The 72089-nt window shown below is 37.6% G+C and overlaps 3 protein-coding genes across 4 annotated transcripts; 2 read left to right on the top strand and 1 right to left on the bottom strand.

The window, feature by feature from the left end:
* Nucleotides 1-27593: 27593 nt before the first annotated feature.
* Nucleotides 27594-42299, bottom strand: LOC141587297 (DNA-directed RNA polymerase IV subunit 1-like). Of its 2 annotated transcripts, none has more exons than XM_074408745.1 (21): nt 41977-42299; nt 41718-41790; nt 39730-39844; nt 39400-39524; nt 38564-38684; nt 38351-38475; nt 37244-37297; nt 36951-37145; nt 36302-36457; nt 36126-36221; nt 34108-36039; nt 33517-33686; nt 33350-33416; nt 33159-33262; nt 31489-31637; nt 30405-30667; nt 29953-30126; nt 29572-29709; nt 28713-28969; nt 28374-28485; nt 27594-28133 (listed from the first exon to the last, which is right to left on the bottom strand). In XM_074408745.1, exons 4-21 carry the CDS (start codon nt 39484-39486, stop codon nt 27960-27962), a joined length of 4374 nt encoding a protein of 1457 aa, XP_074264846.1. In that variant the 5' UTR covers nt 39487-39524; nt 39730-39844; nt 41718-41790; nt 41977-42299; the 3' UTR covers nt 27594-27959. The 2 variants fall into 2 exon arrangements, with proteins under 2 accessions (XP_074264846.1, XP_074264847.1); XM_074408746.1 differs by having other exon boundaries at nt 39730-39819; nt 41977-42214.
* A 13286-nt stretch (nt 42300-55585) lies between these two features.
* Nucleotides 55586-57114, top strand: LOC141588703 (protein FAR1-RELATED SEQUENCE 5-like). The gene is made up of 4 exons (XM_074410132.1): nt 55586-56368; nt 56414-56554; nt 56642-56896; nt 57094-57114. The coding sequence occupies exons 1-4, from the start codon at nt 55586-55588 to the stop codon at nt 57112-57114; spliced, it is 1200 nt and encodes a 399-aa protein (XP_074266233.1).
* A 12472-nt stretch (nt 57115-69586) lies between these two features.
* Nucleotides 69587-71325, top strand: LOC141588702 (multiple organellar RNA editing factor 2, chloroplastic-like). Its single transcript, XM_074410130.1, has 4 exons — nt 69587-70014; nt 70507-70604; nt 70694-70759; nt 71186-71325. Exons 1-4 carry the CDS (start codon nt 69611-69613, stop codon nt 71323-71325), a joined length of 708 nt encoding a protein of 235 aa, XP_074266231.1. The 5' UTR covers nt 69587-69610.
* Nucleotides 71326-72089: the final 764 nt, after the last annotated feature.

Below are 72089 nucleotides of genomic sequence, written 5' to 3'. Positions count from 1 at the left end.
TGCCCATATGCTAGTTCGTAAAATCATGAGATTAGGGTATTATTGGACCACGATGGAGACATATTGTCGCGAATATGCCAGACATTGCCATAATTGCCAAATCTTTGCGAATATACAACACGTGCCACCATCACTGTTGTATACTTTGACATCACCGTGGCCTTTCTCAATATGGGGAATCGACATTATTGGAAAGGTCAACCCATCTGGAACAGGTGGGCATTGTTTCATGCTAGTCGCCATCGATTACTTCACGAAGTGGGTAGAAGTGAAATCATATAAAGTGCTACAAGCGAAGCAGGTAGCAAAGTTCATTCAGAATGAAATCATTTGCAGATATGGGGTGCCGCATGAGTTCATTAGCGACCATGGCACTCACTTCCAGGCTGAAACTGCTGTAATACTTGAAAAGTATAAAATCAAACACCACAAGTCGCCACCTTATCGACCTCAAACAAATGGCGCAGTGGAAGCCGCTAACAAGACAATCACTGTGATTCTCAGAAAAATGACCGACAATTATCGCGAATGGCCAGAGAAGATACCGTTCGCACTATGGGGATACAGGACGTCTATTCGCACAGCCACTGGAGCAACTCCGTTCTATTTGACATATGGGATGGAAGTAGTTCAGCCTATCGAATTAGAGGTACCTTCTTTGAGAATTCTGTTAGAAAGTCAGGTTCCGGAGGCTGACTGGCTGCAGGCTAGGTATGATTCTTTGGTCTTGCTCGACGAGCGACGGTTAAATGCGCTACACCATGTTCAACTCTATCAAAAAAGGATACAAAGAGCATTTAACAAGAAGGTGAAGCCTCGAGGAATAAAGGATGGGGATTTGGTCCTAAAGTCTGTCCGCGCTTTACTACCAATCGACCCGAGGGGAAAATTCAAGCCGAGCTGGGCCGGTCCTTACCTGGTAAAGAAAATATTATCGGGAGGCGCAGTCAGACTAACAGATCTAGATGGAAACGACTTCGCAAATCCGACGAATTTGGATCAACTGAAGAAATATTATCCTTAGAGCTCATTCTCAATGTCGCAAAATAAAATTTTGAATTGCAGTGCTTGCGAGCGAGTCTAAGCCGCGGCACTTTTGCTTCGCTGCTTTTTATGCGTTATAAACTGATGTTTGTAGCACATTTGTTTTGTGGAACTACAAGCTCGGTTTGATTCTGTTGACAACAGATACGTAGGCAGCTCTTTATAAGAGTACAACCGACCCTTCCTTTAATAAAATGAAATTTTATGCAGAAACTGGGAATTGTAATAAATAGTAAGTCTTATTAAAATCAGGCAATGCCCATTACAACCTTCAAAAAAAAAAAACAGCAAGCAACAAATAATAAGTAGTAGTATTAAATAATAGATTGGAGTCGAAGGCTCCTACATCTTCCTTTTCCCTTTGCCTTTTGAGTCACGTGACCGAGGCTCCTGCGGAGGAGGGGTAGTCGCGTTCTGTCTAGCACGCTTCTTGGGGAGGATCATCATTTCCTCCCGAGGGCCCAGCCTATCTTTTACACTCAAGCGGGGGCCAAGTCTTCCTTCCAAGGCTGAGCCCGAGTGTGCCTTTGAACCCAACCGTTTCCACACACCTGTCACCTGTGAGTCAGTCTTAGAAGTTTTCTCGGTTTTAGCTTCAGGTCCAGATGCAGACGAAATATCGTTAGCGAAGATGTCGCGTCTGCTTCTGCCTTTGTCATAATATTTGATGTCGACAAGCTCATCCTTCCGCAGCAAATCCTTGCCTGAGTCAGTCTTCTCTTTAAGCCACTTAGTGTAGGACGGGGATACCCAAGTAGTCTGAGGACATGCAGACACATACCAGAGACGCCTTTGGTGCCACCTTTCTAGTCAGTCATCACATATAGAGGGATGTAGCTCTCTTGCTCGTCCCAGAACAGCCTCGCACTTGGGAATTACTTGTCTACGGCCCATATGACGCAAAACGCGGTCGGGGTAAATGTGAATAGACCTTTCCAAACCCAATAATTTCAAACGTCTGGTCTTATCATCTTCCGGTAGAATTGGGATTGAGCATCCTTCCATGTGATTGTTGCTAGCTTGACATTAGCTCCACAATCCATAATTCTATTGTTCCCCCTTCTTGCCCATTACATATTGCCTTCTTCCTACCCATTTTGCTTCTTTATCATGCTTACATATGATTGCTTTTGCTTACTAGTTTTGATTGCTTACCATATTAGATTGCGGACACATTATTATAAGTCGAGGATAGTTGAGTGTTCATTCACAAAATTGTCCTTTCACATATAAAAGAGTTTGAGTGCCCCGTGAGAGTCCATAAGTCAAAAGATCATGCATGAGCTTAAAGGTTCATTTCAAGTTTTCCATGCTACGCCATCATGTAAATCTCATCCATATTTTGCTTTGTCCCTTGTCCATGTTGATTCGGGTTTTTAAATCATTATGCATAGTTTGTTTTGGATATTGCATTTGATGGGATGTGGTTTCTTGCTTAGGGACAAGCAAGAGTTTAGCTTGGGAGAGTTTGATAAGTGCATATTTTATATATTTTTACCCCCTATATTAGCTCTATTTTACATGTCATTTAGCACTTATCATGGTGTTTTGAGCTAATATTTGTTATTCTAGTGCATTTGCTTGTCTCCACATGTTTTGTAGGATACTTAAGCTTTTTGGAGCTAAAATACTACAAGATGAGCTACTAGAGTGCAATGGCTAAATGAAACCAAGTATTGGACTAGCATGGAGTATTGGCATGGGTTTTGTATGGAGAAATTGGATGGACTAATGTGTGCAATACAAGTGTTGTCAACAATCAAAGTCAAGCCCAAACTCAAGTCCAAGTCAAGGGAAAAGATAGGATTCCAAGCTACCTAGGATGCCAAGAGTTTAGGTCTTAACCGGGTGATTAATCGCTCAATTAATCACCAACATAGGATTCTCCAAGCAATTTAGAGGAGAGTTATAGTAAACGGGCTGGAAACACACGACCCCGATTGGGGCCCCCAACCCCAATCGGGGTTGGCTGTCTCTAGCTTGTTTACGTTTCACTCCCCTCCCCTATATAAAGGGGAGCCACTTCATAGCTTAGGCATCTCATTTTTACGTCTCATATACTTACAATAGCCTTAAGCATTATAATTCTCTCAATAGTTTTCTTATTAGATTTCAATATAGTTAAGCTTGTAGTTATCAACATTTGGTTCTTAATACATTTCAAGCATTTGGTTCTATTTGTTTCTTCCATACAAGTTCATTTATATTAAGGTATTTCTATTTCTAGTTCACGATTTTACATTTCTATTTAGTTTACGCATAGTTTATTATTAGTACTTTATTCACATTACATTAGCTTTTTTTCTTTTACATGCTATATCATTTAGTTTATATAATTTGTACAATCATGTTTAGCATTTCTTACAATATAGTTTATAATTTACACTTTAATATAGCTAAATTTCTTATTCTAAGAGCTAGGGGAGCCATGTAAAATCAAGTACATAACATGTTAAAATAGGTTGATAATAATATTGTTCAATTGTTTCTATCACATGTTTGCACCATAATATTTAATCTTTGTTTAAGGCCTTATCCATAGATTAAGTTTGTTCATTCATTCTAAAAGTCGAGAGGCATGGAATCGAATTAGACAAAGCATGTGTAGTAGGATGACCTAGTCATGGACGAAAGTTTCTCTAGAACCCGGTCTATGGTTGATACTAATGCCGTAAGGTGGGTGTCTCTAAGCCTAAGCAATTGACAATGTTTTTAATACCAAGTTTAACATAATTATATATTTACCTTTGCATGTGAAACCCGACCCCCTTAGACTCCTTTTTATTATATAATTTACATCATAGTTTTTGTTAGTCATCAAACAAACAAACAAACCCAAAACGAAATTGATCTTGATAGAAATATTCCCATAGCATTTCACAACGTAATTCCCGTCTCCTTGTGTTCGACCTCTATTACTACATTAATTTGTGTCTAGGGTAATTATCTTTTCATAGGTACACGATAAGCCTATCAAAGTATGAGGTTATTCATCGACTATATGGAGCTGAACCGTGTCACGGTGAAGAACAAGTATCCTTTGCCTAGGATTGATGATCTGTTTGACCAGCTGAGTGGCGCAGGTGTGTTCTCTAAGTTCGATTTGAGGTCAGGTTATCACCAGTTGAGGATAGCAGACGAGGATGTTCCTAAGACAGCTTTCTGGTCTCGTTATGGTCACTATGAGTATGTAGTGATGCCTTTTGGTTTGACGAATGCACCAGCAGCTTTCATTGATCTGATGAACCGGGTCTTTAGTTCATTCTTGGAAAAGTTTGTGGTTGTCTTCATTTATGACATCTTAGTCTACTCTAAGACTAAGGAAGAGCATGAGGAGCACTTGAGGCAAGTTTTGCAGACCTTGCGAGACAATCAACTTTATGCCAAGCTATCCAAGTGTGAGTTCTTGTTAGAGGAGGTGGCTTTTCTGGGTCATGTGATATCCAAAAAGGGTGTGTCCATGGATCCTAGCAAGATTGAGGCACTAATCAAGTGGGAATCACCGAAGAATGTTGCCGAGATTCAGAGTTTCTTGGGTCTAGCTGGTTACTACAGGAGGTTTGTGAAGGACTTTTCTACGATAGCTCGACCTATGACAACCTTGATGAGGAAAGAGACCAGTTTTCGATGGGATGAGAGTTGTGAGACGGCGTTCCAGACCTTAAAGGAGCGTTTGACCACAGCTCCTATCCTAGCTTTACCAGAGGGTTGTGCGAACTTTGAAGTATATACGGATGCTTTAAATAATGGATTAGGCTGTGTTCTGATGCAGAATGGAAAGGTTATAGCTTATGCATCGAGGCAACTAAAGCCATATGAGGAGAACTACCCAACTCATGATTTGGAACTGGGTGTAGTTGTCTTTGCTCTTAACATTTGGAGGCACTACCTTTACGGGGAAACCTTTAAGGTATTTTCAGATCATAAGAGTCTGAAATATATCCACACTCAGAAAGAGCTTAACATGTGATAGAGACGATGGATGGAGCTGATCGGGGACTATGACATGGAGATCATTTATCACGAGGGTAAGGCTAACGTGGTTGCAGATGCTTTGAGCAGAAAGAGTATTCATTCGCTGTGTACAGCTATGTCTTTGCTGAAGATGAGGAATGAGATGTACAAGATGGGAATCCATATGATTAGGAAAGGGGATACCATCGGGGATTTGACGATCGAGCCGGATTTATATGAGGATATCAAGAGAAAACAAGAGCTTGATCCTAAGATCCAATAATGGAAGTCTGGGATGGAGAGTGTCACAGTTTTCAGGTTTTCTATCCACACAGATGGGAGTGTTCGTTTTGATGGGCGATGATGTGTTCCTGATGATGCAGACGTGAAGAGAGTTATCATGACAGAGGCCATTTTCACTCCTTATTCAGTTCACCCAGGAGGTGACAAGCTTTATAAAGACCTCAAGAAGACTTTTTGGTGGCCTAATATGAAGAGAGATGTGGCTGAGTTCGTGGCTAAATGTTTGACCTGCCATAGGGTCAAGGGTGAGCAAAATGAGACCACAAGTGTAGATACCCGTATCCGTCGATATTGGAATTTATAGAGAACCCGACAAACACCCGATGATGATAGGACACATGTATTTATTAGTTGTCATTGTCATTATTTGGGTTCGTTTTACGATGTAGAATGAGCGTTGTCGACGGAGTATTTTATTAATTTAAATGATATTTAAATTAAAGCTTTTTTAAGGTGAATTCATTTTACTTTATTTTGAATTTATTTTCTCAAGTTTATTTTATTGAAAATAAAATAAATAATTGATTTGAAAAATCATTTTATGAGTGTATTTGATTTGAAAAATCATTGATTTTAATGTGTTAATCGATTTGAAAAATCGAATTTGAAAATCAAAGACTCGTTTTAACCACACGTTTTGGAGCTCGATTATAGCTCGGTTTCTGAGCCCGTTTTCTTTACGAGTTGGCACGAATCTCGAGTATACTAACCAACCTAGGCCTCTACCCATCCAACCCCAGTTCGAACCCCCATACCCACGTCCCAAATCTCGCCCCAAACATACACAAAGCAGCCCAACTACTTCCCCTTACCCGCGTTAGCTCGACCCTTCCTCCAACCCGTTTTGTGTGCTTCAAAGCTTGACCCAAACCCGCCACAACCAACCCAATTCCTGCCCCTAATTACCTACAAACAACCCATCACTAAACCCACCACAAAACCCATCCAATTCCCGTCCCAAACACCCAATAAACAGCTCGCAAATAACAAGCAGCCCCCCCCCCCCTGTTTTGCGTGCTCAAACCCGAGCCCAAAACCCGCTCCAAACACCACCTAAACCCGTGCCCATTAACCCTACACCATACCCTAGTATCCTACCCATATTACCTTAGCTTAACCACCAAGCAAACCCCCCCATACAAACCCTAAAAACCTCACGAAATAGCTGATGGACAGCAGCTATGCGAAACAGGCCCCACTGCTTGTTGCCCTACTTCTACCCTTCGAAACTCCTTATAAATACCCCCCCCCCCCTTCACCATACATTCATTCCTTTAAGTTCTCCATACATACTACCATCACTTACAAGCTCTAAACTCCAGAAACAAACCCTAATTGCCTCTCAAAAACCCTCAACAAAACCGACATACAAAACTGAGAATCAGTTTGTGTGTCCTCTTTGGAACCCTTCGTTCAACCCTCAAACCTCCATTAAAATTCGAGTTTCTTGTTCCTAATTAACCACACAACATCCATCTACATCTTAGACAAATATTCACGAGCCAAATTGCCTTTGAGAGTACACGAATCCCCTCGAAAAACAGAGTGACATACACTCTGTTTTCGCGGCTTTTCCTGTCTGTCCAGTTCTGTTTGTGCTCGTTTTTCGTGCCCATTAACTGAAAACGAGCAGGGATTATTTTAAGATCTTTGTTCTCCTCTCTTTATAGTTTTCAAAACATCTTTTAAATCTAATTTTCACCGTGAAACGAGTGAGAAATTGCAGTTTGAAAGTTGTTGTCCAGATTTGCAAAAAAAACGTGTTATTGCTTTGTTCCTTCGTCGACGACGGCCTCTCAAGATAAAATCTACGATCGATTACGACCCAAGACGGTGTCAACGATACATATAGGTTGAGGGTGCATCAAATCCTCCTCTTCTCCCTTTTATTTCGTGCTTTTTTTTATGTTTGTTTTTTATTGTTTCGTTTTTATTTTGTTTATCGTTTGTTATCGTTAACTATGAAACTAGTTTAGTCCGAGTATGAGTTAAAGTACCACCACGAACACCCGCGTTGACTTGAGATGGGAAAGAAATCCGCCACATCGGTCGGTCGTACACCCCGTCTCATTTACATATCCTTGTGTTCAAGGTAGGGCATTAATAAAACGATTTCTAACTTCGTTCATCGCTTTTGATCCCTCGTTTGTTTCGACCAATTCGACCTACCCTAGGACCCTTCGCATGTTAGTTCGACCTCTGATTGTTAACATATAACTCATTTAGACGACATTAGATCAATTTAATAACCTAATTAGACACGTTAGGTGGCTTCGACATAAGCATTAAAATCGATCAACAATTCTCTAATCTAATTGAATGCATCTCTCTTTTCACATGATTTCTCGCTAGTATAAGAGTGCGTGATTAGCACCTTCTTATTAACACTCGACGAGTTAATTTAATTAGCGAACTTGACCTAATTCGACCCTTTAGGCCGTGTAGAGCACTCGGTTTTAGACGAAGCTTTCTGACCTATTTTATCATCGTTTTCTAATGTGCATCCCGTATCGCTTTGCAAATCTATCTAACCTAATGAATCTAACCTAAGGATTAGGGTAGGCTAGGATATGTAGGCCGTGTTTGGCCGTGTTTCTGTAGTCCTTTTCTCGCTCTTTTTTATCTTTATCTCGTTATTTCGTATCTTGTAATTATTTTTGTTTACCGAGTCGTGTTTTGTAATTTGTTTGTAATTAGTTTTCCGTCATCGAGTCAAATGATTTCTAAAAAACCTTAGTCTTGTTTGGTTAGATGGTTGTGCTCCAATTCATGTAAGAGCGTAGTAAATCGCATGTTGTCCAAAGCGACATGGCCTTATTTATGCTAATGCATGCTTTGGTGTGTGGCCCTATGTCTAATTCGATAAGATTAAGTGAAAGCACGCATTACGGGGAGTGACCTAAGTCCGTGAGGCATGTAAGCCGTGGGCCACCCCCCTTGTGCACGTTTCCCTAGGCCGAATTGGCCGTGTAGTGTGTCGTGTATGGTTTTGTGTATAGCGTTGTATTTTAGATCGAGTTGTATCTTTAATTTCCTGTTGTGTCGGCATGAAATGCCTGGGTTGTAATAGGGTAGATCCCAACGGCTTCCCCATTCCCCTCAAGCCTTGTTTGCTTTGTTTTGTTTGTTGTTAGATCAATCAACCCACATGCTAAATTACAACTTTGACAAAGTTAGTTTAGTTGCATCTAAAACGACATAGAAATTGTTGTCACATGTTAGGGTTTTAAAACGATGTTTTCATATCATATATCGCAGTAGCTACGACCTTGTTTGAAATCCGATACTTGACTTAGTAGAGGCCGTTATTGACGGGCGGGGTTAGGTGTCCTTATGGGCTTCCTATCACGTACCCTCACCCCTTACTCAAGATCAATGGTTTGTGGATCCGTCTAAATACCATTGGATTACGAGAGTCATTCAAATCGAGTGATATAGGGTACAAGTCTTTATCTTTAATCACTCGTATTCGATTGGCTTTATGCTTTTCGATGAAAGGTGTAAAGTTGACTTGAACGGTTCCAAGTTCCCATAAAACTTGGTGGCGACTCTAATTTGTCTTAATTCGATTCGAAGGAACCTCGAGTCGATTATGCTTAGTGTGGATCCCGCGGACGCAGTTCCCGCGGGCGTTGTCCACAACAAGGTAAAATCCAATCTCTTGAGGTGCCTGAGTGAAAGTGGGAGTCGATCTCTATGGACTTCATCGTGGGGTCACCAAGGACACAACAAGGTAACAATAGGATTTGGGTGATAGTCGATCGGTTAACAAAGTCAACTCACTTCGTTCCTATGAAGGATACCTGGACTAAGATACAGTTAGCCTTGAGCTACAGGAAACATGTGATCCGGTTACATGGTATACCTAAGGATAAAGTGTCAGATCAAGATGAAAGGTTTATATCGAAGTTTTGGCAAGACTTACAGGAATTAATGGGTACGACCTTAAAGATGAGTACAGCTTTTCATCCTGCAACAGATGGTCAGACTGAGAGAACTATCAAGACCTTAGAGGACATGTTGAGAGCTTGTGCCATGGAGTTCGGAGGAAGTTGGGAGGACAAACTAAATTTGATAGAATTCTCGTATAACAACGGCTACCATACTAGTATCGGGATGACACCTTTCGAGGCTCTGTATGGCAGGAAGTGCAGAAGCCCAGTTTGTTGGGATGACAGTTCAGAGGCAGTGATTTTAGGGCCACAGATGGTGCAGGATATGTGATACCCGTCGTTGTGAGCACCAAAAATAAAATTTATAATTCCTATTAAAACTAACCTAGGCTAGTGGTAACAGGGTCGAACCACAAGGAGGCTGTAATTAAAAGTTGTCTAAATTTAGTCTAAGGTAACAAATATGGGGGTTGATTCGATTTGGTCTATAGCTAATAATAATAAAAATTAAACTAAAGAAATATATTAAATCAAATATAAAGAAGGGTACTAGGATGGTCGGTTCATTATAGTTTCGGCGGAAGCAAACTAAGTCGGTCTAAATCAAACACATGAGGCGGGAAAACAAGAGGTCCTCTCGGTCCACTCTCAACAGATAGCATCTTTCGATCTCGCTATAAGTCCCTAATATCACTAATACTGACTCTCGTCCTGAAAAGTGACTAATAATCTAAACTTTACCTATCTTTCGATCTCAGCATAGTTTAGTCATTTTAATTGGTGGTCTAACAACCTTCCCTATCTTTTGATCTATTGGGTCAGTCATAAATTAAGCATTCAACTAGTCGCATGCATTCGATTCGTCAAATACAACATTTAAATCAATTAAAACGAAGGTAAACCTCACGTGGTCAGTCGATCGACCAGGTATGGCAGTCGATCGACTGACACGCGATTCAGGCCGTGATAATTCTAATGCCGTCTACACTATAATTCCCCTACATCCTAGTACGAATAAATTAGCTACTCATACTAAGAATGATAACAACAATGAAATTAACGAAATTAACTATTGAATTCATGATTAATACGGAAAGATAAATGAATAACATAAAACGATAAAATTGGCTTGGAATCTAACTAGCAATTTTTATACTATCAATGCAATAAAGATGAACTGAACTAGAACAAAAGGAATACCGAAATTGCAGAGGAATGATTAAAAGCACGAACAAAAATCCCACGCGAAACAATATTCCAAACCCTAATTATTGATTTTCCAAAACTGAATGTAAAACTAGATAATAATTCGATAAAAGCTAGATAGCTATTATGATGTTCTAGGTTACGTTATATAGCAAACTAACGTAACTTTTATTTCCAAAACCTAAACACAATGGGCTTCAAGTTTCCCAATCTTTTAATTCTCATCTGAAGTAGCGGTGTGGTCGATCGACTGCTGGGACCGGTCGATCGACTGGGATGCAGTGTACAGTAGCTTCTGGATCCCGCGAGTTGGTCGATCGACTGATGGTAGTGGTCGATCGACTGCTTTAGCTGGTACTTGACTTCTATAATCTCGTGTATTTGTCTTTTGGGCCTTGAAATGCGCACCAAGCTCGTTCCTTAAGTGAATACTTCACGTCAAATGCAATGCAGGATACTCGGGGACGGATTTAGCTCAATTTCCGTTGAATTCTTCACATTTCTGCAATAATGTACAAAAACACGAAAGTAGACGGAAATAGGGGAAAAGGTAGCTTAAACTACACAAATGAGCTCTGAAATGCGTGTAAAATGAGGTGTAAAACATCATATAAATGACACGCATCAAACTTCCCCAAACCAAACCCTTGCTTGTCCCCAAGCAAGAACTAAACTCGATCTAATGACCTAATGGAACGAGTTCAATCTCAGAGCGAATTGCAACATGTAAAGCCTAAACCAATTTAATGCAACAACCAACAATCAATTAGTAATGCGAATCATGCAAACGAATTATGAAGTCGTTAAAAACTGCTGAACCGTTAACTATAGAGACTTATCAAATTGGACTCTCACGGGTCGCTCATATCACTCATAAGCACAGGTAAATATATAAGAGGATAGAAAGAATTCATTTTGTAAAGACTCTCACCTAACTACGACCTATAAGAACATGCCTGCATTATAATATGAAAGTAATCTCTATGACCGTACATATGCATTCCAACCAACAAAAGACCATGACACATGCCGAGGTATATATGTGGATATGTGAGGTATGGGTAAGAAGGGGCAAAACATTTATGGAAAAGTGGAGGTACAGGTGATCAAGCTATTACCAAAACGGAACCATATGGCAACATCCAACTTCTTGCTCATAAACAATCGAAACGGTGCTATAGCAAGCACAAAACTCACAATCTCCAGTATAAAAGTAATCAACCAACTCCCCATAAGATGTAAATGAAACATGGGAGCAAAAATTGCCATAAGATAAGAATTTTGAATTTATGCGAATTGATTTCTTCTTTTCTTTCGAACCTCAGTCGATCGACCAATGATGGCAGTCGATCGACCGTATTGAACAGTACAGAACTCTTTTTTTTTCTTTTTCGAATCATTTTTTTTTCTTTTTTTTTTCTTTTCTTTTCTTTCAACTTCTTTTTCTTTCCTTCCTTTCATCTTCCCAACAAAATCTCAACAAGAGCAAATGCTACCAAAAACTAAGTAACAATCCCAAGAACATAGACTACTAGCTTGACAAAGGACAGGCTAAATGTAGGATGTAGTAATGGGACAAAAAGGCTGTTTTTGACAGTATGAAGCTTATGGGCAAAATGAATAAAGGGAAACTTCTACCACATGTGTCAACAAACCACAAACCGAATGCATACAGGTATTAAGCAGATCAAGTTCATATTTATGCACATTTATGTAACATGTCTCATAAAGAGTACTACTCACATCCTAGATAAACTGGTCATAGATGACACCGGTTATAGGCTCTAATACTCAGAAATATGATGTAGTTTGCCAAAATTCTAAGTCAAGTCTCAAGCTCAGCAAATAAATTAACGAAAACTCGTAGACTATGCAAATGATTCTACTAATAACATGTTAATTAGCACGGCTTAGGCAAAAACAGATGCAAATGCAATGTCATCATTGAAATACTACCGTTCCGACTCGACCTATATGCTAAAATAAACGTGCATTTTTTTGAATTTTTGAAATTGTTCAAAATTTTTTTGAATTTTTGTGTATATATGAAATGAAATAAACAATGCAAATAATGCAAAACAAAAATGTAAACGTGAATGCAAGCAAATGAAATGCGACGCAAAACCCTTCCCCAAACCAAATCGCACAATGTCCCCATTGTGCAAAATCATGTAATGAAACAAACAGGAAGTGGGAATTTGCGAGAAAATAGAGAAATAAGATATGAAGTGAAAATCGGGAACTCACAAGACTTTAAGCGCGGCAAAAAGGAAACCTCCCCAAACCAGCGTGAGCTAGGAGGTTTCAGTAGCTAGCAGTGCTACCAAAAAGTACCTAAAAAGACAAAAGAACCACGCATAAAATCGAGAAGGCAATAATGAAGCGGTATAATGTGCATAAATGAGAAAAATAGAAGAAATAAATAATTTGACGGAAGATAAAGTGGAGTAGAAAACTCCCTCAAGTCCGCAAATCGACCAAACACAGCAGGGGAGAGGTCGTGAACAAGTACAGCAGTGCAGGGCGGTCGATCGACCACATCACCCAGTTGATCGACCAAGGTGAAAGGAACAGTAGCTCCTGGAAACAGCAGACCAGTCGATCGACCACATAGCCCAGTCGATCGACTGAAAATACTGCTGTAACTTCTGATTTCTTCGTATTTGCTCAATTACTTGAGCTAATGAGGTCTAAAAACCTGCAAGTGCACTATACTACGCGCCCAAAATTGCGCAAAACCCAAAGTAAAGTCTAAAGCACTTAAAAATCCTAAGCAACAAAAATAAATGCGAAGTCTCGCGCACACAAAAGCAATAAAAAAGAGTTTTAAAAAGCAATAAAATGAAAGTTTCTGATAAAGAATTCGATCAACTAATAGTTGATCAAAAACGCCCACGGTATGGCCCACTTCGTCGGCTTCTGGCTACAAGAGGTAGCCTCAACGGTGCTCATCTTCTCAGCTGCACCTTTCTCAACTTCAGCATCCGTAGAGCTTGACGGATCAACAGCTTTGTCATCTCCCCAATCAATGACCTCCTCCAGCTCATCAAGGTCCAAGTCGGACTTTCTCACTCTGGCTGGCTCATCTTCAAGCTCCTCATCAGTGCCACAACTCAGGCATCCAAGACCGCCTCTCGAAACGATTTGCTCCTTCACAGCTGGAGCAACCTGCGGCTCTTCCTTCCCCAAACCAGTTCTTGCAATGTCTAAAACAATATAATCTTCCTCCTTCTTGCTCCCGATCAGGGGCGGAGGTGTTATAACGGAATAGGAATAGAGACAGGGCATATCGAAAGCTCAAAGTACGATTTCTTTTCGAAACCGTATTACAGTGACAGCCACATAAGGTCTTTCTTCCTAGGCTATGCAGGGCGAAGACAATAGAATGCTTCCCCACTTTGAAGGTCGGGGTCCCAGAACCAACATCAATAATCGCACCGAGTGTGCGAAATGGCCTACCTAGAATGATAGGTATGTGGGCATCCTCAGGCATATCTAGGACCACAAAGTCTACAGGGAAGAAAAACTTCCCTATTTGCACAGGGATGTCTTCTAGGACTCCTCTAGGCTGGACCGCAGATCGGTCAGCCATCTGAACGGTCATGTTCGTAACTGTAAACCTATTCAATTTTAATTTTCTAGCTAGACTCAAGGGCATGACGCTAATACTAGCTCCTAGGTCACATAATGCCTTCTCAATAGAGAAGGTACCTATATTACAAGGAACGGAAAAGCTACTCGGGTCCTCTAACTTATGGGGTGCAGTGTGAGTCAAATAAGAACATGACTCTTTAGTGAGTGCGACAGTATGCACTGTTTCAAGTGACCTCTTTTTAGAAAGCAATTGCTTCATGAACTTCATATAAGCTGGCACTTGATTCACTAATTCAAGGAAAGGTACTTGTACGTTAAGACTACGGACAACATTTTCAAATTTATTGAAAGATACCTGTTCCTTTGTCGGCACTAGTCTCTCTGGATAAGGGGCTGAAAGAAGTAGCTTAGCCCTCTCCTCTAAGTATCGCATGCCGGCATCCGTGGACTTAGGCTGGAAGTCCACTACTTTCTCCTTATTGAAGCTTGACCCCTCTTCAGACCGTCTCAAATAGGAACCATTGATCGACATTGGGTTGTACTTCGGAATCGGGACGGACCCATCAGCACTCGGGTCTTGCCCCAATATTTTCGGGACTGTCGAACCCCGAAACAAATGATACCTCAAGTTTTCGGGCATTGGAGGACGAAAAGGTTCAAGATCAGCAGCGCCCTCAGTCGATCGACCAGTGAGGCCAGTCGATCGACTGACTTGAACAAGACCAGAAGCTCCTGTAACCCGCACTTCAGTCGATCGACTGGGTATGTCAGTCGATCGACTGATATACCTGGTAGACGCCTTTTTCTTTCCCTTGTTCGTTCTAGCTTTGTTTTGATTCGGTTCCGGCTTATCTTTTTCAGGGGAATCCTCAATCATAGCAGACCCCTCCAGGGTAGACCCGCTCCTCAAAGTGATGGCATTAAGGGTCTCCTTTTGGTCAGTTTGAGTCGGTAAGTGTCCCGGATCTCGAGTGGTATTCTTACTAGCCAATTGAGCAATTTGGCTCTCTAGTAGTTTCATTCCGGCCTCTCTAGCTTGGGACTCTTTTTGCAACATATTCTTCAATTCAGCAAACTCGGAATTTTGGGATTGTTGCTGCTGCGGCACATAGGAATGTTTTTTATATTGTTGTTGCTTATGATGAGGGGGCACATAGGCTTGCTGCTGCTGCTGCTGCTGCTGCGGAGGTGGAGTTGGATTTAGGACATTCTGGCTACTCCACCTCAAGTTGGGATGAACATTAGGCTCATAGTAGGTGTTTGTCTGCCTATAATGTTGAAAGGCAGCGCAAGACTCAAAGGGACTAGGACAATTTTCTGAAACATGTCCCTCAGCTCCACACCTTCTGCAGACGAAAGGACCGTCTGAAATAGCATTCACTTGGTAAATACCTCCTTTTGAAGCTCCTCCCAGTTCATACTTGTCAAATCTCGCAGTGAGAGCTTCAAGTGCAGCTACAGAAGAAGATTCAGCACTCCTCCTTTGATTCCCCCTGGAATTCCCATACTCGGCTTTATGGGTGGCTAGGTCATCAATGATCTTCCACCCCATAGTCTCCCCCATATTCTCAGCAAATCGGCCATTGGCTGCAGTATCCAAAATAGCCCTCTGATCGCCATACAGCCCGTTATAAAACTGATTGCAAAGACTTCATTTTTCGAACCCATGGTGCGGTATGGTTCGCACCAGCTTCTTGAAATGAACCCATGCTTCATGAAAGTTCTCATCCGGCCCTTGTTTAAAGCTCGTGATCTGAGCTCTAATGGCATTAGTCTTCGAGGCTGAGACGTACTTCTTGTAAAATGCCAGGGCTAAGGAATTCCAGTCGGTGATCCCATGAGCGGCTCGGTCCAGATCTCTGTACCACTCCCTTGCAACATCACGGAGTGAGAATATAAACATAGTCTCCTTTATCTGGTCCTGGGTCACACCGGTCGATGGGGGTATAGAGCAGCAATAATCAATAAATATCTCCATATGCTTGGCTGCATCTTGATACGTGCATTTTATATAGTCTTATTAGCCTATTTTATGCACGTATTTCTATGCTTTTATCGTGGTTTTATGCTACGAAATGCCCCGAATATGCTACTTTGGTGTATTTTGTCTTAATTGCAGGAATGGACCATAAAGTAGTGAAATCAAGCCTTTTACCGTTCGTTTAGCATGCATTTGGAGGAAGAGTGGATTTGGAGCGGGAATTAAAGCTGTTTTGGGATGCGTGAAGCTATTTCGGGAGCTAAAAGGATAAGTCAAAGTCAAACTAACGTGAATTGTAAGCTGCTGAAGTCAAGATCCACTCGATCTAGTGCTTTTCTAGTCGATCGAGTAGTTTTAGGATGAATAAACAGTCGATCGAGCACTTATTATGGTCGATCGACCAGTTCAATAATAGCATTTACTCGATCGAGCACTAATCTTGGCCGATCGAGCAGTTTTTGGCTGAGTTTGCTCGATCGAGTGGTTTTATTCCACTCGATCGAGTGGATTTGTCTACGGGCTGGGATTTTTAGGTTTAATTCCGTCAATTAGGTTAATAAATCCTATTTTCTTATAAATAGGAGTGAGCACGGCATAATTAGGGGGCTTCTCCTCTCTAATTATTCTGGACACTTTGTTACTGTTACTTTCTACTGTTACTTTCTTCCGGATCTAATTCAGTATTTCTTTCTTCCCTTTTCTCTCTTTAATTCAATGTTTATTGTTTCTTCTTCTTCTTTATTTCTTGTTCTTACTTATTCCATGTCTAGCTAATTCCCCTTGGTATGTTAGGATTAGGGAAGCCGTGGTAGCGATATGATAGGACCAACTTGATTAGATTAGTCTTGCGATAAGAATTGTATTAGGCAATATAATTGTTATTAGGTTGAATGAATGCATGCAGGAGACCAATTTATCTAGTTAACCCCGATCTGGATCGAAAGATTGGAGAAGGCTTGCTTAATTACAATAGGTAATACCTAATTAGGGCGAAAGCTAAGTTAGGAGACCCTAGGGCGGTTTAAGGACCGAAAGGTGACGACCATAGCTCTTCTTATCAATAGTTTAATCGACTCAGTTGACCCGATAGTGTAGCTGCCACGGTAGACCGACTCCTAGCATATTTCTCTCTTTTATCTGTTAAATTCTCTTACTTCTCTCTCTCTCTCTTGCCTTAGTTTCATTAGTTTAGTTCAACAATCAAAACCCCCAAATAGTGACATTAGACAGATAGGATAGACAAGTAGATAGTAAACCGCCTCCCTGTGGAGATCGACCCTACTTACCGCTAACTTCTGTTAGTAGTAATCTAGGTATTTATTTTTGGTACAGAAACGACCGTATCAAATTTTGGCGCCGTTGCCGGGGAGGCATCTATTTATTTATTTGTTTCATTTTATCTGTTTTTAGCCTCAGGGGATTTTTCCCTTGAGGCCGTTCTAATCTTTTCCTTGAGTGCTGTTTTGATAGGCCTTACAGATACTACCTAGACAGTTCTAGGTGAAAGATCGTCAAAGGGAAGGCTTGAGTACCTTTGACCCATCACCTATGTCCCATTATATGGCACAAGCAGTGATTTATCGGGAGATGTGGTGTTCTTTGGGCATAATGCGCTTTTTTGCTTGCGAGCATGACGAAGTTTACGCGTTCAAGCGGCGCGATCGAGCTAGTCAAGCAATGTGTAGTTGTGCCGCCACATCTACCCTATCAATGGCCACCGCAACAAGGTCTTCCTGATATACAAGAAGAAGAGATTGCGGAGCTGAAATCCTTGATGGAGACACTTGCATTCCAAGCGCAAGAATATGATAGACAATTCTTCTCGCGAGTTGATAAGCTCGAGTCTGTAATTGCTCAGTTAGCAGCTGAGATACAGATAGAAGAGATCGCGGAGCTGACATATTTAATGGGGACGCTTTTATCCAAAATGCAAGAGAGTGATAGACATATGGACGCTCGAATCCTTGAGCTGGAGTCGCAAATAGCTCAGTTAGCAGCTGAGTCGGATAATGGGCAACCAGAAGAGATATACCTTGCTGAGAGCGGTTTTTCCCATGAAGAAACTGTGTTGCCCAATGCTGAGGATGACTTTTATGACTCAGACGACGAGTTTCTATCACATTTCACCACCCCACACGAAGATTTCAGCGCTGTACAGGAGGAATCACTCGATCGAGTGACTAATATTGGTCGATCGAGTGATTTGCCAGGAGAAAGTGCTCGATCCAGTAATGTTTCTACTCGATCGAGTGGAAATCGAGAGGAAACTCGCTCGATCGATTGACAATTCTACTCGATCGAGTAGTCTGGCCATTGGGAGCTTGGATTCGTCATTTGGGTTTGATTTAGATGACGATTTTGATGACAATAATGGATACGGTGAGTCTCCCCTATTCAAAGCCGAGTTGGATGCGCTTGAGGCTGAGATTTACGGGACGAATTCCACTGAGGGCGATGAAAGGACAGCTGAGTCGGTATATGCTCCTAGCACGGATGAGGTAATAAATTCCTCTGTCAGTGATTCCGACGTTGAGAGCAACCTACCTGAGGTAATTAGCGGTAATTTTATTATTGTTAATATTCAAAGTATGCTACCTCGTTTGACTCGTGCTAATTCTTATAATGATATACCCCCTCCCATGTGGACGTATAATTTGACGAATGTTCACCGTACTTGTCACGTCAAAATTTCTAATCTGAATCGGGACCTTAATTTATCATCTATTGCTCCCGCGCTCTTTTATTTTGTGGATAAATTTAGGAGCTCGCATAGGAAATTTGTTAGACTTAAATGTTTACATATTTTTATTTCCTATTTCTTCAATCCACTATGGTGCTACTTATGCTTCTGTGTAGCACATGCGCAGATGTACGATCTAATGCTGCGCGCTTTGAGCTGCTTTGATTATAACTAATTAGAGAGGCTTGAAGAAAAGAAGGTCGAGCTGGGACCTGACTGAAGCTAGCGCTACCCGCGAGGCAACTCGGCGATTTTATTTTGCGTTTTTTTATTTTATTTCAGTTGTAATAAATGGTTTTTATACCATAGACTATCTCAGTATGCTTGTTTAGTTAGTTTGCGGGCTGTTTTCAATTGCATTTTGCAGGAATACATTGAGAATTGCTCGATCGAGTAGTTTTTCTACTCGATCGAGCACTTTAGCTGATGGATTCACTCGATCGAGTGATTAATTTACTCGATCGACCACCTGCAGATAGAGAACTACTCGATCGACTGCTTTTCTCCTCGATCGAGCAGTTTTGGATGCCCATTTTATTCGATCAGCCGCTATACGACTGCTATCGAGCGTTATTGACTTGGATTAGCTTCCCGAGACGGTTTTCCGGGCCTTTTAGCAACCTCTCATGTTCATGGTCGGTTTGGGGAGGTCCCTTTATTCGCGCATCTTGTGAGTTTTTCCGCATTTACTCTCTTTCTCTTCTAGTTTGCATTTCCTTTCCATGTTTTGGTACAATGGGGGCATTGTACGGTTTGGTTTGGGGAGGTTATGCATCCATATCTGTGTCTGCATCTTGTTTTTATTTGCACTTTTGTTATCACGTTTAATTTTCGTATGCATTGTTGTTTATTTTTGTTAAAATTTAAAAATTCCCTAAAAATTAGAAAAATTCAAAAATTCAAAAAAAAAATCACGTTTATTTTTGCATATAGGTTGAGTCGGAACGGTAGATTTCAATGATGATATTGCACTACAATTGTCTTTTTGTTTAAGCCTTGCATGAACTATTATCTTTTAGCTTTGTCTTTTGCATATCTACGAGTTTATGTTAAAATTTAGCTGAACGAATAGACTTGACCTGAAATTTTGGCAACCTACTTATAATTTCTAAGATTTAGAGCCTTATAAACTGGTGTCATTTGTGACCAGTTTCATGTAGGATTGTGAGTAGTTACTCCTTGCATAGCATGTTCATCAATTTGCACGTATATGAAATTCAATTGCTTTTTGCCTTCATACATTCGGGTTAGTGGTTGGTGTCTCATGCAGGGAGGTGCTTACATTTTCCCTTTCTTTCATTTTTACCCATTAAACTCCACATTAGCCAAATTTGCCTGTTGACCCTTAGCTACATTCCAAATTTAGCCTGCCTTGTCAAGCTAGTTTAGATTGTTCTGCGGTATTTTGTCTATTGTATCAAGTTTGGCTTGCATCTATTGATTCGGAGTTGGTAACTTATGAAGAAAAGGAGGATGATGAAAAAGACGTGAAAAAGAAAAAAAGAAGTTGAAAGAAAAAAAAGGAATTAAAAAAAAATTGAAAAATGAAAAAAAAATTCGAAGAAGAAGAAAAGAAGAAACCGAAAAAAAATAGAAAAAAAAAAGATGTTGTTTGATTAGTCGGTTTCGCTCCTATGCTTTCTTTGTATCTTTTGAGGAGTATTTTCAGTTCGGTTTGGTGAGTTTTGTGCCAAATGAAGGGCACTGTGCTTAATTTCATAATTGAGTTGGAAATAGATGTTGTCATATGGTTTTGTTTAGGTACTAGCTTGATCACCTATACCTCCACATTCCCATAAATGTTTTGCCTTTTCTTACCCATTGCCACACTTTACTATATTTTTGTAAGCCCTCGGCTGTGACAGGACCTTGTTTGGTTGGAATGTATGTACGGTAGCTAGAATTGTTTATCATATTAGTTGCATGCATGTTTATGTGGGTCGTAGTTTAGGTGAGCGACTATTTTTCTTTCTCTCTTACATATATATGTTCACCCTTTGCTTCATGAGAGAAGAGTGACCCGCGAGAGTCCATTATCAAAGGTCTTGCAAGGTCGACGGTTCAGCTACTTTCGTAAACATCCTATAACTCGTTTGCATTTGACTGTTTGCTATAAGTGCTAGTTTGCTTGCATTAAATTGGCTTAAGTGGGCATTTGTAGCTAGCTTTGAGTTATCTTTTTCTGTTCCATTAGATGCATTTTAGTTTACTCGGGGACGAGTAAAGGTTTGGTTTGGGGAGATTTGATACGTGCATTTTATATAGTCTTATTAGCCTATTTTATGCACGTATTTCTATGCTTTTATCGTGGTTTTATGCTACGAAATGCCCCGAATATGCTACTTTGGTGTATTTTGTCTTAATTGCAGGAATGGACCATAAAGTAGTGAAATCAAGCCTTTTACCGTTCGTTTAGCATGCATTTGGAGGAAGAGTGGATTTGGAGCGGGAATTAAAGCTGTTTTGGGATGCGTGAAGCTATTTCGGGAGCTAAAAGGATAAGTCAAAGTCAAACTAACGTGAATTGTAAGCTGCTGAAGTCAAGATCCACTCGATCTAGTGCTTTTCTAGTCGATCGAGTAGTTTTAGGATGAATAAACAGTCGATCGAGCACTTATTATGGTCGATCGACCAGTTCAATAATAGCATTTACTCGATCGAGCACTAATCTTGGCCGATCGAGCAGTTTTTGGCTGAGTTTGCTCGATCGAGTGGTTTTATTCCACTCGATCGAGTGGATTTGTCTACGGGCTGGGATTTTTAGGTTTAATTCCGTCAATTAGGTTAATAAATCCTATTTTCTTATAAATAAGAGTGAGCACGACATAATTAGGGGGCTTCTCCTCTCTAATTATTCTGGACACTTTGTTACTGTTACTTTCTACTGTTACTTTCTTCCGGATCTAATTCAGTATTTCTTTCTTCCCTTTTCTCTCTTTAATTCAATGTTTATTGTTTCTTCTTCTTCTTTATTTCTTGTTCTTACTTATTCCATGTCTAGTTAATTCCCCTTAGTATGTTAGGATTAGGGAAGCCGTGGTAGCGATATGATAGGACAAACTTGATTAGATTAGTCTTGCGATAAGAATTGTATTAGGCAATATAATTGTTATTAGGTTGAATGAATGCATGCAGGAGACCAATTTATCTAGTTAACCTCGACCTGGATCGAAAGATTGGAAGGGAAGGCTTGCTTAATTACAATAGGTAATACCTAATTAGGGCGAAAGCTAAGTTAGGAGACCCTAGGGCGGTTTAAGGACTGAAAGGTGACGACCATAGCTCTTCTTATCAATAGTTTAATCGACTCAGTTGACCCGATAGTGTAGCTGCCACGGTAGACCGACTCCTAGCATATTTCTCTCTTTTATCTGTTAAATTCTCTTACTTCTCTCTCTCTTGCCTTAGTTTCATTAGTTTAGTTCAACAATCAAAACCCCCAAATAGTGACATTAGACAGATAGGATAGACAAGTAGATAGTAAACCGCCTCCCTGTGGAGATCGACCCTACTTACCGCTAACTTCTGTTAGTAGTAATCTAGGTATTTATTTTTGGTACAGAAACGACCGTATCACATCTTCATTTGCAGCTCCCCCGAACTGGTTCCTCTCAGCTAAGTTGATATAGGAAGGCTTCGGTTCAAATTTCCTATCAGCTCCAGGTAATTCGAATCCCTTGTAAAGATTTTCGGCTGTCGGCTCAGAATGACTTGCTATAGTTGCTTCTTCAGCCATGACTGGAATTTCTGGAGAAGTGACTGTCTCAGCTGAAGAAATAGAAGCAGGAGATGTAGGTGGATCTTCCTCGAACAGAGCGTTCTCGTAGTAACTTGACAGAGTACTCAGCTCTTCCTCTGTCGGCAACACCCTTGATGATCGTCTCAACTCGCGCAAGGATTTCTCAATCTCAGGATTGAACGGTACTAGTTCACCACCCTGTGACCTGCGCATAAGAAGAAACTACAAAAAGAATATAAGAAAAGTTTAAGGAACGGATGTCCCTTAAACTAGGAAAGACTAAATAAAAACAACTAAAAATTAGAACAATTATCTCCCCGGCAACGGCGCCAAAATTTGATACCCGTCGTTGTGAGCACCAAAAATAAAATTTATAATTCCTATTAAAACTAACCTAGGCTAGTGGTAACAGGGTCGAACCACAAGGAGGCGAATGTAATTAAAAGTTGTCTAAATTTAGTCTAAGGTAACAAATATGGGGGTTGATTCGATTTGGTCTATAGCTAATAACAATAAAAATTAAACTAAAGAAATATATTAAATCAAATATAAAGAAGGGTACTAGGATGGTCGGTTCATTATAGTTTCGGCGGCAGCAAACTAAGTCGGTCTAAATCAAACACATGAGGCGGGAAAACAAGAGGTCCTCTCGGTCCACTCTCAACAGATAGCATCTTTCGATCTCGCTATAAGTCCCTAATATCACTAATACTGACTCTCGTCCTGAAAAGTGACTAATATTCTAAACTTTACCTATCTTTCGATCTCAGCATAGTTTAGTCATTTTAATTGGTGGTCTAACAACCTTCCCTATCTTTCGATCTATTGGGTCAGTCATAAATTAAGCATTCAACTAGTCGCATGCATTCGATTCGTCAAATACAACATTTAAATCAATTAAAATGAAGGTAAACCTCACGTGGTCAGTCGATCGACCAGGTATGGCAGTCGATCGACTGACACGCGATTCAGGCCGTGATAATTCTAATGCCGCCTACACTATAATTCCCCTACATCCTAGTACGAATAAATTAGCTACTCATACTAAGAATGATAACAACAATGAAATTAACGAAATTAACTATTGAATTCATGATTAATACGGAAAGATAAATGAATAACATAAAACGATAAAATTGGCTTGAAATCTAACTAGCAATTTCTATACTATCAATGCAATAAAGATGAACTGAACTAGAACAAAAGGAATACCGAAATTGCAGAGGAATGATTAAAAGCACGAACAAAAATCCCACGCGAAACAATATTCCAAACCCTAATTATTGATTTTCCAAAACTGAATGTAAAACTAGATAATAATTCGATAAAAGCTAGATAGCTATTCTGATGTTCTAGGTTACGTTATATAGCAAACTAACGTAACTTTTATTTCCAAAATCTAAACACAATTGGCTTCAAGTTTCCCAATCTTTTAATTCTCGTCTGAAGTAGCGGTGTGGTCGATCGACTGCTGGGACCGGTCGATCGATTGGGATGCAGTGTACAATAGCTTCTGGATCCCGCGAGTTGGTCGATCGACTGATGGTAGGGGTCGATCGACTGCTTTAGCTGGTACTTGACTTCTATAATCTCGTGGATTTGTCTTTGGGCTTTGAAATGCGCACCAAGCTCGTTCCTTAAGTGAATACTTCACGTCAAATGCAATGCAGGATACTCGGGGACGGATTTAGCTCAATTTTCGTTGAATTCTTCACATTTCTGCAATAATGTACAAAAACACGAAAGTAGACGGAAATAGGGGAAAAGGTAGCTTAAATTACACAAATGAGCTCTCAAATGCGTGTAAAATGAGGTGTAAAACATCATATAAATGACACGCATCAATATGGTTGAACGGGTTCAGCTAATTCGTCAAAAGATGAAAGCAGCTCAGGATCGCCAGAAAAGTTATGCCGATCTACACCGCAGAGACATCACGTTTGCAGTAGGTGGCAATGTCCTTTTGAAGGTCTCACCAATGCGAGGAGTGATGAGGTTTGGGAAGAAGGGTAAGCTAAGCCAGACATTTATCGGTGCATATGAGATTTTGGATCGTGTAGGTGAGGTGGCCTACCAGTTAGCTTTACCACCAGCTTTGGATCGAGTCCACACCGTCTTTCATGTTTTAAAGCTCCGCAAGTATGTGAGTGACCCGTCACATGTGCTTGAAGTTGAGAACATCGAACTTGATGAGTCCTTATCTTATGCTGAGGTTCCTAAAGAGATATTAGACCGCAAGGTACGTAAGACAAAGAATGGTGAGATCGTTTTACTCAAGGTGCTTTGGTCTAATCATAATGTGGAAGAGGCCACATGGGAACCCGAGGAGGCTATGCGAGAATATTTTCCTAACCTTTTTTATCAGGTATGTTTGGATACGGGGACGTAACCGTTGTCTTTTTAGGGGGTAGGAGATGGTCGCATGGTTGTTTTTGAGTTCGTTTGAGTCGGGTTAGTGGTGTTTTGTGTAGTCTACTTAGTTTTGGGTGTCTTGTTGGGTGTTTTGTTTTATATGGTGGGAGTTTTGTGGGTTGTGTTGGTCTGGTTTTATGTGTGTAGTGTGAACTTCGGGGACGAAGTTCTTTTTAAGGGGGGAAGACTGTAATACTACGGATTTCCTAAGACCGTACTCGGCCGAATATGGCCTACTCGGCCGAGTAAGGGACGTTGTGTATTCTGGGTGGCTCACTGCTCAGGAATACTCGGCCGAGTATGCGGAATACACGAACGAGTAGAGCGTACTCGGTCGAGTATACTCAGTACTCGACCGAGTATCTGGTCTGACGGGTGTTTTTCCGCGGTTTGATTTGGAGATGACTAGAATTATATAAAACGCGTTAATCAGTTTCTAATTACACTTTTACAAAACCTAAACACTCAACGACACTCTAATCCTCTCCAAATCTCTCCCTAGTGTGTGTGATCGTTAGCAAGTTCATCTTTTGTTCTATCGTCGGTAAGTCCTTGTTTTCCCCTAATTCTTTGATTAATCTTTTAGGGTTTGATTGAATTGTGAATCGGGAAAATGGAGGTTTTGCATATGGTGATTGTTGTTTATGTGATTGTGTTAGGTGGAGACTTTGTAGAGGAGTCGTTCTATATTGCCTTACTTGTATCTCTTGCAGTTGTGCTAAGATAGGGTTTCCCTACTCAGTTCCTGTTTAATTGATTTGAGATTATGTTGTTTTGCGTACGATTGTTTGTCTGCTGATCATTGTTATAGTGTTGGTGCGGTGTTGGTGTGGTGATAGTGTTGGTGTTGTGATGATTGTGGTGGAGTCACTTGCAGGAGTGGCTTCACACCCTAGTTCGCTCTCCGTGGAACCCGCCACGCGAGGGGATGTGCACATTAAGGGACAGGGTTTTCGCTCGTTGATGAGCGGGGTTTAAGTGGGGATTGGCTGCGGTCCCCCACTGGCGGCGAGGATTACCTATTGGGATGGCTAATCTGGCAGGGCTACACACTTCGGTGTGTAGTCGGTTACTGTGTGAGATCGGGATACCGGAGGAGGGTGATGATCAGCTGGTTACCGTTTGTACTTGTCTTGCTTTGATTATTCAGTAACTGGACCCATGGTTGTTTTATAAAATCTGTGGTGATCCATTCGGGGATGGTGAGCAGATTGTGACAGGTGATGCAGTTCTTTAGCTATGGGACAGTTATGGGGAGTCATCACTCGAGTCTTGCTTCCGCCGGCAAGAGATTTAGTTTACATTCTTTGTAGTTGTTAGACATTTCACAGTTGCACTTTGGTTTTGGTTTTGGTTTTGGAGAACATGCAAGCTTTAATCTCTATACTTTAATAAATGTGTTTTGGATTGTTAGCTTTGGTATACTAACCTCGGGCAACCGAGATGGTAACAACCTTTCATGCAGGGGTAGTCCTTGGTAAGGCACCTTGGTATGAGGGGGTGTGACACAAACCACCATGAACGGTTCTCCCTCATTTTATCTTCAATCGACACAACACCTGCTTTCTCCCAGACCACCTCGTTCCTCAACTTTCCTTTTATGTGTGGCCATACAATCCAGCTAAGCATACGCATCTCAGCTAGACTACTACCCTCATCTTTTGTACGTGTCCATGCTTTACTGTCCAACCCTCAGCACCATATAGGAGTACAGGTCTAATTGTCGTGCGATAAAATTTACCCTTAACCTATTTTTCCGCATCGGAGAACACTTTTGGTACGCATACCCACTCCACCCATCAAATCATTACCCGCATCCGCCCTAACTATTAATGTCTACGATCTCATCCGGACCCAACGGTCGGAGCCTTGGAAACTAGCCTAAAAAGCCTACCATAACATGGGCCATACATCGTAACCGGCCTCCTTTAACGGAATCATTGAGGCTAACCTACTGTGGGTTCGTTGGTATGACCCATGGGCCTATTTAGTTTTTGTTTGTTCATAGAATGTCTGTATCCCTTTTTTGGTGTCTTGTGTGGCTGTAGACAAAATCCACCTAAAAAGCAATACAGCTGAGCAACACATGCTCAAAATTATTCCATTTTGTTTCTTTTCATCAACTTGGTAATTTACATGTACTTCATGAATATACACACATTCTCATTTAAAACTGACATATCGTCTTACCTAAAAACGGACATATTCATTTTAATCTTAAGACGTTAAGTATTACACATAAAACAAAAACACAATGTATTAAAATTAGCAAAAGGTTTGTTTCATCTATGCAAGTGGGTTTGACTCATTTTATTCTTAAGACGGATAAGAAAGACCTACCGAATGAATATATTGTCCCCATAATTATTTTGCTTTTTATCCTTGTTTTATTATTATTATTATTATTATTAAATTATACTAACTATTCTATTTTGTTTCTTTTGATCAACTTGTAAATTATGATGCCTTTGATGCATGTATTGTTTCCTTAATTATTTTGCTTTTATTCCTGCTTTGTTATCATTAAATAAAAACAACTAGGTCTCGAAGAAGTGACAGGAGACGCGTTTAATTACTCCACCTTATAATCACTAGTCTAATCATCCCCCAAATTCCGACATAATAATACTATGGCAAAAAGATCGATGTTACTCTTGATAAATGTCGAGTCAGGTCATTTATAGTCCAGAAAATAGATAGGGAAAACTGACCAAAGGATGAAGAATCTGAAAGAAAAATGTTTGCATTGCATGGAAAGTTTGGAAAGATTACAAGAAAAGTTGCATATACTACTACTACTACTTTCCCAGCTTCTCTTTGCTGCTTCGACTAACATTTTCATTGCCGCTTCAAAATATGGGCAACGAAGATGAAGTAGAAGCAGCAAAAAGAAGCGTAGAGGAAAGCCTACACTACTTCTACAACGACGACATTTTACAACAAATACAATGCAACATGGATTACTACTTATTACTAAAGAGTACAAATTTCTTGCTTTTCCGCAATATTTATTATTGTTTCCCCGATTTCTGTTCTTCTAGGGCATCTCAACCGCAAGAGGGGGGAAATAGCGAGAATGCCCATAGTTCGAAACTAATGTTTCGTACCATTGCGCAACCACCGAGTCTGATAGATGTTTGCTCGGTGAGGCGCAATAACCTCCAATGCACCGTGAATGCATTTCTTGTAAGAGAAGTCTTCAAATGAGCCATCCTGTCTTTCTAGAATGAAGCAGCGGCTCCCTTTATGTTCAGAGTGTTCACCAACCTATAATCAAAGAACATCATATTCACAAGTCTAATTCGAAACATTTTCATTCAGGGATCGCATTCATAAAGGGAACAATGAAAATTCCGGCAAAAGCATTACTCTCTATTTCTTCATATATTTTTTTCATATTTTCCTCACGTATTTTGAAAATTAGGAGGAAACAATGAGTCGGAGATTAGTAACATTGAAAGTAGAACGATCTTCAGTAATTAGAAAACAAAAACACCCAAGACTTGCCTTTATGTCAACAGCTCCGTCGCCAATTTTCTTCTCCTTGTGTGGGTGAAATTTTAAAACCATCAGTACCCCAGTCTTGTCATTGTCACTCAACCGTTCACCAATGGCGTACCTGTGCAAAAATTGAAGAAATGGATTAATAATTTTTTTCTTGGCAACCAAGGGATTAATAGTTAATTAACTTGTGAAATCCTATAAACCATAGAACAAACAATAAATCCACTACGGAAATAGAGTGCTATCCTTTGCAGTGGCTTTGCCTGCTGCGAATGTAGATTTAAGATGATCCTAGTTATGGGAAACGTAAAATACATAATCAATTTAAAAGCTATTACTTACTTGTGCAACAATTTATTGCATAGACGGCCGAGGTTCAGTATGTCATCCACCGAAATTTGGCTCTGTAAAAGTGCCTTTGGTAACCCAATACTTTTGAGACCTTTTGGAAATTGCTTTTGTAGAAGCTGAGTACGAAACATTTCCGAGACAAGCTTCTCGCCATTGGGAGGTACGTCTATTTTCACGTCACTTTCGGGAACACTCTCTTGGCTAGCCAGAAGTTTATAAACATCCAAGGGCTTCTCAATTTCGTGTGTCTGGAGAAAATGAAGACAACAACAGTGAGAAACGTTGTCATGAATCGAGATTAGAGAAAAGGGAAAAGGAAGGAGCGGAGAGGAGTAGTTTCGTGCGTTAATTGGATTTTTTCCTTCACGTCAATTCAGATTGGTTCGGTTTCGATCTCAATTGCCATTCCTACTTCCTCCAATTCTATAGATTCTTTTTGTGTTTGATTAAATCACCCCTCAGCCCTCACAGAATAACAAAACGTAAATAATATGTTGAATAGGAGGAATACGTTTTTCCTTCAATTCTTTCCAAGAAAGAATTCTAGAAACGCAGTAAAAAGTTACATCGAGGACATACGAAATTATTTATTTAAGAAGACTTTATGTTAGATAACTTCGTTGTTGTCAACTTGTAACAACGTTTACCAATGAACTTAATATTGGAGTATATATCTTATAAATGATAATCTACATCCGAATTTTCAATCGAGGTAAATAAAAACGAAAAAAATTGAAATTTCCTACAAAAAGCATAATGCACATATGTCCAGACTCCAGAGTCGTTCGATAACGTAATACTAATAGATCTCACTTAAAAAGCACCAATAGTTCAGGGGAAAGGATAGTACCTTGCGAGAATAAAGAAATTCAAAAGGTGCTCCGGTACCCACACGAGGAACATTACCCCATGCCAAAGAGTCCAAGCTGCCGTGCAGCCCGTCAGTCGCTCCTCGCTTAGCAGCTTTTATGAACGAAGCACCTGCATTCTGCAAAACAGTCGGCAAAACAGAACATCTTCAGAGAGTATATAACAGACTAGTACTCCGTAACATAAAGATACAGGTGTACTGTATTTGTCAAATTTCGGGCACTTATAATTAGGCACTTGCATTTATTTGGACCAAGCCAACTAGGATCTATAAGTGTATAAATAACTTATGGATATTTGTCATAACCTTTCTCTTACATGGATAATTTAAAGTGTTAAACAAAACTGTTAAAGAACTCACAGTAAAGCAAGCCAGCATAAATGGAGATGACACAGAGACATGAGCTTTTTGCTTCGCGATTCCTTTTGCACTCAACCCTACAAATTCTCCTGCCACTGACAGACAGTCTGCCACTAGGTTTAGGTGCTCAGGAAGAACAGTCTTGCCGATATCACTGACAACAGACTTCAAATTCTGCAAATGTTGAGGACATAGTTACATAAATCTTGAAAAGTCCAGAACTAATGTACAGACATAGTCTTATCTGAGTGACTGAGACGGTTGTATGCATACATAACAACAACAACAACAACAACAACAACATAATTAGGCATACATCTAAGCGATTAATTAAACTAAACTAATTAATAAAATGAGGAATAAATATTAAATGACGTGGGCGTATGCATACCACCGTCTCATAATTTTGTTTTGTAAGGAGCAAGAGAGATAATAGTTAAACAAGAACAAACCCGAAGGAAAGAGTTCCATGCAGCATCAACACCATATGCTGAGAATATCTCACTCAGGTCATCAGGGTAACTGCGCGACCAGTCTATCAAACCCATGATAGGAAGACAAGCATCCATTAACTGATTCCATGGGTTTTTGCTACCGCCACTTGGTGAGAGAGAAACACTCAAGTATAGTTCACCACCAGCTAAATGCTTAGCTGCTCTTGAATCTTTAGGCTGATCACGCCACGAGATATCTACCTTGTCAACCTCGATAAATCCTAGAGAAAAGCGTTTTAAAAACATAATTCAGCAGAGAAAAGAAAACATTGACGAGGGCATACAGAACATTCATTATAGATCAAAATCAGAAATAAAGGTAGAGCTTGAGCATTAACTAATGAGAGAAACAGCAAAACAAATATCTTTGAACAAACCCTACGCACATTTAATTCTATAAAATCTCATCGTAAGATCAAATGTTGTACATAGTTGCACAAATAATCTGAGATACTCTGCTTAACTTCCAACAGGGATATTCTAATGCTTTGTGGATCTGAATAACTCAAAAGGAAAGAATAAGATAGTGGCGTTCATTGGGAATAAAAAGAAGAGAAATAGTATGTCGTAAGTCCTTCGTAAATAAAACAGCCAACTTGTCCCCAAGGTAACATGATAGAGGGGTATATTAGCCTCAAGGAATGGCCACAATATTCACACTGAAATAAGAGTAATAAACAATAAATGTATACGGAGTAGGTTTTAACATAGCAGAGACATGGACATGGTGAAAGACAGAAACTTCTAGAAAATGGTGCTCTTAATCGAGTGTCCAAAATTTTAATTCATGGAGCGGATAAATCATTAGTGAGTACTATTACCTTCCAAAATACACAATGGCATAGCAATATTGAATTCATAGCGATTAGCGAATAACAAGTTTACAATTTGAACCATGATGTCATGGCAAAGAAAGTCCCTAACATAAAATCATAATAATATTCTACACGAGTTGTCAGGCGAAGTACTGATTCGCAATATATAAATCTCAAAAGTAAAAATGCCATAATGCCTAAAATAAGATTAACAAATGTGTGTGTACCTTTTACTAGAGCAGCCAGAAGACTTGGTATGATCACATCTCGAATAGTTTTCAAATCATGGCAAGAATTTCGTGAGCTTTGACTGATTGTAGCAGTGATACAGAGTGCAGCATTGTTTTCACTTTCGGTATCAGCTAGACAACCATTCCTATAATTAAGTTGGTCAGTTCATATGAGTGTACCTCACAGGAGTATGCAAGAGGACCGATTAGAGTAATTCATACAACAAAAACAATGGCATTCAATTGATCATGTATGCTCAACATAGATTGTTTAGCAATAAAAAATAGAGGCAAGAAAAAAAAAATTAAATAGAAAAGAAAACAAGTGACACAGTGACAATTGCTTGATAACATACTCAAACCTGGAAAAGTAAATTAAAGATCGCCACCTGAAGGCTTAGTCATGCATAAAAGCTACAAGTATTTCCACTTTGGTACCCTCAAGTTCAACATAATTCCACATTGGTGCCCGAGTTTTCAATAACTCCACTTTCGTAACACAAAATTGTATACTTTAACGTTAAATTGTATACTTTATTATGCCGAAAAGCTTCATAATTTAGATGAAAGTTGACTATTTTATACAGAGGTCATCAAAGTGAGTAAATTTTCCAAAGCTCGGGTCACCAAACTGAAATTAAGCAAATTTGCCAAACCTGAAGCCACCAAACTGAAGATAGCCCAAACTATGAACACCAATGTGCAATTATTCAAGAAGTTTATAAAGTTCAACAAGAAACAAAAAAAAAGTAAACAGCTAATAACCTATGGCAAGAGTTACTATCCAAAAGAAACTATGTCAGGCTAATGAAACAAAGGGCTACCATGAAATGCCACATTACCGTACAACCATCCCAAAAACTCTCACCAATAGCCATGGTATTAAATTAAGGCCGAGACATCGCAACACGATTGAGTTACAAGACTTTGAAGATCCCCAAAACCGCATTTTGATTAAAACCGAAATCAGGTCACAAAAACCGATTCCGCAGACTGTCTCGTATCAAGATTTAGCGTGATGTCTATGAACTTATGAATGGGTGAAAAGGATTGGACGTACACATCTATAACCTTTGCGGATGGTATAATCTACAATGAAAGTTGTTGCAGGAACTCCATTGGCTAAACCTTACTTCAATATAAGAAGCGTATACGCTTTAGCAAGTAGTTTTGTTTTATTCCATCATAACCCCGCTTCCAAAGAATAAGTAGAGAACACTATTTAGAGAGCCACTACAGTATGTTTATAAACATTAAGAATTGAAACTTCGAGTTCTTCCATTCAAGCCTGAAAGAGAATATGACTACCCCATAGGATAAAATGGGGGAATCTTAAGAGTTTATTCTACGTTAAACCAAATAAGTTAAGAGATTTAAAACCCCAATACTTACTACATATTAGATCAATACACATGAAAGAAATAGTATAGTCTCATGAGAATCCTAATTCCTATAGTCTCTTCTTAAATGCAAACAATAATTCAATACACATGAAAGAAATAGTATAAGTGGGAATCCTGTCGTCTCATGAGAGTATAATTTGATATTAAATCTATTATATACTTTGTACAACCAAATAAAAGTAGGAATGATACCAACATTTCCATTTAAGATTTTAACTTTGTCCAAAAAGGAAAAAAAATATTCTGTGGAGTTAAGAAGCTTACTTCCTGGCTATCTGCACATTAGAAAGCGAGGGATTTGCCTCACACTCCTTGGTGAGGGCGTCAATGATAGAGATAACTTTCAGTCGCCGCCTTTTCAGAATGTCCTGGACAAAGTGATTGACACATTTGGTACAGGAGGATAAAGTGTGAATTGTGAATAAACTTCTCATAAAACAGGTCTAACACATTACCTTGCTTACGTGAAAATGGCAAACCCAAGGGCATACATTTAGTCGATTAGAGGTCTGTGGTGAGTAGCTAGTAAACAAAACAAAACAAAAAAGTGTTAGCAACAATGAAAACAAGCAATGTGACCAAGAAGTGAAAAAGAGTGTGGACTAGAACAAGATATTCTTACAGAATCAAGACCTTCGAGACAGTGTCAGAAAATAAAAGCTTCTCAAGATGATTCTTAACTTCTAAGGCCCCATATTCAAAACCGTAACGAACCCTTCTTAGCTTGTCAGCAAGAAATAGTGAAACAGTCTTGCGTCCAGTTCTTTTTCTAGAGCCACTCTCCAATGTTTTCTGCATGATGAAATTTACTTAATGAGATGTTTCTAATTCAGAAATAAAACAACACATATATGAACGTTGAAAGCTTGCAGCTTGCTATTATTGTCAGAGAGCTGATCCCTAGCCAGATATTTATCAAATAATACATTCACTTCCTAAAATCAATGAGCGCTACTCAAAAGGTTATATAGATAACGTTTCACATGTACCTAATCAGGAAACATGTGAAATTAAATGACTAAAACCAAGTTATATGAAACAATGTACACAAACTATATTACTATGCTCTTTTCTTTTTAAAACAAAGAATAAGATAGGATGAAGCACTTGGCAAAAAAACAGACAGAAAGACAGACTAATCCATCCGCAAAATATTTCTTTAGCACTTAGTACACATCTGGAAAAAATGTTGGAGAAAGAAAGATATGAGAACCTTGAAATTTAGTAATGGAGATGGCTCTAGTATGCTGATTGGTTGATCTAAAGCACTATAAGCAGCTTCAGAAATAGCACAAGCTGCCAGGGCACCAACAGGATGACCGCCAACAGCATTGCACTCATTCATGCTATCGTCACTTGATACCTTGCTTTTGTCATGTGGAACAATCCTATCTTTTTCCATGGCATAATCGAACTGAATAACTTGATTTCCATATGCACTTCTAACAGTACCATCATATGCCAGCAGGATATCACGCATGAAAAATGTAAGTTTTCTTGTCAATGTTCCAGGAACTTCGGCATTTTCACTAAAGGAGCTACTTCGACTAGTAACAGAATGAACAAATGATTCAAGCGGGTTCAAACCCGAAACAAATGAACTTTCAACCACAGCAAATGGAATAAACGATTTGGCAAATCCAAAATCGCCTTCAGAAGTTCCATTTTGTTTCTTCATGTCATTCCAAGCAGTGCATGAGAGCCTATGAGGATGTCTAAACGACAAAGGTACAAGTGAATGCTGTAACCCGAGACACATACTCTGTTGAACTATTTTCATCAGATTCCCTTTGCTTCCTGATTTTATCATGGCCAGAAAAGAATTGTCCTTAACGGCATACTGATGAGTCAAGTTCTGAATATCTCGGAAGACAAATTTGAAAGCATCGGCTGAAGCTCGACTTAGAGCAGCAGATTTTTGTTTTTCATAACATAGCTTTTCCACCTCAAGTGACTTGATATTCTCATCCTCATCCTGTGTGCCAGTGAGGTAACTTGTGAAAGACTCCATCAACAGCTGTTTTAGATGGCAGTTCTTCTCGGCTTCTTCGAGACCACAAGAAACTTCATCAATCAAATTCTTATGTGTGTGTCCATCGGAACAAAGATAAAGGTCCTGTAAAGAGACACTCAGCCCCCTGGATGACAACCACTCACAGAGGACTCTCTGAGCGATATCCACATACTCAAGAGCTTTACCACCGCAATGGTTTATAAGACCTTCAAATAAGTTCCCATCTGCATCCCCTCGCAACCAAGATGACCCTTCCGGAGCTTCCAATAGTTCTCCTTTAATAATGTGGACCTCATTTGAAGGAGAGACGTAGTCGAAATCTGAAGGAAGTAACAAGCTGAAAAACTGTTTCCCAGTCCATAAAGTAAGACCCCTGGACGCTGTATCGCTGATTGCAGATGACAATAACTGTCGAGAAGACAACATTTCGAGTTGCTCCATCTGGGTTCTGGATAGGAAATTACCTTCCAACATGATCAGATGTGCAGCTGTCAAGCTGTCGTGGGTGAGAGAAAGAAGATTTTTTCCACTCTGTCCATTTCTCAACTGCCTATCCAAGCCCACAAGTTCTTTAAGTTCAACTCTAGCCTCTACTGATTGGGGCACAAAGGCGTGAAGACAATCACCATCGAAATCCCCACGCAAGGGAGCACAGCATAGAGGATTAATCGAGACTACCGTATTTATTGGAAGAATCTTCACATATAGGGCAAGTATGGAATGTTGATGTATTGATGGAGGCCTATTTACCAGCATGACATCTCCATCATTTAAAGGCCTACGTATCAGATCTCCTAACTGGAAATCCTCCATGCGACAGACACGAATCAATTCGCCTTTTCGTCGGACATAGACGTCTCCCTTCTCAAGGAATCTAAGATTGCAACTAGCTGACAACTTTTCTCTGTTCCAAGGATTAAGATGCTCAGAGATTTGCAGTCTTTCAGCGATACAACAAGGAATGCCAATCTCCCAAACCCTCAAATTAGGATCACCGGTAACAACCGAGCGAATAATGTGATCACTCCGCTTGGTGAGGATTACTTCCTTCATCCACTTTGAAGCTGACGTATTCAAGGGGCATTCATTGTTGTTCTCAGTACCATTAGTAGTTGCCTTCTCTAGACGTAACTGCATTGAATAATAAGCACCATATAGTTTACTAACAATAATGGGAGAAAAGGGTCAGAGTTTAGAGTCTATAATTAGGTTCATGCCTTGGATAGTTTCAAGCAGTCAAGCACACGAGACCCCAACTCATTTGCAGTCCCTCTGAAATCAACTAACCTCCTGAAAGCCCTACTTCGGTCATCCTAAGATAAAACTACAGATCATGAGTATAAAGAAAAAACTTTGAACAAGAGGGAGAGGAAAAAAATACAAAATTACTCACAAAAATAATTTTTTGCCCACAAGATTGTGGATGCACAATTTCTGTAACACGGTGACAGTTGGGTGTCACAGGGAAGCAGTTCATGAAAAGTACATCAATTTCGGAAACAAACTCCTTTATGAAGCTTTTGTCAACATCTTTTAACAAAGCATGAACCTGTGGAAACATGAAATTAAAATCACAGTTAAGTTCCCGATGATTCCAGCATCCAGAGACGTGTGAGAAGAGGGTGAAAAGGGACCAACAGTCCCCAGTTTCTAGCCAATAACTTCCATGCTTTGCTGTTTTAAAATGATGAAGGTCAAAGCACTCTCTCAGAACAAAACAAATCTCTCTCAACGGTGTTTATAGAATAAGAGCACATCAATTCTTTTTGATACGTTGAATATGAAGTCTTTGGTCGTGAATCTTATGATGAGATCCCCTGAGTATGCTGAAGCATAAACTTACGTGAATATGAGAAATATCAGTAAACTCAAGAGTTTAACAGAGTCCGATAAACCAGGAGCTGCATCCCAAATTACAGCAGAATCGAAATTCCAAATATTATTAAATAGAGTTTAAACAAGTTAACTTCAAGATTCTGCATATACATAGCGAGTTTGCAAAATACTAAAACAGAACAAAAAGAAGGTAGAGAATCATATACCTGTGCTGGTGACAGGACTCTTTTAGTACTGCTAGTACTTTCGTCCACTGGAACTTGAACATCTTGTGGAAGAAAATCCCAATAATCATGAAGTTGGTATTTGTTATGTGTCCTCTCATTAAGCTCTGCTATAATTGCAGTCTTTTTAAACAGATCGGTGGTGGAAAGTCGAAATCTCACATACGGAGCCCTTGCCTGCATAGAGAACGCAGCAAATAGATAATATATTTACGACAAGATGAGAAAAAAGTTAAGACTTAGGACTTTACTACAAGCACATTAGAGAAACTTACAGCACAATATCTACATGGCTTTAGCTGATCAATCCTAGCCTTGTTTTTGGCACTCTGTGGGATCCAAGAAGAAGAAAACCATGCCATTATCATGTAACGGGACATTACCAAAAACATAGGTCAAAACTAGCAAGTCTCTAGAAAAACAAACATGAACTTTGCATGGTAATTAATCTAACGAAACATGAGATAGAATTCATCAAGTATTATCAACGTGAAATTTGAATGGTGAAGCAACAAATTGATTCACAAATGAAAAACAAAGGTTTGACATCGAAAATCCTGCCAAAAAAACAGTACTGTCTAATTGTTCGTGAATTTATTTTGCGAGGTGCATCCACTCTTTAAATAACATCAAAATGATGAATAGACATCTGGTTCTGAAAAAATTGTGCATTCCAAGAGTTCAGTCATGCTTAAGAAGAAAAAGAAGTTCATTAACCCTTGTTTCGACTACGGAATTTGGAGGGAAAGCGAGGAAAGAGAATTGAAGGGAGACAGTTTCCTTTATTTGGTTAGCAAAATGGGAAGGGGGGGGGGATTTGGAGGGAGGGAAAATGGACTCCTACAAGGCCACCGTAGAATAGCATAGGTACCAATTGACCATGTTGACAACTCACTCCAACCCATGTAAATGTCATACAGTAGGTTTTAGGATGAAGTCGTGAAACCTTAATAACGGAAGTATCAGCTGGTTTTAGGATGAAACCTAATTTGGGCTTATATAGTGGACCTACCAAGCCCTGAAATGAAATTAATGGACTACAGCATCATAATTAGCAGAAATTCTGCAATGTATGAGCGAACAGCTACTAATTTTCATATACAATATCATAACCAAGCTCCAAGGAGGGTGAATAGGCCAACTTTGCTTATGTAATAATGCAAAGGAATCTAAAACAATGATCAAGTGCATACCACAATGGATCACATCATAACTACAAGCAAACTAGAAAATGAAAGAACAAAATAAAGCATTTCAGACAGTTATATGTTATGTATAATATCTTTAGAAAGCAGCTCATGTTAAAAATCCACTCAAAATCCAAAACCACACTGAAACTCAGATTATGGACGCTTTTGGTACTGAAAAGTGAAGTATCTGACCTTAGCACGTCTTTCTCTTCGAACGGATTTGCATCCTGGGCAAATTCCGTTCAGAATCTGTACAACTTCAGATATAAAATACGGATGCAGTATTGTATAAGGAAAATTGATGACCCCAAAATGACCTGCCAGACAATTCACAAAACATATGTAAAGGAAATTACAAGTAGAAGAAAGGTTTCCATTTAGAGCACCGCTAGAACACATATGCACCTTCACAATACTTGGTATTTGTAGCACCGCAGGTGGCACATTGTGAAGAGGGATTCGGAAACCCCAATCTTGGATCAGTCACACTGGCAGGTGTTTCTATAGATATGACAGATAGCTTCTCCTGAAATGTCACGACAGTGTGGGAAGTAATGTAATCATTATCAATTAAAGAACACACCAGGGTGACATTCAAGTACAAAAAGAAATTAAGGGCATGATACTTAGGTTGTTGTGCGTTATAGATATCTTTTCAAAGAAAAGAAAAAAAAATATCATGTTCGTTGAGCATCAGTACAACAATAAAAAACTTGAAAGAGAAAAATTTGAAATCTTGATAGGTGAAACTGTAGACGCAATATCATCAAAGATACGGTGATTACTTTCCATCCAAATAAGTCAGTGAATTAGGCGAAAACAAAAAATATATGGCAATGCAAGTTACACAAGAATAAAGATCTGCCTTAGACAACGAGATAAGATTGTTTCAGATGTGAGATGTGAGAAACAGGAAATCATGTGTGTCAAGTCTGTCAACCGAAAAAAGTCATTCATACATCATCATTACCCCCGTGCCTATAAAAATTCTCCTTAAAGTGGTGTAGGAAGGAGGGTCAGGCATACACATCATTTGCTTAACAGAGATTTTATTTCCAACCGACACATAGCCAACCAAAGGGACAACTATTGACTAGTTCATGAAAAACGAAATGCATCGGGTTATTGCAGCCATTTTGATACAGTCCATTATATACACAATCCAAAAAGATAATTTATTATAGATAGACACATATCCCAAAATAGACATAATAAGAAAAAAAAAAAACATCAGTACTTACAGCATCTGTTTCTGATAGAACACTAAATTTGATGCCATTTAGGATCCCTGCAGGTACTTGTTTCTCGTAATCTACGTCAATGTCCATGGAAACTCAAATGCACTTACTCAAAGTGAAACTTTCACCTAGGTTTCAAAATAAAAATTTCATATGAAGATGAGTTAGGGCCATGATTATATAACAAAGAAAAATAGCATAACCGAAGTAGGAGTAAATGAAATCATAGACACATCACACATGGAAGGAATAGAGCAAGAGATTGAAAAACGAAATGACATCTATATGCATTGAAAGGAGGGACAAATAAAAAAAAAAAAAATCACTACTTACCTTAAGTTTCTGCAAAGTTAAAAGATCCAAATATCTAGGCATTCAAGTCTATATGTTTCTTGCACTCAAGCTTGACCTCAGCTCAAACACCTGCCCAAACTTGCTCAGGGTAAGCCTGTATACATGATTACTTAGGTTGCTCAGTGTATTTTTAATTAAACAGCTGATAGCTAAAAAAAAGGATTCCTTTTAAGAATTGATGATATCTGGAAACATCTCAGCATGAGAGTGCATTACAGATGGATCAGCATGCAGCTTAAAAAGGATTTTCTACCAAAGAATTGACAACATTAGCAACTTTATAAGCAGAATGGGTTTTATTTATGCTATTACTGCTTTGAAGCCGAATCCTAAGATAATGTAATAAACATCCATCTAGGACCTGCCAACAGATCTATTCCATTTGTCCCACAAATGGAGCCTCAGACAATGTCTTTAAAAAAGAAACCCTCGTTTCTACCAGAAAAAAAGATAAATTGCAGGAACATAAATTACAAGTCCCTCATTACAATGCTTCACGGGTCACCTATAAATTCTCTGTCCCTTCGCTTGTAAACAAATTGCTTAAAGAGGTTAGATGAATGTCTTATAAAAATTATGAAGAGAACAGCTGAAAGCAGGGGTTATGGTAAGGCATTCACACTGCCTGAGTGAGAAACGTGGAACAGATTTGAATTCTGTGCTACCAATTGGTGAGCAACAAATACACTTATACTATAAGATCAAACAAGTTCTCAATATGGAGCAGAATTTAGCTACCATGACCATGGCAGCAAATAATATTAAAACAAGTGTTCTGATAAAATCAGTTCAAACTAATGTACAAAGTCGAATGCACGAAAAGAATATCCTGTTAGCTCAATATAAAGTCATAATGATTAAAATATACAATAAGCAGACATGGATGACACAGCTGGAAGGTTGTAACAATGTTATCGACCTTAGGATGAATTACACAAAGCGCCCGAAAGAGGTAATTTTCCCATATCCCAGCAAAGATGTCTCCTAGTATACAATTTTCATCAATTGATTGACTATAAAAGCCACGGAATACATAACTAGAAAAATAATGCCAAAACTATCACAGCAATCCCGACTACTGTCAACGTGCCAGTTAGGCTCAAATCCTCCTGCAACACAACTAGAGTTTGGTTCCCATCAGCTGTTATCCTCCTAAGAGACAAATATTTCCAAGCACTAACAATCACCTTGAAAGCAAGTGATGGAAACAAAACTTCGCAACCACTCACTGATATCACCATTAATGATGTGTCATAATATACAAAAAAATAAAAAATAAAATAAAAATAAAAGCCAAACACTCAGTAATAAGCTCCAGAACCAACAAAGGCCAAAAGAGTCAAAAATATGAATTTCGCAAACTTGCTCTGTGCTCCCAACATCTCCATGGATATCTTAAAGCCAACGCGGATCAGAACCTTCTTTCCGAAATACCTCAAATAAGAGTAACCGCAGTTACTCAATAATTGCCTAACATACCAGAAGTGTGGTCAAAAGACTAGAAGAAAAAGCACAACTACCACATTCTACTGTCACTCGGTGGGGTCTGTGGACATCATGTATGAAGCTAAGCAGATCATCACCCACCACCAAGTTTACCTAATCACAAACCCTACACCTTGATTCCGAATAATCAAACAACCTCGGAAGCATATTCAATTAAGGAACACATCAGTACATAGTCCCGACATAGCCCATCCGTCCCAATCATTTGTTTACATTTACTAAAATGATCGAGACGGAGGGAGTATTAATCAAAATCATTTTCCTTCTTCAATTCAGGGTACTTTAGAATTATGACCAATGATCAAAACCATCAAACATGCAATCATCACACATTACTAAAACACCCATCAAACCAACATTTTTTTCCCAAAACAATCATATACACAAAATACATGCAAAAGCAAATCAAACCCAAAATCAAAAAAACAAAAAAAGAACCCTTGTAAAGACAAAAGCTTCACCTGAATTAATGTTGATTTCTCTCTTAAATTCTTCACTTCTCTAATGAAAATTCACCCACCACAACAATTAAACCTGGGAACAATAAATAAAAACAAACCCATTAATAAAGAAAAATGAATAAATACACATAATTTCAAAGAACAATGCAGCTACATATAAATAAAACACAAAAACAACCAAAACCCAACATTATTTGCAACATGAATGAACAAAAAAAAGCGTTGTAAAAACTAAAAAGATTGAAACTTTTAGACATACAAATGGGAAAAGAGTGAATTTCAAGTGAGAAGAAGAGAAAAGAGAGTGTATGTGTGTAGTAGAAGTAGTAGTAATTGCTTTAAGGGCCCCCTTTGGCTTTGTTTTTATACTAAAAAAAATTGGGTATGTATCTGATTCTGGGAAGAAATCAATGCAGAATTTCTTTGATTAAGAAAAGTGAGAAAAATTAAAAAAAATTGAGAATGCAATTGGGAATTTTGTGGGTTTATGTTTGTTTGAGAGTTATTGGGGAGATTTGTTGGGGTTTAAGACTCGATGGTGTGAAAAGTGAAATTAAAGCAAATTTACCGAGAAATTAGAATGAGTAAGGCTCTGTTCTTTTGGACTTAATTTTAGTCTTATAAATTCAGTTTAGTTCAATTCAGCTTTATTAAGTTCAGTTCAGTTCAATTCAGCTCTATTCTATTCAGTTTAGTTCAGTTTAGTTCAGATTAATGATGTTCAACAATATTATTATTATTATTATTATTATTATTATTATTATTATTATTATTATTATTATTATAAAAGGATGCGCGCAGCTTTCATTAAATGAATAAAAAAAATTTACATGAAATTGGTGGGGAGCCGAGAGACAATTTGGGCTCTCACACCCTTAACAACAGCAAAGCTAAGTCTAGAAAAAATGTAAGCGGCCACCCGAGCCCCTGCATCCTGAGATACCGAGAATTTCTGGATCCGCTTAGCAACATTATTATTATTATTATTATTATTATTATTATTATTATTATTATTATTATTATTATTATTATTATTATTATATTTAGTATATATATTTATTAATTTATTATTATATTTTGGGATATTCTACATGATACCCCTATATTTTTTCATATTATATAGGGCACCCCTCTTTTTGATCTAAAAAGCTTTGACTATCTATAATTCTTGGTCACGAACTCGAAAACGACAATTTTTTTTTTCGAAATAAAGATCTCGTAAAGACGATCAATGTGAAAAAAAATGTTACTTTATGAACTTGTAGCCATTAAATATAGTCGGTCAAAATTTATTTGGTTAAAAACGTTTGACCGGCCGTAATTCTTGCAACAAGTTTCGAAAGCAGCAATATTTTTTTTTTCCAAATCGATATCTCGTAAAAGTCATCGCATTTCGAGCTCATGACCACGAATTATAGGCTGTCAAAGTTTTTTCGTGCAAAAGAGTGGTACCCTTTAAAAAACCCAAAATAATGAGGCTACCATATCGAATATCCCTTATATTTTTTTGGTGTATCGAATTATTATATATTACTATTGATGAATAATATTATTATAATATTTATTATTGTTATTATTTTAATTATTATATATTATTAATTTTATTATTATTATAATCTTTTTATTATTATTATTTGATTCGATTGATTCGATTCAGATCGATTGATTCACTCCCATTAAGTTCCGTTCGATTCGATTCACTCTATTAAGTTCGGTTCGATTCGATTCGATTTAGTTCGACAATTTCGAAATCCAAAAGAACAGGGCCTAAATAGTAGTTGTTGGACCCATTCGGAATGTTTTCTAAGACAGTTTTATGGTAGAAAGTAGAAACAATTCGGTAACAAGTTTTTGTTCAAATAATAAGTTACTCCCTATATTTTGAGTCTCTTACCCTCTCAAAAAGGTAGTCAATCCAGTGTACATGGTTTACAGGCTATTACGTATACTCGAGGTTTGCCCAGTGCACACCAAAAATAGTGGCCGCTGATTCCCTCATAGTTCAAAAAAAAAATTGTCCATATAAACATTTATCATAAATTAATATTTAGTTTTAATTTGATAATATGAAGAAGTATTTTATGATGATAATTGACTGGTTTAATAATATGAAATATTCAATAAATTATTTAGTATATATAGTATGGATTACCAATGTTTCATTAGATAAATTACTTAGATCTCGGGCAAACAGGTCAACAAAATCGGGTTTATGTTGGGAGTCAGCCTGCTCGGGCAAGGTCATTTCGGGTTTAACAGAATTCGGGTTGGATTGAGTCAGGCCAGGTCTTTCTCACGTCGATTATTATCAAGTTATATAGTGATACCGGTCAGTTTCCAACAATAGATATTCAGGTCGAGTCATATAAAATCGGGTCATGGGTTCTGAGTTCGAGTGTCAAGTCAGTTTATTCTAATTGAGTCATTCAAATCGTTTCAATTTTGTCGGGTCGAAATTACCTCTCATCAATCTCGCCTAACCTATGTTAAGAAAACCACTTGTAGATGTTTCAATTACTGATTTACTTCTACTATCATATATGAGTAGTAGCGTACAGAGTATACTTTCACTCCAAAGGTAATATAAACCTATTTTCCTTCTATAAAAGGTGAATTCATGTTACCTTCGAAATGGAGTTGATGAAGGAATATCTAATTTGTTTACAATAATTCGATGCTCTTTAATGGTTAATTTACAAATTCTCCTTAAGAATTAATTTTCTCACAACGATTTAGATTTCATTAGGTTGCAATTTGAAGCGAGTAGTCAAAACATGGAAACATTATACACTTCACGATTGTTTTTATTTGATATTTGAAGTTGGTATTGTACTATTCCTACAAATTAGTTTGAGCCCCTATTTATGTATGGTACTTTGTATATCAATTGAACCCAATGAGGTAGTTGGAAAGCAATGTAGGGTTAAATGGAAGACAAAAATTAAAGGAATAAGAGGTAGAAGTAGTAAGTGAGTGAGTGGACGTATTTTTGCATGAATATAGCATCTCATTAAATTGGGCCCTTTTTTCTAAGAGCCATTTCCAAGTAGTTACCAATACAAGTGACATTTTCATATTGGCCTTACTAATAAGTAATAACTACTACCCAACGTCGGAAGTCAGAAGCAACTAATAGCAACTAATAGCCATTCCTCAATTTTTTCAATTGGAGTAAAGGGAGACACAATGACGATTTTAATACTGACAAATTTTAAAGCTGATCATAAATATCATTTTTCATAACTTAACTAATTAAGCTAGTTGACATCCGCATCGTTGACATACTATTTCTAGTATTTCAAAGCCTAGTAAAACCGACCTTTTTCGAATAACCTAAATAGATAATCGATTCAAATATAAGTCTTTGAGTTTATTGAAAATTATTAGAAACTAACTTTGATACACTTGTTTTGGCCTAGGGATGTCATTGGGGCGGGGCGGTGGTGGATATAGGCTCCCCCGTACCCGTACCCACCAAGAAAAACTCGTACCCATCCCCGCCCCACCACCCGTGGCGGGTACAAGTTTATAAAACCATCCCCGCCCCAACGGGTGGAAATATAAAACCGTACCCGCCCCGCTTACCCATTAACCCGCTACACCATAATTTTATTCGATAAATGTTTTCGTAAAAGTTGATTTAATCACTATAAATTTCCATTTTTTTTAATTTATCTTTATAATCTTATTTTTTCACCAAATAAGTTACTAAAAAACTTTATAAAATAGTTATTATTAACATTATATCTTAATCATAACTAAATAAGATTTATAAATTATCATAATCTTACTAATTTTTTTAATGATTGGCGGGTAGACGGGTATTAGGTGGGTAAGATGCAAAATCCATACCCGCCCCATGACCCGTGGCGGGTACAATTTTCGTACCCGCACCCGCCCCACCACCCGCCAAAGCTCCATCCATCCCCACCCCAACTGGGGCGGGTGCGGGGCGGTACCCACTTATACCCGCCCCGCTGACATCCCTATTTTGGCCTAATCTTTGATGGACCCAACAGACATCGAGCTATCGATCGACTAATTTGTTGTTACATACAAGCACTCAGTACTAAAGCAATCGAGTTTAGAAGCGGCAACGCTCGAAATTTATAAAGATATGTAGTAACAATGTGGAATACATCCCGAGATTCCCGACCTCCTTTACCTCTATAAGTAGAGCACATTATCCTACTCTTAAGATAGGAGTGATGGTAATAGTTCCTCCGTCCTGATCAATAATTATCTATTAACATTTTTTGAAAAGAGGAATTCAAACATAGATAACTTGATTGAAACAGAGAAAGTACATCATAATATTTTTATAATTTTATCCACTAAGGTCCTGTTCTTTTGGACTTAATTTCACTTCTAATCAGTTCAGTTCAGTTCAGCTCCATTCAGTTCAGTTCAATTTAGTTCAACTCAATTCAGTTCAGTTCAATTCAGTTCAGTTCAGTTCAGATCAGTTCAGTTCAGTTCCGTTTATTTCAACATTGTTATTATTATTCTTATTGATATTCTTATTATTATTTTTATATTAATGTATTTACTATTGTTATTATTATTATATTATTTTTATATTTATTATATTACTATTATATTTATTAATAATTAATTCGTATTGTTTATATTATTATATTTATATTTAATACATTTATTATTATTATTATCATTATTATTATTATTATTATTATTATTATATTATATTATATTTATTATTTTATTAATATATTTATTATTATTAATATTATTCATAACATATTTATTATTATTATTATATTTAATATTAATATTATTATATTAATAAGTTATTATTTAATATTTATTATTTTATTAATATACTCATTATTAATATTATTAATCACATATTTATTATTATTATTATTATTATATTTAATATTATTATGTTAATAAGTTATTATATTAGACCTATTATTATTATTATATTATTTATTTTTTAGTTATTATTATTAATATATTATATTATTATTAATAATGTTATCATTTATATTACTAATATATTTTTATTATTATTACTTTATGTATTATTATATTAATATTTTATTTTTTATATATCTTATTAGATTATATTAATATATTATTATTATTAATGAATAATATTATAATAATATTTATTATTATTATTGGTATTATTTTTATTATAATATTTATTATTATTATTATTATTATTATTATTATTATTAATATAATCTTTTTATTATTATTTAAGTTCAGTTCAGTTCAGATCAGATCAGTTCAGTTCAGCTCCATTAAGTTCAGTTCAGTTCAGTTCAGCTCCATTAAGTTCAGTTTAGTTCAGTTCAGTTCAGTTCAGTTCAGACAATTTCAGTCCAAAAAAACAGGGCCTAATTGTCATATCACATTAATAACTCCATTAATATTGAATGGTACTCCTATTATTGGTGCAAATTCTCTATACGAAACCGAAATCACTATACAACTAAACCTCCCACTATTTTTTTTATTTTTTTTGCCTTTGGGATAACAATTGAACACAAGTTGGGCAAAGTTTGATAAAGAAAACAAGAAATGTAGCATGATCAAATCATAAAGGCATCAAATCTAAGCAACTTTTGGAGTGTTTCATCATCCCTAGATAAAGAGCTTATTGTCATGTCTCATCCTTGAAAATCTGAAAGATTCACTTATGCATACACTAAAGGACATTTGCATTCTTAGGACAAAACATAGTATTGATTCTCATAATCTTGTATCCAAATCAACTTGGTTGTGCTTAAAAATTAGGTACTTTTGTAGGAGATAGCTTTACCAAGAGACCAAACCGAACATAATAGTTACTAGTTAGGCCATGTTCGTTCTTTTCCACTAAAATTAGCTGAAATTAAAACTGAAAGGATAGGGCCTTAGTTAATTTAATCTAACTAATCCAGTTATTATACAAATAGTTTAGATCTCATCCAATAAATGCACGGTATATATAGTTTTTTTTAATAAATAAATTATTTATAAAATAGTGATATTTCATTAATTGTCCATATTCTCGTTATTATATTTTGCTTTGTTGACAATTAATCAAGAGAATTGAGTAATATGCTGAAATATATTTCAAACAAAATATTCTTTTATCCACAAAGCTAATGATTTAAATTTTTAAATTTTTTCAATTTTTATTGTCATGAAAGTAATAATAGCGATTTACAGTTTGGTTTTATATGTAGTATGTTCAAGTGATTCTTGAATAATAATATCAATAAAATATTTAGCAATTTATAATTTTATATAAATTTTATTTATAAAGTTTATAGTTAGGTGAAAATAATAATTTGATGAAAAGATTAATTTAATTTAAAAGATAACAATTTAATGAAATAAAAATTTAATTATTAGTTTTTTTTTTTTAGTGAATGCACATAATTATAATTACCTTCTTTATTTAAAAAGATACTTTTTGCAGGGGGAAAATGTGAGAATTCCTATTTTTTTTAGTAGATAGAGAATTTGATCAACATTTTCCCACTTGTTAGAAGGTATTCACCAAACAAACCAGTTCTACAGTTTACTTGTTTAAGGTCGCCGAGTAAATATGTTTAAATAATTGTTTTTATAATAATAATAATAATAATAATAATAATAATAATAATAATAAATTAATATAATAATAATGATATCAACAGGAATATAAAATAAGAATAATAATATTAATGTTGAAATAAACTAATATGAACTGAACTGAACTTAATGGAGCTGAACTGAACTAAATGAACTGAACTTAATGGAGCTGAACTGAACTTATTAGAACTGAAATTAAGTCCAAAATAAAGAACAAGGCGTAATTGTCCTATAAGAATATATGTAGCAAATATATATCGAAAGGGTCAATATTGCCAATCTCTAGGTTGATGGCAAATTTTGGATCTTGAGCATTGTTAATTATCTTAATGTCATTGTAATAAACACCAAATGTCAAATTTGCCTACCTTCACAAGACACTTTTGAGACATTGAATCATGTGAACATTAGAATGTAATCTATATAAGTATAGTATCTCTTCAATCGATCACTATTTTTGGTTTGACATTCCTAGTTGATAAATGAATGAAGCATTAAAATTTATCTCAAGATATATTTGATTAATAAAGATATTTGTATATACGGACTACTGACTTTTAGGACGCGGGCTTAAACCGTAAATGGTAACACCTTTCCGGCTAAATATTTAGTTGATAGCGATATTTATTCTAAAGCTCAGGGCGAGCCTGACCTGCGAATCGAGAAAAGTGATTGGTATCGAAATTAAATTAAATCATTTTTTAGTCATGCTAATTAAGATTCTACCTCGACATAAAAGTTGAATGAAATTAAATGCTAAAGGAACATGATCCTCAGAATTTTCATTTACACCCACTTATCAATTATCACTTCCCTTTGCATATTGAATGGAGTAGAAAGAAAGATAGTGTAATAGTGGAATGCTTCACCAAATATCGTTTGTATCTTTAAATGGGTATCAAATTACGTTGCATGTCATTGACAAAGAACAAAACTTTACCCTGTTTTATACTCTTGGGTCGATTATTTATTTATCTATTATAATACATTTGTTTTTGTTATTTTATTTATTTTTTTACTTTTTATATTAAAAGTGCATCTAATAGGTAATTTAATATACGGCACCCATCCTGTTTCTATCTTCAAATGGGTATTAAATTAAAGCCCTATTCTTTCTGCCTTAATTTCAGCTCATTTTAGTTCAATTCAGCTTTATTCAGTTCAGTTCAGTTTCATTCATTTCAGTTTAGACGTTTAAGTTATTTCTTCACAAATTAACTCTTATTTCAATTCAATTCAATTTATCTTTTCTCAGAAAAAAAAAAACGACCTATATTATGGGTCAGGGACAAAGAACAAAACCTTACTATAGTTTTTATATAATGGAAGGCACACTCTCATGCGGCAAAAGAAACTTAGTTTATATGCTCTTGACTTGCTTAAGATAGGTAGATCAAATTGGCCTTATATATTCAATTTCTATGTATAAAGGATGTAATTTATGCTACATATAGACCCATGCAACAAAGACAAAACGCCGAAAGGAGTGTGACATATACATATACTAATAATAATATATACATGCATCTCCCCCGTTTATAATTATAGTACTCGATCTCATTTTGCAAAACTAACATGAAACTAACTTTAAACCCAATTTTATATAATTATTATCATAAAAATATTACTGAATTTAGAAGAATTATATTTTTTCAGTCAATTTATAGAACTTGTCATAAAATACACACGAGACACGTACATCACTCAAATTTGATTTTGATTTTATTTTACACCCAACAAAGCTTAAGTCTAACAAAGTAACACTTGAATAATCTCATTTATATTATCTCTACTTGATTCATTTTCGCAATTTTGATTTGACATTCCTAAATGATATTTTGCTTATGAAAATGTACAACTATTTAATTAATGCTCTCACATAACGAGTGTTAGTGCATATTTCAGAACCAACTTATAATTACCCTTAATATATGTAATACTCCGTAGTTTCCTATGTCTCGATCACTGTACTACATTTCCCTATTTAGTCGTGACAATCATTTCTTTACGTTTACGTTTCCGTTTTATTTTATATTTTTATATTTCTTGAAACATGTTAAGTATGGAGTATCTCTTGGTGTCAAAAACAAACATACAATAATTTAAATATAAGGAATAAAATATTATAAATTGTATTTATATATTTAAATCCATTGGAAGAAGTACTCACTTATTCCCGAAAAGATATGGCCATCCATAAAACCATGATAAAGCATTTGGACGAATAAGGTTAATCGGTGGGCATAGCCTAACTCTAAGCGTACGCAGTAGGGCGCAGTGCATTCGCGCAGTTCTTTAACAGGCTTTTTTCATATGTATGTATGGTAATCATGATAGGAGAAAATCCATGTTGATAATCATGTTGCATGCATGACCTATAGTCTTGAGATCTTTGAGGTCTTTGTCTTTTCAGTAATCTATAATCCCAATTATTGAAAGTACGATACCCCATTTGTAAAGTGGCACTGAATTTTTTCCCCCTTTTGTTCCTTTTTTAGTGCTTTTTTTTTCTTTGGTGACGAGGTTTGGTTCAGCGATAATCGTAGATCTTGTATAAGATCGTGTTGAGGTCGGGTTTAATGTATTTTCAGTCTCTACGGTGGCGTATGGGCTATGGCCCCCCAATTTGGGCGGCTTAACAAAAAAAACCATAATGACGACAAATTAAATTCTATCTATTTTTTTTTTTTTATCAAGATGAGGTTTGGTTTAGAGATAACGTTAATCTTGTATAAGATCAATGTCTAAGTGTTCAACCTGCTGGGCTAGCAATTTTGGGGACCCATTAAGAAAAACTAATGGCTTATTGGCAGGTTTGCCAAGATGCCATTGCTATTTTATCAAGATGCGGTATGGTTTATCGATAACCGTTGATTTTGTAAAAGATCGATGACGAAACTGGTTTAAAAGTGTGCATGTCGTACGATGACACACGACTCCGGTGTTAGGGCCAACAATAAAGCAAAGATCTCTTTACATATAAAGTTAACACAATTAATCTATCACAAAATTCTTGATAATTCAATAATAGTAAGGTGTGTCTCTAATTATAATGACCCAAGTTAGAACCTCACTAGCTACATTTTTCACTTTAAATTTGCTTTAACCAACATTTCGTTTCAGTATTTTTGAAACTTAATCTAGAGCCCACATATGATAACAAGTCATATTAGTTAAATGGGTTAACATGTTATCCCAATCTAATTTCAACCCATTTAAATAAACGAGTTATTCGTATCGGTTCGTTCATATTTTTTTTCGGCTTAATTCCGTTTATTAGAACTTTTAATAAGAAAAAACGTTACAAGAATTTCAACATTGTGCACCTAGTTTAAAAATATTAAGAAGGCTCCTCAATAAAGAACCCAACCTGATTGCGTATGCCGCCTACTCCATCAGTAGGGCGGCCAAAGAGAGCGACTGGTAAGAAAATAAAATATTGGAGGACAACCATCGATACTTAAAACCAATTTGGATCATCTCCATTAATTTCTTTCCATTTCCTCTCTAATACACTCTTTATTCTAATATATTTTCTCTATCCATTAATTAAAACATTACTTTTATGAAATAATTACAACCACTAGATCGTCCAAGATTTAATCCGGACCGTTCCAAAGTAATAAAGGTCCATTTTTTTTCAAGTAATGGGGAGAGAATCCGGACCACTTAAAAACCTCTTGTATGACTCCAACCCTAATTGACCCATATAAATTTTATATCAAGTTAGTGGCAACTCAATTACTTAAATTGGTTAAAATGTCTCAATCCAAACCCCGCTCATTTTGTTTCGTGTTTTGTCGTATTATCGAGTCGGGTCACTATTTGACGACTCAAATTTTCTATTATCTTTTCAATGTCTAGCTACATTTTCTGATCTCAACTACTTTTCATTTTTCCAGCTAATTTACAAAATAAAGTCTAACTTAACCAATTAAATTAACTTATTAACTGATAACTAATACTCTCATGATTCGAGTTTATACATGTCATATTAAAGCTACCTAAATCCCTTTTAAGCCAATAAAACCATCATTGAAAAGCACATAAGATCATCAAATAGTTTAATTCTTAAATCTAAATCCAAATAATTGTAAACCAATGAATTGCTCTGATGAATAAGTACGATTTAGATAGAGGCCAAATTCAAACATTCAGACATCTTCTTCATTAGATTCTTCTTTATTATGTGAAAAAAATGCACTGTATGAAGAATTTTGTTACGAGAAGCCAGACAATATTTCACAAAGCCCATAATGAATGTGTACTGGGTTTCTTCTTCAAGCATCTCCTGGGCCCACTGACTACTGACAAGCCAGCTTATTAGGTCAGAATACCGAGATCCATGGATATTAATTTGTACAATAAGTATTGCTTAGGGGTGTTCATTGGTCCGGGACCGGACCGGACCGGACCAAACTCTCTGGACCGAAGACCAAATCAGGGTTAAGAGGTGGACCGAGGACCGGACCATATTAATATTGGTCCGGTTGGTCCGACCATAAAAACACGCGTGGGCCGGGACCGGACTGCACTAAATGGACCAAAGTGGACCAAATATCATTATCATTGACATGTTTTAGCATATAAAAGTAGAACTCGAGAAGTTCGTAATGATCAAAATAAACATTATTTTCTTACTAGATTTAACTACATAATTACACATCTTATAATACGTGTAAATAAAGTAAAAAATAAAATCAATAATATTACAAATTTAAAAATTCTTTTATTACATAACTTCGGTCCATGGTCCGGTCCGCGGTCTATTCGGGTTGGTCCAGGACCGGAACGAAGACCAAAGTAGAGTAAATAGGTGGACCGTGGACCGGACCAAACAAAATTCGGTCCGATCTGGTCCGGGCCAAATGGTCCGGTCCGGACCACTGAGTGAACAACCCTATTGCTTAGACATACCATTTTTTAATAGAAGATAACCATCTTATATATATATATATAGGCGGGATCTCGTGAGTTGGGTTCTTACGGTGAGTTGTGAGTTGGAGAAATCTCAACCACTAGATCAAAAGAAATCAAGGGCTGAGATTAAATGATAAATTAGGAAAAAAAAAAGAAAAATCGAAAAATACAAAACCAGCTAAACATGAACAGAAACTGACATTCAACCAAAATTTCTTTCTCTCTCTACATCTCTCTTCAAACAAAAATTAAGAAACGCAAAGAGAAAACGCCGCCAATCAAATTCTCATCGAAAACCTAATACGATTACACAAATCAAACTGCAAAGGAACTACAGGTAACATATTTTCGAAATTAATGACGAATTCGTTGATTTTTATTGAATTGAATCGTTGATTCACATGCATGTTTTCTGATTAAAACATATTGATGTAAAAATCGTGAAATTCGTTGATTTTAATTGAATTGAATACTTGATTTTACTGTTTTCAGCTATAAAAGATGGAGAATGATATTAATAACAATTCAAACGAAGAAATCAACTCCACAGTAAATATGGAAACAGGTAATAACGATTCTTCTCTGTTTTCTCAGCTGTAGTTTATAATACTGTTATTGATTCTTATCTCTTTATCAGCACTGTTTATAATACATTTATTGAATTTTATCTTTTCTCACCAATATTCGATATTCTTGTATTGTCCGGCTTGTATTAGAGTAGAAAAAGAGTCTTTACTCTATTCGATATTAATGTACTATTATTGTAACAAAGATCAAAGAACATGATTATATTATTGTACCGTTATTGTGATATTATTGTAATATTATTGTGATATTATTGTGCAGTAGCATGAAAATATATGGCTTATAAAAGAGTAGCATAAAAAATTCAGTATTATCTGTATTATAATAGAGTAGAATCAGAGTACTGTTATTCTGATATTATTGTACTATTATTGTAAAAGTAGAGAAACATGATGATATTATTGTACTGTTATTCTGATATTATGGTGCTATTATTGTGATATTATTGTGCAGTAGCATCAAAATATACGGCTGATAAGAAAGTAGCATAAGAAAAACACATTTAGTATTATTGTGATGTAATTTATTGTCGTCTGCTTTCCCAAATTCTTTGTTATCATCTTTATTATTGTCACATTCTTTCGCAATGTTGATCTCTCCCCATGCTACTCTTGTTATTGTGATGTTATTGTCATTTTGTTGTCCACTGACTGTACTCATTATAATAATTTAATGTCCCAGATCTTTCTACTGTCTCTATTGTTGAAGACAATGCAATCTTAGCTATTGGGGATTCTTCTAATAACAATATATTCACCAGCCCAACTTGTTCAGACGAAGAAAACGATGAGTTTGTTCCAACTCTTCATTACAACAGTACACCCGGGGGTACTGAGCAGTGGGTAAGGACTGTTGAGAGTGATTTTACGCCTAAACGTGGCATGTTCTTTCTTACCTTAGAGGATGCCGTACAATTCTACAGCATATATTCATTGGCTTGCGGATTTGATGTGAGAAGGTACACAAATGCGAAATATATGGGGGGCGTCAACGTCAAATCACTGGTCTATAACAGACAGGGGTATAGAGATATGAAAAGAAAACTGCGACTTGAAGCCATAAATCACGAAGCTGCTAATTTGAGTACAGTAGAGAACAAAGAGCGACGAATTAGACAACCAAAGAAGCATGCTCTGACAAGGTGTGGCTGCAAGGCGCATATGAGGTTGAGAACCTATGAAAAAATTGACGACAGACCGGCTGGATATATTGTGGACGTCTTTGTAGACGTTCACAATCACTCTCTTTACTCTGTCAAAAATAGAGAGTTCCAAAAGCTGTTAAGGGACGTCCATGATTACATTAAGAGGACCATTATTGATCATACTAAGCTAAACATAGGTCCAACATTGAGTTTCAGAATTCTCAAGGACTACTCAAATGGTTATCAGAATATCGGTGCCTCTTTGCTAGACTTCAAAAACTTCAAACAAAATATCAAGTGTTACATTGGGGATAAGGATGCTAAAATGTTCATTGGGCATTTCAAAATGCTGGCTGAAACAAACGGGTTCTATTTTGCTTATGATCAGGATGATAACAAATGCTTGACGAAGGTTATTTGGGCTGATAAGGAAGGGATAAACAACTACAAGTTATATGGAGATACGATCTCGTTTGACCCTACTTATGGGACAAACAAATATTTCATGGTGTTTACTCCGTTCACCGGAGTAGACCACAACAAGAAGACGGTAACTTTTGCAGCTGGATTACTTGACTTCGAGAGTGAGGATTCATTTGAGTGGATTTTTACAAAATTCCTCGAAGCAATGGGGCAGCAGCAACCTCAGTGTATAATAACAGACCAATGCCCTGGAATTAAAAAGGCATGCCCAAATGTTTTCAAGAATTCTGTGCACAAGTACTGCATGTGGCATATCATCCAGAAAGTGCCTGAGAAGGTGGGAAGAGCAATCTGCAATGACACGGAATTTATGACAGACATAAATGCCGTTGTTTGGGATGTCGACTTAGAACCAGAAGAATTTGAACAAAACTGGAAAATTGTTATTGAAGCACATGGTATGCAAAGCAACCGGTGGTTGAAGTATGTATTCGCAATCAGACAAAAGTGGATACCGGCTTACTTTCGCGATCTGCCTCTAGGTTGTTTGCTGCGGACAACCCAGAGATCCGAAAGTTCAAACAGCTATTTCAAAAGGTTTGAAAGCCACTTTGGAACCCTTGTCGAGTTCTGGATGAGGTACAATTATGCAATAGAACAACAAAGGCGAATGGACTCTGCCAACGAGCATAGTATGCTCGAGAAAGTAGGACCAATGAAGGTAGAGATGCATGCCTCACTTATCTACACACATCCTATCTTTGCAGACTTTCAAAAAGAAGTCAAACATGCGATATGCAGCATGGGAGTCGCGGGTTTCACAGCAGTAGGGGTGGTGGAGTACCATGACGTTCGTGATGGACTGAAGCACATAAACTTTCGAGTGGAATTTAACACCAAAACTAACGAGAGCAAATGTGCATGTAAGCTGTTTGAGAGGCATGTCATTGTCTGTCGGCATATACTGTGGGTGTGGAATGGTAAGCAGGTACACAAGATACCTGAACCTTATGTCCTTGCTTGATGGACAAAGAAATCCTACATGCCAATTGTCCAAGATGAAAATGGAAAGGTCATAGAAGACATTGACGAAGCTGACATCAAGAAAGCTGAGATGTCAAAGGTTTGGTCTGAGATTTATGCAACTGTCGGGGTGATGGACAATTATGCTACGGTTAAACAGATGAAGCAACTGCAGAAAACCCTGAGATAGTTCAGGGAGAACATCACAAGACCAATTGAACCGAAAACTAAACACCAGGAAATCGAGGATCTTCTTGGCATCATAGCTTCAAATGATATTGACCTTCGACCGCCAAACAAGGCCAAGAATAAGGGCAGTGGCAAAAGATTGAGGTCGTCGAAAGAAAAGGCCAAGAGCAAGCCAGAAAAGAGGAAGCGAAGATGCGGTAACTGCAAGAAGTGGGTGAACCATAACAGTAGAACTTGTAATCTTCCTTTTGCTGAAAGTCCCCCTTCTGATGACGATGATGAAGAAGAATCAGAAACTGAAGAGGTATGAATCTGAACTATTACTCTCCTACTATTCTAATATTATCCTGTTATTCTGCTGTTATTCCCCTATTATTCCGGTGTTACTCTGTTATTCTGCTGCTGTTATGTTATTCTACTGTTATTCTGCTATTAATGTGTTGTTATTTTTGCTCTAATTGTTACGTTACCTCAATGACAAATACTAAGAAAAAATTGCAGGATTATGAATCAGATGCATGAACTGAGAAAGACAAAAGAGACGCAAAAAGACAACGGCTACGATGAAGACCTCGCGTAAATGTCAAAGACTTTTACTATTTGTCATTGTTTGAATTACATTTTATCCTAAAATGTTTGTTCCGGGTGTGATTACGGAGCAGTGTTGTTACCACGTGAGCTTATTGAATGATGACTTTGCCTGACTCTTCCTTTCGGCCTCTCCTGAAACAATGAACAAACTGAGGGCTCGGCTTGGTACCGAGCGTACTCACTCCGACGCTCAAGTCAGTAAACTTAAAGGGATTAAGTTGTGTGTTACTTGGCAAAGTATGTTGTAGAGAGATAAGGGAGTTTATACCAGATTATAAGTGGTTTAGGTTATATTTTGGATCCTTTTCTCGTTGAGAGAAGTGGAGTATTTATAGACTTTCACCTTTTGTCACGTAGTGGCCAAGTGGCCAAGTGGCTAGCAGGTGGAAAGACCGTTTTACCCTCGGCCGATGGACCCATGGCAGGCCGGCCGAGGGGTCTTGGATATGAGTACGCGGATATGTATCCCGGCTGGCTAGTTGTCCTAGCCGAGACCCAAGTGACAGACCGACAGACTTCATCGGTTAGGCTGTCTAATATGTTTGACTTGATGTGGATATCTTTGACCTTGCTCAATATGTTGACTCGGTCAGCGGGTGCAGAATATGCCCCATCAATTTGCCCCCAGCGTAGTCTATGCCGTGGTATGGACCTTCGATGAGTGTTGAGCGTATTCTGCGCAAGTTAAATTTCTTCCCCGGCTTCTTCTTCCTTGGCTTAGTTCTGCTTAGGCCGTATCATATCATATCCCTCCTCCACATGGATGTGTAATGGACATCAGATGTGGAAAAGAAAATGGCGCTGGCTGAGACCGAGGTTGTGAGTGCCGTGTGCTTTTGATTGCCCCCACGCCGGTGCTGCCAAGCTTGGTTGAACAGCGGGCCGTTTGGCAAGTAGATACCAAGGAGCGTTTTGAAGAAGATACGTCGATTGGCATTCTGTCAAGGAGCGTGTTGAAGAAGTTTGGTAACTGTTGTGTCGATTGACATTCCGTGGCTGCATGCGTGACACGTGTCCTGGTGTCGGTTGGTGGACGTTTCGTGTGCCTTGCTCTGATTGGTCAGTTTCGTGGGCTTTGCTCTATAAATAGAGCAGTTAGCCCTTGATTTTGGCCACCAAAAATTCACTTTCTCGAAAATTTTTTTTTCCCTCTCTTAGTTTTTCGAAGGAACTTCTCTCTAGTCTTCAAAGCGTTTAGTCGGCGTAACACTTTTCCAAGGTAAACAAACAAATTTTTCAACTTTTTATTTGTCAAGTTTTTGTTGTCATTATGTCTTCTGCTAATGCCGGAGCCAGTACTTCTACGCCGGGGGGCGAATCGTCGCGTCCTGATGAAGAGGAGGCATTGGCCGCCACCCCGATAGGGTTTGGGGGTCCCAGGTCTCCTTCTCCTGAAATTGATAAGCAATTTTTGGAGGGTATTGATGATGATGATGATGATGTTGATGATGATGATGAGGCGACCCCTTCTGTCGTAAAGAGGCCGCTTGTTTTGCATCACGGTGATGCCTGCTCGATCGGTCCTAATTGTGCCTGGACAAATAAGTTCGCTAGCTGCTCCGGTTCTGAGCTTTTTGAACACCATTACTCCTTTGGCAGGGAGTATAAAATTGTTATTCCTGGGGAAGGTCAGGCGGTCTGTTGCCCTCCCAAGGGCTGTATCGGCGTATACATCAGACACCTGGAGTATGGGCTCCGGTTTCCTCTGAATGAATACGTTATGGCCATAATTAAAGCCATGAATGTCGCCGTGGCCCGACTGCATCCGTTGGCCATCAGGACGATTGTTGGTTTTGTATGGTTGTGTCTTTTCAAAGGGGAGGTCCCAACGGTGAACCTCTTCCGCCGGCTCCACCATCTTAGACAGACTACCCAAGCCGGCTCGGGGTGGTACAGCATACAGACTGAGCCGGGTTATATCACCGTCTCTAAGCTTACTTCTTGCAAGGACTGGAAGGGGCGGTGGGTATACGTTGAGGTTCCGGAGGATTATCCACTGCCCCGGTCCTTTCAGCACCGTGTCAACTTGCGGTGTGAGAATCGGGGGGAGCGTGAAAAGTATGTCTCCCGGAGTAAGCTCAAGATGGACGCCAGCAAGGTCTATCTTAATGAGGATGAGAAGCGGGCGATGAGGCTGTTTGAGGCCGAGAAGAATGGGACGCCGAAGTGATGGATGCCCCCGACGCAGATCGTTCTTCAGGATGAGCTGCTCTGCCACGTCGGCCTCATACCGGCCCTCGAACGGGGTGAGTAGGGTCCGTGTGAGGCCCACCTTTGCTTTTTATGTTTCTGTACTTGAACTTTGGTTTCATTTCTTTCGTTTACCTCTTGCTTTGGTTCTTTTGCAGACCGTTTTGGCCCGGATCTGTCTGAGGAGATCCTAAAGAAGTTGGGGCTTGACAAGGCCGGGAACGTTGTTGAGCTGCATCCTAAGGCTGATTCGCGTGATCGCAGGCCGGCCCCCAACGAACTTATGGACCAGCAGTTGAAGAAACTGGATGTGGCGGCGGCTCAGGCGAGGATCGGCGGACGTGTGCCGCGCCGAACACCGAAGACAATTACTACGGTGGCCACGGCGTCAACTCCAGCCCAATCCTCGATCCCCGAAGTCCAAAAGGAGCAGGTGGTGGTCGTCGATATTATCGATGAGGAGGTCACCGTTGCGAAGGGTCCTCCTCCTTCAAAGAAGAGAAAAGAATCGATGCCTGCTACCACCGTAACTGAGGCAGGGGGTCACTCAGCCGTCCCTTCATTTAAGAAGGTCCAGACTGGTACGGATCTAACCCATGGCTCGGATTTAGGTGGTTCTTTAGGCATTCCCGATGATAGGCTCTCTGACGTGTCAATGACTTTTGACATGGATGCTCTGTCTGAGTTTTTTGTAGATCAACCGCTGCCGGCTGACCCTCTCACTGAACGGCGATCGGAGAAGCGGCCAAAGCAGACGGGCAATCAAAATGTCGTCGTCGACTCCTCTTTCTCGAAGCCTTCCCCTGCTCAGCTTGTGGCGGAAGACACAAGGTTGTGCAAGACGCTGGCTAAGTGGAATGAACTAGCCGGCGCTCATATTATGGAGCAAGAAACGGTCATGGCTCGAGCTGCCCCTGCGGTTGAACGACTTAGGCTCGATCTTGCCGCTGCTAAGAAGGAGGCCGAAAGAGCCAAGGCTGAGGCTGCGGTGGCCGAACAGAAGCTTAGGGAGGACGCTGAAAAGGCGGTCCTAGCTGAGAGAGCCAAGGCTGAGGCTGCCGTGGATGACGCCGCCAAGCTGCGGGAGGAGCGGGACAAGCTTCATGGAGCTTATGACGCCGCGGTTGGTAAGAGGGAAGAATGGAAGTCTCTGTATTCGGCTCAGTCGCAGGCACATAGGGACACAAGGGCCATCCTCGCCCAGAGGGAGAAGGACATTGAGACGCTCCAAACTGAGGTCATCCCTATCATGTGTGCCCAGTACCGGGACCAGGCCGAAGAAACCACCAGGGAAGCAATCAGAGAGCTCTTTCCTGTGGCAAAAATTTGACCAGCTGCTTGATGATAAGGCGGCTGCTGCGGAGGCAAAGGCTGCGGAGGAGGCAGAGGCGAAGAAGGCCGCTGAGGAGGCTGCGGAGAAGGCGGCCCATGCTTTGAAAAAGGTGAAGGCGGCCAGGAGGAAGGCGAAAAGCGAAGGCAGCTGGCTACCCAGTCGGCTTCGGGTCGCCCACTAAAAATGATCTTTGCTTTAGCTGGTGTTGGCAAAGAACAAGCATAGGGAGACGGGCGGTCGTCACCGGATTCACCCGGCCCTTCTGACAGTTTCAGCTGTTCGGGGGCCAACTATTGAGCCTTTCCTCCCTGCCATCTCTTTTGGCGCTTTCAATTCCTATGTCCGTAACCTTTTGCTGTACTTTTTGTTTTTCTTGTTCAAACATTGGTAGGTTGTGTTTAGGCTATCCCTTGTGGGGACGGCCGTCGTCTTCTTTCTTGTACTACCTGTAAACATTTCAATAAGAGTTTGTTTCTTTTGCCTCCGGCTTGGCCGAGGTCTTTATCTCATTCTCATCTGAGTTGTCTTCTTACGTTATTAGTTGAGACCTTCGGCTTGGCCGACGCAGTTAGAATGCGTATCTCAACTGTACTTAACGTTTTTTTTTAAACATGTTGGCATGTTGGTCGCTTCCTCTTACGCGCACGGTCTTAGCCGAGGCGGTCAGATTTGCTATCCCAACCACCGTTGTGAACATGTTAGCGTATCAGTCGTTGTGTCCCCGTCACTCTTCGGGGTAACGGCCGAGGTGTTCGTATATGTAGACGTGTTGATCGCTTCCTCTTTCACTCTCGGTCTGGCCGAGGCGTTCGATTTGCGTCTCAACAGTGCTTATACGTTCCTAAGCAAGCTGGTCGTTGTGGCGAGTAACAACTTGCTGTTGGCAAGTCGCGTTTCCCTCGTCACTCCCGGCTTTGGCCGAGGCAACTGAGTTTACGTTTCGACTGCTCTCCGTATCTATAGACATATTGATTGCTTCCTCTGCCACTCCCGGATCTGTGAAATTTATTGATGAGGGTTTATGGTGGAGAATAAGGGTGGGACTTATTCTAATATGGTAAATTAGATGATTTGACCAAAATTTTAGGCTGAATTGAGTAGTACCCTGAATCTCCTATAAGTGCATATAACTGATGCGTGATTTTACGCAGAATAATATTGAGATATATATGGTATTGGCAAAGTGGAATCATTTCATATATTTTCCTAAAAGGCTTCCTTATTTGGCGTAAATTAATGAGTTGTTGCCTTTTTATGCATTGATTGATAATAATTAAAAATTAAAAATATTGATATATCGAGAGTCCATATTAATGCCACTGAAGCGGATAAGGATGATACTTTACGACATGTTAGTTGTAAGGTATTAAAGTGAATGAACACCTTAGTATTATTTTGAGTTTGACTTATAATGTCTAAATATCATATCATATCATATCATATACGGAGTATCATTTCCTTCAATCAAGATCATATGACGATATTCGTTGCTAACGAAAATAGGCATGGATTATTCTGATTAAAATACTACTCCATATTAGATTATTCAAGAAAGTAAAATTTTAATTATTTTTATAGTTTTTTTTTAGGAAATAAAACCCGAATTTCAAGGTAATAAAATATAGTCCTAAAATCAAGCAACTCTAATCAATTATGATTATATTGATACAATTTATGTTTTATAATTATAATCAGTTTTGGAATATTTTTGTTTCTGTTATGATATCAAATAAATTCGGCCACTGTACTTTTGTGTTAGGTAGGTACAAAGATTAAGAAATTTTAAATTTTTTTACTGAAAATCATCAATTGCTAAAGTCACGCATGAGAATATAAAAAGTCAATCAAATGTTTCCTTCTTTGGCTCCTAAGTAGACGTTTTGCATGGTTGTGGGTTGTAGCCCATTATTATATCGTATGATTTACTTCTGTATTTAGTTGCATTAATATCTTTTTCAAACGGACTAAAATATGGAGTATGCGGGAGATGATTGTTGTTTTCATATCTTAATTTTACGCATAAATATATCTTCTAAAATATGATTGTTGTTTTCAAACTAACTAAAAATATAAATTCATTTCATAAATTTTTCATAAAATATAAATTGACTCTATAAATATCTCCTAACATTATGTCAAAATTAAAATTGTTTCCATGATTGGGCCGTGAATGTTTTGTAAACTAAATTTCTCCTAAAATATATAATGGCTCCATAAATATATTTCCTAAAATCACGTCAAAATTATTTCCATGATTGGACAGTGAATGTTTTGTAAATTGTATTGGGCTTCTAAATATTTGGATGACATGTGGCGAGAAATTGGGGTGTGACACATGGCGATTAAAGGGGTAGCCGGTTGTTGCTTTAATATAATATATGATATAAAGGCAATGATCACAAGATCACAAATAATATAGATAGATAGATAGAAGTTAGAGTCTCTATAATCGCTCAAAAAAAGTTTTCTTTAATAATAAAAACTAGATTTAATGCCCGTGCGATGCACGAGCCTATTTGTAATATTCTATCATGAACTCCATACAATCTAGTAACATAAAAATGTTTTTTTTTTGTGCGAAGTAACAAAAAAATGTTAAAAAGCGTATTATTTAGGGTTATTTAATGAGAATAATCCATACTATGTCTCGTCTTCTCAAATTAATCCCAACTATACTTTAACCCATATTAATCCGATCTTTATACTCATTTTTCTTATACTGCACCAGCCTTATGTTAGACTTGTTATAACCGGTGAAGAGTGAACCTTTGTAGGTTTCTTTAAATCTTCATCTTCTTCAGTCTGTTTCGTTTTTCAATGTCTTTTTTTACCAGTAAACCCAGGAGCAACTAATCCCATTTTTTTTTACCTCTTTATTTGCATGACTCGCGTGATCTTAATCCTATTTGTCTTCAAATATCTCATTGAAACTTTAATTATTTTCCCCAAATTTCTCAATTCAATCAAAAACCCATTAATTATTTCTTCAAACACTAACTACCCATTACTCAATTTCCCCATAAAATCTAGGGTTGTCAAAATTTGATATATCTTTAGATTTGCTACAACCGTTTTACTTTAGTAATTTTCACTTATCTACTCTTTATAGTTATTGTACTCCACTTTTTACTCACCTACTATCATCTCCGTCCTTCATCATCTCTCTAATTCGTCATTCGTCAGACGCCATTGTAGTAGAATCAACGGAGAAGGTAAAAGAAAATTCGATTTTGATTTTTCATCTGGGGTTTTAGATTGAGAGGATTTTGGAGGTCTCAGTGGGTGGTAATTCAAATTATTCTGCTCCTTTGGTTACGCAACTTCAATGAGAATTCAATAGTCACTGTTAGAACATAAGGCAGAGAATCTGGGCAGCTGTGACTCTGTGAGGTGAATGTCGATGTGAAGATTAGCATTGTGACAACTTCAAAACAAGTGTATATTATGGGAATGCTGGTGTATATGGGGTTCATTGAGTTTTGATTGTTTGAAGATTGGTAAAGAAGGAAGATGATGGATGATAAAGATTGGTAAATTAGGTGAGAACAAAGAAACAAAAATGGTGGTTCAAATAATAAAAGGGGAAAGGGGTAACTTGTTTAACATGTTGCCCTTCCAATAAAGCGATATAAGAAAAATGAGTGTAAAGATCGGATTGATACGGGTTAAAGTATGGTTGTGATTAATTTGAGAAGACGAGGCATACTTTGGATTATTCTTATTAAATAACCATATTATTTAAGTGGGGAGGAGATAGATGTCTAAAAGTGATCAACAAAAGATGGATAAAATATTGCTTATTTTTTACGGAGTATGTTATTACAGTTTTACGTGAATGGCTTAACTTATGATTTTATGTAAGGCCGTTGTACGCAAAACTAACTGTTATAATTATATTTACATGTATAGTTGTATGCGTGCGCTAAAAAAAGTCCATAAATTTAGGTTAATGTCTAACCATTTATTTGGTTCCAAATTCATGAGGAAATCTCAATTTCTACACAATTAACAAACTACTTATTTAACCTTCCATACCTAAGTTGAAGTTCCAAAATATTTTAAAAGTTCATTTTCAATCTAACAACATTTGTCCAATTCACATAGATTTCAAGTTCATATGAATTTAGTTTTAATGAGAATTCTATATTCCTATAGTAAACCACACAATTTCGTCCTTCGTTTATAACTTTTAAAACGCCCGGGACTCCTACGTACAAACCTATAAACATTTATTGTTGAGTTTTTATGGTAGGAAGTAATCTATTTGTAATTAGTCGCATCACGCATGATTATTTACGTAGTAGTCTTTGAAAAATAGCTCTCACCAAATTTCAGTTTTAGTCAAGCTATTTTGTGGTATATGTTGTAGCTTTAATATAAGCGTATTTCTCGATTTTGATCAAAACATGTAAAAAGATGCCTGATATATGTAGTATACATAGTACAATTTGGCTCGTCCTTTTTCCCCTTCAAACGCTCTCTTTCATATTATCCAAAAAAAACACTCCGTATTTTCATTAAAAAAAAAATTACATAAATCCTCGCATAAATACCCTTTTGTTAATTAGATTTTAACAAAAAAAAAAAACTCAAACGTATCAATGTATATGTACTCTATATGTTAATAAGAAATCCATGATAAGCTATTGGACGAGAATATTGTGGAGTCAACACAATATTCTAGGCTATCTTTACGTAATCAATTCCTAGTTTACAGTAGGTTGTTTAGGTAACAATATATTATTGTTATCTCCTATTGTATTATAAAAGAGAGCTTTGATTATCAATAAAACAAAACAGTTTACTTCTCTAATTACTTTCTCCTACTTTACGTTTCTATCATGGTATCAGAGCCCATGGTTGAAAAAACTAAAACAAAGACCTGGGCATGAAAAATAGAAAAAGAAAAAACTGGGCCAAAAAATTGCAGTTGGACAAAAGACTTAAAAAAGATCCAATCTGCCGGAACAGGGACCTCACATGTGAGGGGGAGTGTCAAGATACAGCTTACCCATGATAAAAAGGCACATGTGAGTGTCCCACATCGGAAAAAGAGGAGAGAGTTGTCTATCATATAAACCAAGGAGTTACTCCACCCATTGCCAATTGGTTTTGGGATGGAACCTCCTTGGACTTATCAGCCGGACTCTCTCTTCTCTATGCGGGTGCGGCCCAGGCCCGATAACGGAACTTATCATGGTATCAGAGCCCACATGACCGCAGCTTTGCGGGTCGTTCGTTACCTCAAAGGTAGTCCCGGTCAGGGAGTGTTGCTTCGCTCTAATAGTTCCTTGACGGTTTCAGGTTGGTGTGATTCGGATTGGGGTAAATGTCCTCTGTCTCGTCGCTCTGTTTCAGGATGGTTTGTCTTTCTTGGTGACTCTCCCATATCATGGAAGACTAAGAAGCAACAAACCGTGTCCTTGTCCTCAGCTGAAGCCGAATACCGCTCTATGGTTGCTGTTGTGTGTGAACTAAAGTGGCTAAAAGGCTTGTTAACAACTTTGGGTGTGCCGATTTCCGAACCCATGAAGCTGTTTTGTGATAGCCAATCAGCTATACACTTATCTCAGAATCCCGTTTTTCACGAGCGCACCAAGCATATCGAAATCGATTGCCATTTCGTTCGGGATGCTATTACGAGTCAGCTCGTCAAGCCGTTTCATGTTCCTACCACGGAACAAATTGCTGATATCTTCACCAAACCTCTAGGTGTTCGACAGTTTCATTACTTGCTTCACAAACTGGGCATTCTTGATCTTCATGCTCCAGTTTGAGGGGGGGTATTGGACGAGAATATTGTGGAGTCAACACAATATTCTAGGCTATCTTTACGTAATCAATTCCTAGTTTACAGTAGGTTGTTTAGGTAACAATATATTATTGTTATCTCCTATTGTATTATAAAAGAGAGCTTTGATTATCAATAAAACAAAACAGTTTACTTCTCTAATTACTTTCTCCTACTTTACGTTTCTATCATAAGCTTTACAAATTCATCCATTGTGCTCCATACTCAATTGGTCACAAGACACTCAATCGTAAGCGTGTGTTATAGCTTGTTCACAACACCAAGTGTGTGTCTGTTTCACGTGATAAAACCTGCACGCGTTAGTAAACTTGTATCTAACATCAAAAGTTTTTAAAGCACACCTACATTATTCGTGCAGAAATAGAGGGATTTTGTTGTACAACAGACTGACTCTTATTCTTAGTAATAGTAAGATTATCAAAGAATAGAGGTGCATCATCAAGAGAAGACTGAACTTGTGAATCAACCATCTGTGACTTGGGAATTACATTGATGTGAAACTCAATGTAACTTTTCAAGTGAAGTTACTATACTGAATTTTATAATCAAGTTAATGTTACACATGGGCATGAGCCACATTGTATGTGTCGAGAACCTAACACGATTCTTAAAAAGGCTGTTTGATTGAAAGGAGAACCGAAAGCATGGTGATCTTGTGGTCTAATCGATGCTTATTATTGTTCACAGTTTTAAACCTATAGCATTTACCTTGAGTCTTACTAAATCATATGAATAGGATTTAGGCGGAATCATTTTTTAAGGGTAGTACGAAGAAAGGAGTATGATGAAAGAGACCGGCGATATAGGATAGAGTAGTGAAGATTAATTGAAAATAGTTACAAACTCTTATTATTGCGTCTATTCGTGTTTGTAATAAATAAACTTGTGTACGAACACGAACACGAATAAAGCACTAACACAATCAACAAAAAAGTGACTATGTCAATAATGACCGAATAGTTATCGATATTTAAGATGAAAATGCGAATATATATAAAACGTAGTGTTGTAAAATTGGATGAAACATTGTATACAAACACAAACATATGTACAAACTAATAGATTAATTTATGCGTAGAAGTTATGACCTCCATGTATACTTACAACTCATTTACCACTACTATATATATGTTAATATTGCAATGTAAATAAATTTAAAGCACAAACCTTTTATGACGAGGGGGTTGAGTCCCCCCGGCCCATGCATTCCCGCACCACCACATGGACCATGTAAGCCACCCCTTCGGGGGCTGCGTGGTGATCATCGCCTAATCGTAGTCGAACCAGGACCTCTCAACTCCTGCATTTCTGCAAGCTTCAAGGTTTAACCCAGCTACCACTAGACTAACACCACTTGGTTATCTTACCTTATTTATCTTATGCTAACAAATTTCTACTTTTGTCTTCATCCTTCCCTAACATCAAACAGTTCCAAGACTATACAACTGGATGTACAATGAGCATTGTACATCCAAGGTTATTTTAGTCTTTTTCCAAATGCTTTTACAAAAAAAAAAATAACGTAATCCAATTTTGAATTCAATCCTCCTACTTTTTTATGACTGCTTCCATATTTTTCTAACTCCTCTCCATCTTTATCCACCATCCACTTAATGAATCATATTCTCCTTTAAATTATTATAATGGAACAAATCATATGACGTGACTCGTGAGGAAAAAAAAAATTTATCCAAAATTTTTAATACAAGAAAATAGTTGAAGCTCGTATACTTTTTACATTAGCTCATATTTTTATCTTTATAGCTCATATTCTTATGTGCTCGTATTTTAAAACTCTTGATCCTTTTAAGCTCGTATTCTTTTTAAATTAGCTCGTATTCTTATATTAATAGCTCATATTCTTATGCGGTAGTATTTTTAAACTCGTAATCCTTTAAACTCGTATTTTTTTTACATTAGCTCGTATTATTATCTTAATAGCTCGTATTCTCATGTGCTTGTATTTTTAAGTTCGTGATTCTTTTAAGCTCGTAATCTTTTTACATTAGCTCATATTCTTATCTTAATAGCTCGTATTCTTATATACTCGAATTTTTGAATTTGTATTCTTCTAATAATAGTTCGTATGATTGGTGTAGAAATTTACCTTAAAGTATTATTAGATCCATTTTTCCTTCTTGATGATGATGTAAATTGCTTCTCGTTCACCAAAATATTATTAGATGCGTTTTTCCTCCTTGATTATGATGTCAATTGATTTCTTTTCACCATATTAGAATCATAATTACGGATCGTTTAAGAGAAATTTAGAGAAGAGAAAGAGGGGGTAGGGTTTGTCGACTGAAGAGAAATCAGAATTAGGGAAAAATGGAGATGTGTAGAATTTTTTTTTGGGCTTAAATAGTTTAATATGTAATATATGGGCTTGATGTATCATGCTTCCTGTACAACAGGATGTATGATCTTATTTGTGATCTTCAAGTTCTTTCAACAACAAATCTGCACAATATATACAAATGATTTTTGTTAGTAAAAATAAGTATATAATCATTAATTTCTCATTAGAAAGAAATTTTATTTCACATGAAATAATTAAAACGACGAAAGCAAAACACATTCAAAAGGAAATATTTTGATGAGCAAATAGTAAGAGATGTAGAGCTGAAATATAAAGTATATATATATATAACATGTATAGGGTTGCAATTGTATTAGAATTGGTTATCTTCACGTAAACTTATGGCTTATGTTGTGTTTTGAGCTTATAGAACTCTATCTATTACTCTCTTATTTATTAGCAATTTACGTATGACTTGGTAAATAATGTTAGTTTTAGATTAGAATTCTTCTCAACTATGATCGCCTAACCAGATTCTTATAACTATATTACTAATATTATTATATTTTTATATTATCTATTGCTCGAATGTCTTTTAGAAAAGTTGGACTCTCTGTAATCGCTCGAAAAAAAAGCTTCCTTTAATAATATAGATAGATAGATAAATAAATAAATATTGATTCTCTATACTAATAGATCAAGTATGGATCGAGTCAGTCATGCGCCTCGGATCTAGTCTCTAGGTTTAAGTCGACTTGGAATCCCCTCACTCATTTCATTTCTCTCATCAACAATGGCGACAACCCCCATCACTAAAACCCTAACAACAACCCTATTCCTCCGCCCTTCTCTCAAACGCCTCTTCTCCAACGTCCCAACCATCACTCGCCCACCCACACTCCGACCAACCCGACCCGCCCGTCCCACCCTCCTTATCTCCAACTCAACCCGGTCCCTCGTTCCGTTTTCCGCCACCCGGTTCGACTCCATCCGATGCCGGGTCAACTCCCCACTCAATAACAACAACTCGGGTGGGTCCAACTCCAGTGACCGCCCGCCTACGGACTTTGAGTCGCCTCCTTCGGGTTGTGATTATGCACATTGGCTTATTCTTATGGATAAAACCGGTGACGAAGACGCGAGCAAACAGCAGATGATTGATGCTTATATTCAAACCCTTTCCAAAGTTGTTGGCAGGTTATTACTCATTTTAATGCAGATAGTTACTTTTATGGAGTTGGTTTGATTGCTTAATTTTAGGGTTTCTACCCCCTCCTTCGTAATCATTTGTTGGCCTTTTACTAAAATACCGCCAAGGAAGAATAGATAGATAAACATATGATTGGAATGTAGGGATTATATACATTCTTGATGTTTCATTTTATTTTTGAAGTTGAGGCGAATCGGCTATGGACATCATGGGAATGTATTAGGCCTTGACGAAATTAGGTGGGCTTGAAAATTTGAATTTTTCAGTTAAAATTATCACTTTTTTTGTTGTCTCCTTTAGTCCTTGTTTACCTTAATGCAATACAAGTTTCCTTGAATTCATCTGTGGATGTTCGCTTTCTCGTCTGTCCATTGCAGTTTTTGTTATTTAGCGACATACGAGTCTACGACAATATGTTTTTTAAAATTGCTTTATAAATTTCAATATGATTGATTACATTGTGTATATGAATGAATCAGTAAGGAAGAGGCGATTAAGAAGATTTACAATGTCTCCTGTGAGAGATACTTTGGGTTCGGTTGTGAAGTTGATGAAGAGACTGCAAAAAAGATGGAAGGTAATGTGGCTTTCTATGTTGGCTTGTTTATGCCGTTATATACTACTCCTAGTATGCATTTATTCATCTGGAAGTTGGTTTGCATGTAGGTTTGCCGGGTGTTCTTTTCGTTCTTCCGGATGCCTATGTTGATGAAGAGTACAAGGACTATGGAGGTAATATAGATAATTTCGTTTTTCATAGAATCCTTCCTAAGAAAAACAAAATGATACTTTTGATGATAAACTTAAATACTCATGAATTGTATTAACCAAACCTCATAGATATTATCTCATTTTACCATTTGATTTTAGTTATTAAGAGTGTTTACTTGAGAATATTTTCACAATCTATACAATAGTTGGTACTTTATAAAGATGATAATAGAAAATAGTTGTAGTAAATTAAATTTGATAAAATTTACACACTACATATATTTGGAGGGAGGAATTTATATTCGTATTAGTAGACCACCAAATTGGTGTAATGCAACTCACTACTAGTTCACTGTTGTCTAAAAAAAAAAAAAAACTCACTACTAGTTTGTAGTTTGTACATACATTTTAGACACTAAAATGTGCTATCCATCTTATTCTCTGCAGCGGAGCTGTTTGTTAATGGTGAAATCGTCCAGAGATCTCCAGAGAGGCAAAGGAGAGTTGAGACAGTTGCTCCAAGACATGGTGATAGGCCAAGATCTGGTGATAGAAGTCGTTATAAGATGAGGGAAACGGGGATGTAGTAAATTAGCCCCATAACTTATGTACTCTGTGCAATTCAATCCCCTAAGTTTCACTTGTAGTAAATTACTCTCATAAGTTTTTTAAAATGTGCAATTACCCCAAATCAATTTTTCTAGCATTGTTTTTAACTAAAACTTATTATTTACTATTATAAAAATCATTTTAAATATATCTATTAAAAATTAAATACGAGTAGAATATTTACATATTCACCAAAAATGTGAACCAAATTTAAGATCAAAAAAATTTGGGCATGTAACTTTTCATTGTAACTTCAGTAAAAAATAAAAATTCTCATTTTATGAATACTTTTTTTATCAAAAAAAATATATATTTGATTATGCTATCTAATAATTAGGAATTTTAGGAATAATATTTGCTCAATAATTTTGACTTTTAATAACAGTAAATATATTTAATTTAGTAAATTTCATTAATTTTATTATTAAAAATTAAATATGTGTTGAATTGCACATTAAGAGAAACTTATGGGGCTTATTTGCTACATTTATAAGTTAAGGGACTTAGGCCCTGTTCTTTTGGACTGAAATTGTCTGAACTGAACTTAACTTAATGGAGCTGAACTGATCGGAACTGAACTTAATGGAGCTGAACTGATCTGAACTGAACTGAACTGAACTGATCTGAACTGAACTGAACTAAACTGAACTGAAATAATAATAAAAAGATTATAATAATAATAATAATAATAAATATTATAATAAAAATAATACCAATAATAATAATAAATATTATTATAATA

The sequence above is a fragment of the Silene latifolia genome, chromosome 6 (assembly GCF_048544455.1).
Source record: "Silene latifolia isolate original U9 population chromosome 6, ASM4854445v1, whole genome shotgun sequence".
Lineage (NCBI taxonomy): Eukaryota > Viridiplantae > Streptophyta > Magnoliopsida > Caryophyllales > Caryophyllaceae > Silene > Silene latifolia.
This window is presented reverse-complemented; position numbering and strand designations above follow the sequence as displayed.

Coding starts and splice junctions, on each gene's coding strand:
- LOC141588703 (XM_074410132.1), top strand. CDS start 55,586: ATGGGGCAGCAGCAACCTCAGTGTATAATAACAGACCAATGCCCTGGA. Junction 56,369..56,413: donor GGGTGTGGAATGGTAAGCAG/GTACACAAGATA, acceptor TGATGGACAAAG/AAATCCTACATGCCAATTGT. Junction 56,555..56,641: donor TGATGGACAATTATGCTACG/GTTAAACAGATG, acceptor ACTAAACACCAG/GAAATCGAGGATCTTCTTGG.
- LOC141587297 (XM_074408745.1), bottom strand. CDS start 39,486: ATGGACATTGACGTAGATTACGAGAAACAAGTACCTGCAGGGATCCTA. Junction 38,476..38,563: donor AAATACCAAGTATTGTGAAG/GTGCATATGTGT, acceptor ATTGTCTGGCAG/GTCATTTTGGGGTCATCAAT. Junction 36,458..36,950: donor GAGTCCTGTCACCAGCACAG/GTATATGATTCT, acceptor ATGTTTCCACAG/GTTCATGCTTTGTTAAAAGA.
- LOC141588702 (XM_074410130.1), top strand. CDS start 69,611: ATGGCGACAACCCCCATCACTAAAACCCTAACAACAACCCTATTCCTC. Junction 70,015..70,506: donor CTTTCCAAAGTTGTTGGCAG/GTTATTACTCAT, acceptor TGAATGAATCAG/TAAGGAAGAGGCGATTAAGA. Junction 70,760..71,185: donor AGAGTACAAGGACTATGGAG/GTAATATAGATA, acceptor TATTCTCTGCAG/CGGAGCTGTTTGTTAATGGT.